This window comes from Phascolarctos cinereus, unplaced genomic scaffold (assembly GCF_003287225.1).
Source record: "Phascolarctos cinereus isolate Bilbo 61053 unplaced genomic scaffold, phaCin_HiC Scaffold_5;HRSCAF=322, whole genome shotgun sequence".
NCBI classification, from domain to species: Eukaryota; Metazoa; Chordata; class Mammalia; order Diprotodontia; family Phascolarctidae; genus Phascolarctos; species Phascolarctos cinereus.
Genome location: NW_027555958.1, coordinates 60,739,108 through 60,804,789, shown reverse-complemented (window position 1 = coordinate 60,804,789; position 65,682 = coordinate 60,739,108). Strand labels below are relative to the sequence as shown.

The 65,682-nt window shown below is 39.4% G+C and overlaps 1 long non-coding RNA gene across 1 annotated transcript; it reads right to left on the bottom strand.

The window, feature by feature from the left end:
• Nucleotides 1–5,217: 5,217 nt before the first annotated feature.
• Nucleotides 5,218–54,106, bottom strand: LOC144457897 (uncharacterized). Its single transcript, XR_013487492.1, has 2 exons — nt 52,914–54,106; nt 5,218–5,517 (listed from the first exon to the last, which is right to left on the bottom strand). It is a non-coding gene; the product is annotated as an uncharacterized LOC144457897 (long non-coding RNA).
• Nucleotides 54,107–65,682: the final 11,576 nt, after the last annotated feature.

Genomic DNA, 65,682 nt, shown 5'->3' with positions numbered 1-65,682 from the left:
TTGGTGTTCTTGTCCTTATTGGCAATTAAATGACCTAATCTACTATTGGAAAAGTTTAAATTCCTTTCATAAATGTGTACTGGCCAATTGTGAGTTCAAAAGAAAACATCTCAAGAGAAACATATAGGAATGCTGGGAAGGCAGAAATTGAAGCTAAAGGAGAGACATAGCTACATCTAGGAGGACCTAGAAAGACACTATTCATAGAATGGGGTTAACATCAAATCTCTTAATCTTTCATCCTCAGATTCCTTAACTCTAAAATGAGAGAGATTGACACTGTGGCCTCAAAGGTCCCCTTCCAGTTCTATATCTATGACCGTAGGAACATTTTATTTTTTTTTCCAGCCAAAAACAAGGTTTATTAAAGATCCGCCACATTAGCCAGACTCTGAAGGAATCTGAGCATCTGTGAGCTATTGGCTAGATTGTAAAAATCTGAGCCCCTAGGAACCTTTTAGGAAAGTTGGGGTACTAAAAAAATGGGAACAACATTTAGAATTTTTAGTCCCCACAAGATCCTCTATTTCTTCTTTCTCCCTCCATACCATCTAAGTGAATTTGGTTAAATACAGTATAAATGTCAATGCTATATCAAATGTAGGAAAGGGAATGAAGGCAGCCTTTTGCGTGATTGTGTTTTAAGGAGTACCAGGTCCCCAAATACTTCTCCAAAGCAATCTTTGATGCTTAAAATTCCTTTATGAGATTCAGATTGTTATATTGCAGAAATCCTTCTCTTCTTTCAAGGCAAAATTCATATGCCCTCTTCTCCATCAAAACTTCTCTGGACACCTTCCTTGGTTCCTACCCCATGTGGCTCCATTAACCAAGTTTTCTCAGAGCATTTTATCTTGATTTGTATTTTGTATCATGTGCATGTGCATACATGTACCTCAGAGGCAGGGACTGGAAGTTGGGCTGTTTTTGTTTCTGTGCCCCCATCCCTAGTACAACACTTGGCTCATAGCAGGCACTTAATACATTTTTGTTGAATTCAAATTAACAATAACATAAAAAAAATGTTCCCAAGGCTCATAGCTCGCATTTATGATGTGTTTTAAAATGGACAGAGCACTTTTCTGAAGGCAACTCAGACTGTCAAGGCAACAGCAACAGGGGGAGAGGACTGGCCACTTTTTATTCTCCTTTTGTGACTTACGGCCCTAGTTGCCACAATCACAAACTTAGAAACCTGAAATTTGAACTGAAGTGTAATTGAATGGTTTGGTACCAACATTACTATTAATGTGAATTGTAGCTGAAGGTTAGGGAACACCTAACACAGTGTTCACACATGCTGGATACTCAATAAGCATTTGTTGATTAAATGAGCTAATATTTGTAAAACACTTAGTATAGTACTTGGCATGTAACGGGCACTTAATAAGGGCTAATTCCTTCCTTCATTCTTCCTTTCTCATTTCTTTCCTTCCTTCCTTCTTCCCTCCTCCCCTTCCTTCCATCTTTCCTTTCTTTTATCTTCCCTTCCTTCTTTCCACAGAGAAACGAGCAAACAAATGAATGAATAAATGAACTAATAACCCCAAGGACACATCCAAACTCTCACAGTCCTTAAAATGCACAGAATTCAAATAGCCACAGTAAGCCCCCTTAATTATTTTTCATCTTTATAGCCTTTTCCGTCAGTCATCAGTACTTATATTCTTTGTGCTTCCACGGCAAGTGACCCTGGATTATATTAAAATAAAATGAGAGAAGCCACTGAAAGCCACTGGTGAATACTAGCAATCAATATGCACTGGTAATAGAAGCCCTCCAAAGGCTAGAGCTTCTCAAGCTGTCTCAATCAATGTCCCTTGATTACATTGGTGGGGGAATTGAGTTACTCTGAGTCAAAGGGAATGGGATTCTGCTGGTGGTGTCTATCTGGGTCTTTCATTTTGATCTGTCTCCTCTTTGCATATGCCTGGGAAAATGTGGCTGCTGGCTAGAATTTCTCATTAAGTCAGCCTGCTTTCATCTGGGTACAGATGGCAGTCTGTGGCTGCACACCAGCATTTTTAAGCCACCTGTTTACTTTCTAAGGAAAGTGAAAAGGAGCCCAAAAGGCTGCTGGCCAGACGCATCTCTTTCAGTGTCTATCATTCTGGAAAATGATGATGGAAATGGTTTTTGATTCCCCAACCACCTCCCGTTAAGCTTCATCATTGTCTTCCTGAGTGTTGTACCTTCTTGGCATCAGCAAAGATAAGATTCTCCTTTACAATTAACTAACGGAAAATGATAGCAAAGGTGACAAGAGCATACATTATATTGTGAAAAGTTAGGTCCAGCATTTAGAAGCACTTTTCTTCTTGAGGGATTCCCCCAAAAAATATTCAATGCCAAAAATACACTTGCTTTGAGAAGAATCACCTACAGAATGGACCCTTCACAAGGCACTGAGTGCAAAAGCAGATGGGGGATGTTTGTTACTTTCCAATGGGAAGCACCTTAACAGAATCTGAGAAGACCTGAGTTGGAGGCATGTTTATAGATAGGTTAAGGTCTCCCCAGGTCTGGGAGGAGCCAGAAGAACGTAGCCAATGTATGTTTTATTACATTTTTTAATTTTTGGTACAATGGAAAGAGCCCTGATTCTCTAGTTAAAGGGCAAAGGTTCAAATCCTACCTCTGATGCTTAATATGTGTATCCTCTTAGGCAAGTCACTTAACATCCATGGACCTCAGTTTCCTGATCTGTAAAATGAGGAGGTTGAATTAAATGTCCTCTGAGACGCTTCTTAGCTCTATATTATGATCCTGTGATATCCCTTTTGATTCTATGGTAATGAATAAAGATATTATCCATTTTAATAACAAAAACAAAACATATGATCCAGCCGGGCTCTCTTAAATGTCAACACCATCTCTTCCATCATGTTGGATGCAAGTTTCCATAGTTAAGTCTTCAGAATCAAAATCATAGGCATTGGCAAAATTGTTCGGAGAAGACAACTGTTTACCCATGTCCTATTTGATCCCTATTCAAAATTTTCCACCCAAATGTTTCTCCATCATACTCAGATGTTCTACAGATGGAGAGGAGAAAGGCCTAGGGCTCCATTCTGCTTTTTTTCAAAGCGCTGGTTAATTTTCTATGGGATTAAAAACAAAAGTGACATCACCCTTCAAGTGATATATGATGACTGACTAGCTCAGCTGGCTAAAATATGTTGCCAAGGAAAGACACCAATGTTCCATCCTCATAAGGCTGTCTAGCTTTTCTCTACTCCATGACCACCAAAATGCAAATAAAGAATGAGGAAATAAATAAAGAATTGTGGAAATGATTAGCCACTGCTTGGCCCATTCTTTAAAGTCTTTTTTTTTTTCAATTTGGTCTTTCAACAGAGTAATCACTTGGTGCAGTGAACTATGCTGGGCACTCTGGCAACAAGAAAAATGAGAAATATCTCCTGCCCTCAAGAAACTTACAGTCTATCATTATAATACAGTTGGACTAAGAAAAGGGAGAATGTAAAACCAGGTTCTACTTTCTCTGATGATTTTGAAAAATAGAGTGGCATCTGGTTCTTGTTTTGCTCTTTTGAATGGATTAACATTGGTCATGGACTGAAAAAAAGAAGACAGAACAGATCATCTCTCCAGGTTCCTTCAGCCCTTTGAATAAATGATCCTATGAAAAACTTCTCTTTAAGGAAAAGTCACCCAACAGCTATTGGATAAAAATAACTCATATATCTAAAGCTCTTTAAAGTTTACATAGTACTTTCCTCACAACAACCCTGTGAGGAAGGTAGGGGAAATAATTATGGCCCTTATTTTACGGATAAAGAAACTGAGGCTCTGAGGAGTAAAATGATTGGCATAATGTCACCTAGCTCATAAGTATCAGAACTAGGATTTAAGGATTCTGAGTCCTGTGACCTTTAATAACTGTGATGCTTTCATAATGTCACTAGATCACAGATTTTAAAGCTAGAAAGGGATGTAGAGACCATCAAATCCAACTGCTTCATTTTTAAAATGAGGAAACGGAAGTGAAGTTAAATGACTTACCCAGAATCACACAGGTAGTAGTGTCTAAAGACAGAATTTGAACTCAAGTTTTCCTGACTCCAAGTCCAGTGTCCTAAATCAACTATGCTGAGTTTAGCTGTATCAAATGCTCAATGGAACACAATTCTGGTGCCCAACAGTTTCAGTATCTATCTATCTATCTATCTATCTATCTATCTATCTATCTATCTATCTATCTACCTACCTATCTATTTGTTTGTTTATCTATTTATTTATTTACTCATTCATTCATTCATTCATTCATCTATCTGTCTATTTACCTATCTAATCATTTGTTTGATTGTTTATTTTAGATGAGCTATTCTTTGAAGTGGCACATATTAGTTGTGTCTAGAAGTGTGCTGGAGGTAAGGGCAGCTAGGTTGTACAAAGCATAGAGGACTGAGTCTGGAGATAGGAAGACCTGAGTTTGAATCCTGCCTCAGGTACTTACTAGCTATGCAGTCCTGGACAAATCACTTAGCCTCTGTCTTCCTGTTTCCTCCACTGTAAAACAGGGATAATAATAGCACCTACTTCCCTTGTTATTATGAAGATCAAAAAGATATTTGTAAAGTGCTTGCGTGCCACAGTGCCTGGCATACAATAGGTACTTATGCTCCCTTCCCCCCTCATACTGAGAGCCAATCGTTAAATTTTCAGTGCGAGCATTTGTACCTTGGATATCAGCAAATACTATAAATCACGGTTGATTTATTATTTTGTGATTATCTAGACTTAAGAAAATGATGGAGGAAATGTTAATAATGCATTTTAAACTTAAAAATATTTCCCACATATACCATCCCCTCCAAAATAGTTGTTAAATGTTTACCAGCACACCACTCTCTGAGACCTTCAACAAGTTACTTAACTCTATTTCTAGGTCACTTCCTAAGTTGTAGCAAAGATGGGAGAGGGAGTTTCCTCATCCCCAAATTCCTATACCACTGAAGTTACATGTCCCTTGATGCGGTACACTGAGCACTGGACAGAATACTCCACTAATCTAAGGAATGCAGCATGCAAATAGTATATGCAGAGAAGAAATCAAACCAGATACAACACAAAAACATCTTAACAGTTAACATTGAAAACATGTTTAGTTACATAAATCAACTCAAAAGGTCAATATAAACACAATCAACGAATCAAGCACAGTTGCATGAAAACACAGAGGAAAAACAAAACTGAGAGAGAAATATGTTTAATAAAAATTTGCATTTTCTTCCTCAAGACTTTTTCTCTTTGTGGCATCAGGAGGTTTCTTTGCACAGTGGTTTTCTTCTCCTTAGTGCTTGAACCATAAATGACGCATGTGCGAGAGATAAGCCCTTCCAGCTGCTCAAAATTAGCTTAGTCACCAGTCTAGTGAGACCATCCATGAAATATTCTAATGCCTGGCCATTTGTTACCACTGAACTCCAAGGTGGGGGCTGGGGACATGGAATTAGGCAGTCTTCTAGCTCAGTCAGAGTGGGGTCTGATCATCTGTAGAACATGAAAAACAAAGAATGGGTCATTCCCATGATTTTTCTAACCCTTTCACTTCTTGTACTCTTTTCTGTTCATTTATTTAGTTGTCTATATTCATGCTCACTCAGGGTTGAACTGGCATAGTTATCTAACCAATTTTTGAGATAGAAGGGCCCTCATCAAGCCATCTATATCCAAAAGAAATCCCCACTAACACATACCTGAAAAGTGGTTATCTATCTTCTTCTTAAAATCCTGCAATGAGAGGAAACCTGATCTATCTCAAGGCAGCCCATTCCACTTCGGAAAGCTCTAATTAGTAGGATGTTTTGTCAGTCATTGAGCCTGAATGTGCCTCTTTGCAACTCCCCCAATCCATTAATCTTCATTCTGCCCTCTGGGGCCAAACAGACTAAGTATAATCTCTCCTACACATGACAACCTTTCAAATACTTTAATACAATTATCATGTCTTCCCCCTACCCCCTAGGCTTCTCTTCTATGGGCTAAACACCCCCAGTTCCTTCAGCTAGTAATCTGCATATGGCATAGTGTCAAGGTACTTCACCATCCAGGTCGCTGTCTTCTGAATTATTGCTAGTTTATCATTATCATTAAATGATGTTATCCAAAATTGAACACAACATTCTAGATGAGATCTGACAAGAATAAAGTATAAAAAAAGGATCATCACCTCCTTAGCCCTAGAAATTACATCTCTTTTAATAAGCCCAGAATTGGATTAAGTTTTGGGGCTGCTACATCATAATGTTGATACATATTGAACTTGAAGGACAGTGAAATCCCCAGATTTTTCCAGGCAAACTGCTATCTAACCATAGCTACCCTTTCAGGTATTGAAAATTGATTTTTTGAACTCAAGGGCAAATCTTTACGTTTATCGTTATTGAATTTCATTTTATTAGATTCATCCAAGTGTGGTAGCCTCTCAAGGTCTTTTTGTATCCCAACTCTGTCATCTAGTATTTTAGCTATCCCCTTTGGTGTCATCTGCAAATTTGGTGAATGTGCCATCTATACCTTTAATAAAAGTATGAAATGTTACAAGGCAAAAGACAGATAGTTATCTAAAGCACTCCCCTGGAGACCTCCCACTAAATTGACTTTGAACCACTAACAATTACTCTTTGAGTCTGTCTATCCAACTAGTTTGGCATCCATCTCATTGTATTATCAACTACTCCATATCTCTCCATTTTCTCAACAAGAATAGCATGAAATATTGTATCAAAAGCCTTGTTAAGATCAAGGCAAACCATATGTCCAGCATTCCTATCACCCAACAGTTCATTAACCCTGTCAAAAAAAAAAAGAAATGAGATTACTTTAGTATGACCTATTCTTTATGAAACTATGCTGGCTCTTAGTAATTACTGTTTCCCTTTCTAGATGTTAAAGAACCATCTCTTTAATGAGCCATTCTGGAATTTTTCCAGGAATTAAATACAAGCTCACCAACCTACATTTTGTAGATTTTATTCTCTTCCCTTTTTTGAAAATCAAGACATTTTATCTTCTTTATGTTATGTTCTTGTGGTTCCCTCTTCTATTTTCCGTCATCTTTCAAACATTACTAATAGTAACTCAGCATCAAATCAACCAGTTCTTTTAAGTACCTGAGAATAAAATCTATCTGAGCCAAGTGATTTAAATTCATCAAGAGCAATTAGGCAGTCTCTTATATCCTATCTTTACTTATCTTAGGTATCTATGAGGTCTGCCAGTTTTTCTCTGTCCTTTCCAGTGTCCTTTCCATCTCTAAGGTGAAACCAGATCATTGAATTGTTTTAGAGCAAGAGAAAGACATGCTCAAACTGGCATTTCAGGCCATTTCTCATGACACAGAAAACAGAAGCAAAATGATTTACCAGCTCTGTGCCATCTACCCTCAGCAAAACTCCAATTTTTTTCTTTGATACTCTTCCCCATCCCATCACACACTGGCTATGTGACTCTATATGTCATTTAACCTCTTACTTCCCAAAGCAATTCTGTTCCATTTTTGTCTTTCTACACCCACTGCCTCACATAGTGCTTTGTACATAGTAGGTGCTTAATAATTGTTTGTTGAACTCAGTCAAATTGAATGGAAATTGAATTGCTTCATGTATGTCTTTCTTTTGTCTCCAGCTAGATTATAAGATATTAGAACCTAATTATAATTACATAATTAAGATCTAATATATTATTATAAGACTGAGACAACCACCTTTGGTAGAAGGAGTTAGTTTCCTTATCCTAGAGGTCTCTAAATTAGTGAGATCTTAAGTCTTGTTCCTATCCCCAACCTATAGCTAACTTTGTTAAGACCTAATTTGTGGTCAAGGCTTCCTAAACCCTGGAGATACAAGGTCCTGTCTGACCTAATTAATTAGCTAAGCAATGATTTGTTGGATACATTCTGTGCATATTCTACTCTGTTTGGTAAGGATATAGAAAGGAGTAGAGCCATAATGAAGAATTTCTAGACATGAAGCAAAAACAACTGAGTAGAGGTAAGGAACAAGAGAAGGAGACGGGGGCCAGTAACAGTGCAGAGGACAGTCTAATCATAGGTGCGGCCGCATTGGGAGAGGCAGAGGTTAAGGATTTGGAGGAAAAGGTATGTCCAGGAAAGAGACAATCTAATGATTATATTCAGGAGGTGGCATTTATCTGGAGTGGAGGAAAAAGCTAGCAAAAGATGGTGAGGCGAGGTGTGGTGTTGGTAGTTGCTACAAGAAGGAAGTACGACCCCCCCAGAGAGGAAGCAAGTCCCTCCAAAAAGAATGGTCACCATGATCACTTCATCCCAGCTTTGATAATCTGAGGTAAAGATCTTTCATCCCATGCTAGCTGTGGTTTCAAATCCAGCCTCAAGCACTTACTAGCAATATGACCCTGGGCAAGTCACTTAATTTCTGTTTGCCTCAATTTTCTCATCTGTAAAATTATCCTGAAGTGTAAAATGGGGATAATAATAACACCTACCTCCCAGGGTTGTTGTGAGAATCAAATGAGATATCTTTTTTTGCTTTGTTTTTGTTTTTGTTTTTGTTTTTTTTGGTGAGGCAATCAGGGCCAAGTGACTTGCCCAGAGTCACACAGCTAGTAAATTTCAAGTGTCTGAAGTCAGATTTGAATTCAGGTCCTCCTGACTCCAAGGCCAGAGCTCTATCCACTGCACCACCTAGCTGCGCCCAAATGAGCTATTTTTATAAGATATTTAGCACTAGGTCAGGGCAGCTAGGTGGCGTAGTGGATAGAGCTCTGGCCTTGGAGTCAGGAGGACCTGAGTTCAAATCCAGCCTCAGACACTTGACACTTACTAGCTGTGTTACCCTGGACAACTCACTTAACCTCAGCAAAAAGCAAAGAAAAAAAAAAGCACTAGGTCTGCATCCCACACATAAAAAAGGAAAAGGATCTATTTGTACAAAAATATTTATAGCAACTCTTTTAGTGGAAGCAAAGAATTAAAACTTGAGGGGACATCCATCAACTGGGGAATGGTTGAACAAGTTGTCATATATGATTGTGATGTAATATTATTGTGCTATAAGAAATGACACCAGGATGCTCTCAGAAAAACCTGAAAAGACTTACATGAACTGATACAAAGCAAAATGATCAGAACCAGGAAACCATTGCATACAGTAATAGCAATATTGTACTGTGATCAACTATGAATGGCTTAGCTATTCTGAGCAATACAATTATCCAAGACAATTCTGAAGGATTCATGATGTAAAATGCTATCCATCTCCAGAGAAAGAACTGATAGAGTCTGAATGCAGGTCGAAGCATACTTTTTCTTTACTTTCTTTATTTTTCTTGGGGTTTGTTTTGTCTGTATTTTCTTTTACAACATGACTAATGTAGAAATATGTTTTATATGACTGCCCATGTATAACATATTAAATTGCTTGCCTTTTCAATGCAGAGAGGGGAGGGAAGGAGGAAGAGAGTTTAGAACCCAAACATTTTTAAATGAATGCTAAACATTGTTTTTACATGTAATTGGAAAGAAAAAATATTAAATTTAATTAGAATTTTTAAAACTATATAATAAAATGCTTAGCACAGTTTTGGCTCACAGTAGTCACTGCATAAATATCAGTCATAATAATAATAACAATAATGATATTACTTTCCTATTCAAAGTTACCTCTTACAAATTCCTGATAAAAAGCCTCCACTCTTATCAGGTGAGAATATTCTGTACTCTGATCCCTCGATTAGGCCATTTATGTTGTCTAGGAGAGTTCTTCCCCTCCCCAACCACTTTTCTGAATTCTACCTATCCTTCAATGTCTAGCTCTTCCCATCACTTCCATGAGTACTTCATCTTCTTCCCTATGCCACAATGATATTTTTATTGTCAACAGTCCTATTTTGGGCATTTAATTATTTACTACCTCCTACTCAGAGAAGGCAAGCTCCTTCAGGGAAAATAGTGTTTCATTTTTATCTTTCTATCTCTACTGCCTAGCATATGATTTATACATAGTAGGAGCTTAATAAATAAATGCTTGTTGAGCTGAATTGAATTGAAGATGGACTGATACATATATATGCATGTGTGCTTTTATGTGTACGTGTACATATATGTATAAGTGTATCTTCCCTTTCTCTTCAACTAGATTTAAGCTTTTGGAAGATGACAACCATTTCTGTTGTGTGTCTGACACTTTGTGACTCCATGTAGGGTTTTCTTGGCAAAGATACCAGAGTGGCTTGCCATTTCCTTCTCCAGCTCATTAAAAAAAATTTTTTTTTCTGTATTGATTTATCTATTTTTAGTTTTCAACATTCACTTCCACAAGATTTTGAATTCCAAATTTTCTCCCCATCTCATCCCTCCCCCCCACCCCAAGACTTCTGAATACCCCTTCCTCTAATCTGTCCTCCCTTCTATCTCCTCCCCCTTCTTTCATCCCCTTCCCCTTCTCCAGCTCATTTTACATATGAAGAAATTGAGGCAAACAGGGTTAAGTGACTTGCCTAGGGTCACACATAGCTAGTAAACATTTGACCCCACATCTGAACTCAATTCTTTCTGACTCCAGGCCCAGTGTTTTATCCACTGTGTCACCTAGCTGCCTCTAAGGTGAAACTAGATCATTGAATTGTTTTAGAGCAAGAGAAAGATGTGATCAAACTGGCATTTCTGGAAGATTAACATGATAACAATATATAGGACACATTCAGGGATACTGGAGGCAGCTCATACCAGCTCAAGAGAAATGATTGTTTAATTTTCATTGTGAGCATCTATACCTCAGAAATGGGAAAATACTAGAAATCAGGAATTGATTTATTGTTTTATTGATTTCTAGATTTTGTAGTGATAAAGAGTATATTAATAATGTCGATTAAACTTAAAAGTCTCATGTATATATATTTTTTTCCAGAGAGAGAATTTTTAAACATTTACTAGCACACCTAAAACAGAAAGTTCTTTTAACAGTCCACACATAAAATGGATGTAAGTCATCGTTCAGAGGAAGATGTAGCAGGACTTGGGCATTGGCAGAAGATAGCAGAGAGTTAAAAGATAATGCCAATTTTTGAGGCTAAGTGATTAGGAAGCTATGGTTCTATTGACAGAAAAAGGAATGTTGTGGGGCAGCTAGGTGGCACAGTGGATAGAGCACCAGCCCTGAAATCAGGAAGACCTATGTTCAAATCTGGCCTCAGACCAAACACTTAACACTTAACTAGCTGTGTGACCCTGGGCAAGTCACTTAACCCCAATTGCCTAAAAGCAAAAAAGAAAAGAAAGAAAAAAAGAAAAAAGAAAAAGGAATGTTGAGAAAAGGAGGTAGTTTTGAAAGTAAGGCAAAAAGTTCAGTTTTGAACTTGGTAGGTTTAAATAATGGTAGAACATCCAGATGGAAATGTCCCTAAGTTGTTTAGGACTAGTATATGGTAATACTAGTGCTACATGGAGTTACAAAATGTCAGACACACAACAAAAATGGTTGTCATCTTCCAAAAATCAAGACTAGCGATATCTTCCTCACACTTCTTAAGATTTTATTATTAACTTGACTTATCATTGCATAATTCTGTTTACCATGATATAATATTTAAAATGTCTGCATTTTAGTACATTGTATGACTTGCATAAAGGTATTATCTTGTGTATGCCTTTGTCATTTAGGCTGAGTGAAGTGGGTGATAAATAAAATTCACTTTATATAGAGGTCTGCCAAAACCATCCACCTATGTAAAGCAAGAACTGTCTATATATGTCAATTGACACACCCTTTCTAGAAGCAGTGGTAGTATTGATTAGACTAGTTGTACCCAGAACAAAAGAGGAAAAAGAGTGCGAAGTGGAGATGGAAGAGGTACCCAGAGAGTGGTAGCCAGATTGCAAGATGCTATGAGTGTGCAATTGGATGGCTGCGTGGTAAATAAAGGTAAACCATGTACTGGAGGCTGAAGGCTGGAAGCTAGAGAATGGGACAGTCTAGTAGATATGTCAGCTAAGCAGAGTATTTAGTCACCAGTCAAGGTAGCTGGGCCCTGGGTTGAAAACCTTAACAATAAATGAATTCACTTCCGCAGAGACAAGGAGCATGATTTCTGGAGGTCAAGGTCTAATGCAGAAGTCCAGCTGGGGAAGGAGAAAGAACAGTCAGGTGACAACATGACCTGGTTGAAGGGTTTGGTGGGAAAAATAGATAAAGCATGGTTTGGGGTTGGGACCAAATAGTAGATATAAATAAATTCAATCCTCAAAAAGAGAGTACGGTTCAAAATCTTACATTATACCTTGAAAAAAGGTTGCTTTCCTTTCTAAGAAAGCACTTCATTGAGCTTACTCTTATAATGAATGAACATTCCTTTTGGTTGAGTTCTTCACTGCCATGAAGGCCAATGGGTGGCACAATGCCTAGCACTTAGTAGGTACTTAATCAATACTTGTTTCCTTCCTTCCAAGAATTAATCATTTCACCACTTATCTACCTCAGGGAAACAATGGAGAGCTTAAACCCTCAGTTTACCTTCTGTGGAAAAACAACATTTTTAGAAGTAAAATAATAACTCCCTTCAAATTCAGAGCACAGAAAGCAGAGTTGCTTTTGAAAAGACGGCTTCTAAGTTCATTACATGCAGTATTATGAAATCATAGAAAATTAACTTACACTAAATCAATCTATTCGTCAGCCAATAAGAATTTGTATAGTGTGCAGCAGGCACTGTTTTAAGTGCTGAGGACTCAGAAAGAAAGCAAAAGCAGTAGAGCTAATATTCCAATGGACAAAATAGCATTTATCAATCAGCACATACGTGATAAACACAGAATAAATGGGAGATAGTCTTAAAGGGGCTGGTACTAACATTTAATTTAATGATTTCCACAAAAAGCCAGGTTGGGCCTTTTAAAGAAGTTCCTCTGATAGATAAACGACACATGTCATTGAATGCTCCCAGGGGAAAGGTTTGCTGCAGCTGAATAGCTGCAAAGTTCTATCTCCACAACATCTCTCTCATCTGTCCTCTTATATCTGTTTACTTAGCACCAAACCCTAGGTGAGCACCTTTCACCTGACCTACTAGTCTCTGGTCTCTCCAATCCATCCTACAATCCGGTTCATTTCACAAGTATATATGGGGTGTCCAGGAGAACTAGCAGCTCGGGTGCAAGGGCTTGCTGAGCCCTTTTCAGGGCTGTTCATCCACCTTTGGTGTCCACCTTTCACCCAACTTTCACCTGCGGCTCCAAGAAGCTGTAACATGCACAGTGGCCACATCCCAGTAGACCATCTTAGCAGAGGGGCTTAAGAGTAATCAACGGGCCATAAACCCATCATGAGTTAGGGTAATGCCTACCCCAAGCATGTGAAGATTTCCCCTAGTGCAATGGGAGAACGAGAACGATTTGTTCCAATGGCCATAAAGTTTGTGGAACACTTAGACCTCGGTCAGACATCAAAGACACCAAGGTCATCCACTGCATCCCAGGCCTTTGCCAGGCATCCGGACTTTTACCCTGTCCCTGGACTTCGGTGACTCTGGAAGAGAGTGAGACTGAACACTTTGTGCAACTCTGCCTCACTTAAATGCAATTCAAATGCAAGCCAACACATCATCCATGATGTCATTTGTCCTCTTTGAAAACAAAGGATAAACAACATTATAACATTTCATTTTTTCATTAGTTGTAAGTTGTGATGTAGGAACTTTGTGCATCTCTGCCTCACTTAAATCCAATTCATACATGAGTCAAGACATCACCCTGTGATGTCATTGGTCCTCTTCAAAAATAAAGGATGAATAACATTAAATATCTACTGACACCAACACTGTCAGATACCTGGGAAACAAAATAATAAAATAATCTTTGACCTCAAGGAGCTTACATTCCCTTTCAAGGGGGAAATGACGTATACAAAGAAAATTAAATAAAGACAAAAATATAAATTAATTTCCAAAGGGATGGCACATATTAAAGGCAGTTTGGTAAGAACAGAACAGGGGTTCCAGAGAGTACAATAGGATAAAGGAAAAGATAAGAAGCATGGGGCTTACATAGATGAGTATGAGTGGGTGTGGCATGGTGGCCAAGAAAGGAAGTTTTTGACAAAGTAGCCCACTACTCAGCTGAATCCTGTGTCACTTACTAGCTATATGATCCTGGGCAAGTCATTCTCCCAATCTGTTTCCTCATCTGAAAAGGGAGGGGATTAGACCTCATAGATTCTGAGGTCCCTTACAGCTCTCAATCTCTGATCCCATATTCCAGGAAGCAGATTGCCATATCCTTCACAGAAACAATGGTCATTCTCCACACAATTACAAAAATTTATGTTCCTAAAGTACAAAGAAGAAAAGAGGAAGGTAGGTAAGAAAGAAGGAAGGAAACAAGAATTTATTAAATACCTACTCTGTGCCAACCAATATACTAAGTGCTTTACAAAAATACCTCATTTGATCTTCTCAACAACCTTGGAAGTAGGTGTCATTTATTATCTCTTTCAATCTCATCAAGCCTTGACTGACACTACCTTCCCCAGCATCTTCTCTGCTCTGGTTAGAGAGCTGAAGGGTGGGCACACCAAACTCCTGATGCCTGGATGGCAGAAACTGGACTTTTGGATCCATTCCATGCTGCATCTCCCACTCTGCTAGGTTTCAACTCCACTCTTGGTCTCTACTCTTCCTTGCTTTCTCTTATGTATTATTCCTTTCCACTCACCCACCCACCCCCATTAAATAGTAAGTTCTTTGAGGGCAGGGATTATCTTTTTATTAATTGTATCCCTAGGACTTAGCGCAGCGCCTGAAATATAGTAGGTGCTTAATAAATATTTATTGCATGGTACTGGATCCCCATTTTACACTTGAGGAAACTGAAGCAGACAGAGGTTAAATGACTTGGCCAGGGTCACACAGATAGAAAGTATCCAAGTTCAAATTTGAACTCAGGTCCTCCTCACTCCAGGTCCAGCACTCTGTCCACTGTACCACCTAGACTGTATGATTACCTCTAGGTTTAAATACGGATTCCTTTGTTTAGGTCTTAAAGCACTTCGTAGTCTAACTCCAAGCTATCTTTCCAGATTAATTTTTACTACTCCCCCTCACATTGTATGATCCATCAGTCTACTAGCTCTTTTCCCTATTCGGTGTTCTACTATTGCTCAGAGTGGCCCACTAGCCTGGAATGCTTTCCCTCTTGGCTACTGCCTCTTGGAATTCCAAGTTTCCTTCAAGGCTCAGATCGAGAGCCATCTTCTACACAAAGCTTTGCCCAATCCTTGCTCCCCCTCCCATGTCAGACAAGTGAGCATTCTTCACAGCTGTTAGTAAAACGAATCTCTGAAAAATTACTCTCCCTATATTTCCTATTAACTGTGTACATGTTATTTCCTGCAAAGTGGAATGAAAACTCTTTGGAGAGCCTTGCTTTGTCTGCTTGTTTTGATTTTCTTTTCTTTTTTTCTTTGTATCCCAACTACTCAGCACATACTAGTCAACTAGGTGATGCAGTAGATAGACCACCAGGCCTGAGGTCAGGAAGACCTGAATTAAAATCTAGCCTTAAATACTTACTAGCTGTGTGACCCTTAGCAAGTCACTTAGCCCTGTTTGCCTCAATTTCCTCATCTGTAAAAGGAGCTAGAGAAGGAAATGGCAAATCACTCCAGTGGTTTTGCCAAGAAAACTCCAATGGGGTCATGGGGAATCAGACACAACTGGAAACAATAAAAAAAAAACCAACAACAAATGATTACGGAATTGAATTGAATATATGTATTTATTTTTTTCAATCCTTGATAGCAACATTAGGATTGTTAAAATATGTAGTCAAGCTGGAGGGAAGAGTTTCCTTTTTCTAATGCTGAAAGATATGACAAGAGAAAATTTCAAAAACCTCTTAACATTGAAGCCAGAAGATCCAGGTTTGTGTCCTGTCTGTCCTTTAGTAGCCATGTGAATATGGGCAAATCTTCTGACCTTTCTTCTCTATGAAATGGGGATGCTAAGTCTTACACTGCCTACCTCCCAGGATGGTTATGAGGCCCAAATGAGTTAATGTCAGGAAAATGCTTTGTAGCCATAAAGCTCTGGTTAAATGGAAGCTATGATTATTAGTTTCAAAAAGCACAAAGCAGTTGACAACGGTTCAGTTGATTTTTTTTTCCCCCTGAGGAAGATAGCTTCCTGCTGTTAATAACCACTGTTAACAACTCAGAGATGGTATCAACCGTAAGAGGAGGGAATCTGTCTTCGCATCTGTGAAATGAGGATAATACTGTTTACAGAAGCTGCAATCAAATCAAATAATTTACAGAAAGTATTTTGCAGCTGTAACACACTATATAAATGTGAAGTCTTTTTGCTGAAAGGATGCTGAAAGCTTTTTTTTAAGTTTGTATAAATGTCATTGAAACAAAGGGAGGGTCCTCTGAGGTCATCTAGTCTAAAACCACCTCACTTACAGATAGGAAAACTGAAGCCCAGAAATTAAGTGCCTTACCCATCAGACAACCGGTAAGTGGTAAAACCAGAATTTGAACTTAGATCTTTTCCTCCTAGTCCAGCCTTCTTTCCTTTGCACTGCCCTGCTATTCTGACTCGCTCATGATAAGTGTCCTCTCTTCTACCTTATCTCTTACTTTATATGAGTAATGTATACACTTGAGACAGAACAGTGACCATTTTCACCAAGAAAAACCATTGAGGGAAATTTTCCACCGACGCATGTTGAAAGGAGCCCTCTTTCCTATCCAGCTGGAATACCTGTTCTTGATTGACCGTGGCACAAAACTTGTAACTTCAATTAAACAAGGAACAACTATTCAATTACAAAGCAGTTTAAGCCCTGAGGCATCCATGTACCAGAAAAGTGGTTAATTACTGTCTTTGGATGAAGATGGTTCATTGCCATAGCCTGACTCTAGATTATTTCTTCTCAAGATAAAATGACAAATGAATCAGGAGTTTCAACTAATGGTTATATGGAGTTATCTGGAATTTGTGGCAAATTAATAACCCAGATGTTCTTTAAGTAACAGTGAATTTAATTAATTTTCTTGTTGAATAAAATGTCCTTAGATGTTTTATTCATTTCAAAAATGAAACGAATTCCTTTTTTTAAGTCAAAGAAACTGGGAATAAAAAGTATTATCTCATTCCCTTAACAATTCAATTAAGTTCAGCAAATATTTATTAAAAAGCTTTTGTTGTTGTTTTTGTTGTTGTTGAATAGTGTCTGACTCTTCATGACCCCATTTTCTTAGCAAAAATACTGGAGTGGTTTGCCATTTCCTACCACAGCTAATTTTACAGATAAGGAAATTGAGACAAACAGGGTTAACTGACTTGCCCAGAGTCACACAACTAGTTGTTATCTGAGGCTTGATTTGTACTCAGGTCTTCCTGACTCCAGGCCCTGGGCACTCTATCCACTGCACAATTCTATTCTGATGTCTTATCCTGGTGTGGAGGTAACTGTGGTCTCTCAAGATGGATTTCAGCAGAGTATATGTCTTCCCATTTGGGTCTTACCATATTGCAAAGGCTTCCAGTACATGTCTAGGAATGAACTGAGCCTACTTTCTGAGGATGAGCCTGAGTAAATATGAAGCATCTCATCAGTAGTGAACTGGCCATATGATAAGGAATCCTTTGGCTGTGGCTACTCATGGATCAAAGGAAAAGACAGATTTGTTCAGTCCTGTGCAATGCCCTTCTACTTCATCAGAGATGGCAGCAAAATTACAAGTAAAGGGGCAAAGGATGATGCTAAGAATCACAGAATTTTTAGACCATTCATAAACATGAACTTAATTATCGGTACTCGAGCAATGAGATCCCATACACTGACTAGTTAGGACACATAGTACTGGAAGAAATTAATCACCCATCTTGATGTTCTTGGTATAAGCAAAATCAGAAAGCAAAAGGAAGTCGCCACTAAATGGGAGGATGGCTCTTTGGACAAGCAAATAAAGAAAATGGCCAAACCGATTTTTATCCTATATCCAAAAGCAACAAGAAACATTTCATGGGACATTTAGTCATTTGATATTAAAATGCTTATGATGGATATCTGTGAAAAGACCATCAGGAAATATTGTAGATTAGATATTCAAAAATCTATAGTAGAAGATAAAGAGGCAGAGCAGTTCTTCTACAAATAACTTGACAATCATCAAAATCTGCAGCAATTATATGGTGTTTTAAGGTTCGCAAAGTGCTTTACAAGTATTATTCCGTTTTATCCTTACCACAGACCAACGAGGTAGGTGATATTATTATCCCCATTTTATAAATGAGGAAACTAAGACAGACAGAAGTTAATAGACTTGCCCAGGGTCCTATAGTTACTAAGTGTTTGAGGCTGGATTTGTTTCTGGGCAGTTAGGTGGCACAGTGGATAGAGCGCAGAAACTGGAGACAGGAAGGCTTATTTTCCTGAGTTCAATCTGGCCAAGTCACTTAACCCTGTTTGCCTCAGTTTCCACATCTATAAAATGAGCTAGAGAAGGAAATGGCAAACCATTCTAGCGTCTTTGCCAGGAAAACTCCAAATAGGGTCATGAAGAGCTATACATGACTGAAAAAGGACTTAACAACCATAACAACTCCCTGACTCTAGGTCCAGCATTACATCCACCACCTTAGCTACCTAGGGACAAGAGCCTCTGAATTAAGTAAGCATATACTTTGATACACAATGATTTTGATTCAAAGGTGAGAATTGGCAGGACGGCAAGAAATACACTGGAAAATATAGATCAAGAAAAAGGAATAAGATTATCAGGAATACTTCTTAAAGAGAAGACTCGAAAGGCACTACATGTGGCGAGCAACATATAACATCAACTAATAAAAGAAAGGAAAGAAAAGAAAAAAGAAAATGACTGTGATTTACAAGATAAGAAATAATTCACTACAGATGTGGGAGTTATTCCTGAATTAGCTGTCTGTGTATTATCAGAATGCAACTTGTTAGGGGAAATATTGATATTATACAAAGTTAGAAGAAAAAAGGATGAGAAAGATATAGGGCATACAATTAAACTAATTCCAGCTTGACCTATTTAAACAAGCTATTGGTGCTTCATCTCAAAAAAATGGACAAAAGAAAGGATATTGTCATCAATTACAATAATTTCCTGTAGAAGTTCAACCAATTGATATAAAATGAGATCAAGAGGACCTAAAAAGCACCCAAGTCAGCAAACACATGACCTACTTAATAGCTGAGCAGAGAGCTGTGGACACCAAAGACCATGTAGGTTTAGGATATAAAGTCATTTGTAAAATCTCATAGAGGAAGATGGCAAAATAATATTAGTATCATCTCATAAAAGAAACAGAAGCAGTAGAAGGTAAAGATAAAGTTTAAAGGAAGCTTGGTAAAAGACCCAACTAAGAAAAATCATTCCAAAGGATGAAACTAAGAGGATGACAAAGGAAAATATAAAAGATATGCAGAGTTTTTCTATAACAAATTTTTTTTTGTCACCAAGAACAATGATGCCACCATACTTGGACTCTGATATCATAGCCCCAAATGAGCTCATCAAGGTGGTAGGAATAGCTCAAAAGAGGACAGATATGGGAAAAGCAGCAAAACCAAGTGTAAGTAGAAAAGGTACATACTGAAAGAGATGCAATTGTGAGAGTATTGAGATATTTGTTGCCAAGGTATTTGAACGAGGGAAAGCTATCAAAGGTATGAGGGGAAAAATTGTCTATTTTATTAGAACAAGACAAAAAAAATCAATCAAGGTTTCAATCAATGAATTAAAAATCTATCAACTACCAAAGTTATTTCCTATCTATATAAAAATTTTTATGAGAATATTCTCCATATATAAAGCCAGGGCATTTGATGAGAGTATTAATTGGTAAGGAATAGATAGGCTTTCCCAAGTGATATCCTGCATAAACTACATCTTTACCATAAAACAATTGACTGGAAGATGTAGAAAATGCAAGACCCATCAGTACTCATTATTTGACTATTTTTTAAAAAGCATTTGATTCAGTACAAAAAACTCTTGCTTTAGAGGCTCTCCTTCAACAAAGCAACAATAAATTACTCACAGAGAATTCATTCAGAAGTTTCTTTCTAAAAGTCACTAAGGTGACAAGGGTAAAAGTGAAACCTAAGTAGTAGAGGAAGAGGCCTGCAATTCCATGATCTCAACTTCACAATGTACTGGCTCCAGGTGAGCTGATATTTCTTTTGAGACTAAACTGCAGAATGGGAGGGTGAATATGAGGGTAGATAGGAGAAAAAAAGGTAGCGGGGTATGTGTTATGTTCCCTAATCTGGTAATGGTAAGTAATGAAGAAAAAAAATGCCATTGTGTATCAGAAAAAAGAGAGGCTACAAAGAATGGTTAGGGTGGCAAAGGGAGGAATTTGAAACAGAGGGAAATAAAAAGAGAAATATTAATTAAGTAGTGGGAGTGGATCCTACTTAAAGGACACTCCCATGGTGGGAGAGAGCTATTCTATAGTCATAGATGAGGATCTTAAATGAGTATAATCTTCTGGTATTTGGTGCTTAGAGAAATCACTACTCTGAGAGAATGCTGTGTCTTCATGGGTAGCATCCTTCCTCAGGAGAAGAGGAATTATAGCTCATGTTGGCAATTGACATCCAGAAGGGTGGGAAGTCAAGGAGGTACAGGGTAGAGCTCAAGGAAAATGGAAATATAATGATCATTGGTTGGACAGGAAGTAGTAATGAACTATATAATCAGGGACACAGGAAAATGTCTACTATGGGCAATATTTCTATCCTCTTATCTCCTACAGGAATTGATACTTTGAGTAAGGTACAACCAAAAGGGGGGGCGGGGCAAGATCTTTAAGATATTTACAAAGAAACTGTTTAGAAAAGGCAGAAGTGAGGAAAGAGAGCATTCTAGATATTGAGGACAGCCAATGAAAAAGCATATAGTTGGGAGATGAAGTATTGCATGCAAAGAACAGCAGGGTCAAGGTCAAAGAATGGTTGAGTATGTGGCAGGACTGTAGGAAAACAGGCACACTAATACACTGTTGGTGGAGTTGTGATTTATTTCAACCTTTCTGAAAAACATTTTCAATTATGAGACAAAAGTCACTAAACTGCATCTGTCAATAAACAAGAATTTATTATCTATCTACTATGTGCCAGTAACTGTGCTTGGTATATGATGATAAAAATTAAAATTAAATTAAATTAAAATTTAAAAATTAAAAGCTCTTGCTTACAAAGGGCTTACAATCTATAGGAGAGACAAAATGTACATATAATAAATGCATACAAAATATATTAAAATAAGTATCAGGTAGTCTAAGGAAAGAGGGAACTCTTAGCTGGCAGAGAAGGAAGAGCAGAATCAGCACTTGAACTCAGTCTCAAAGGAAATAAGTGATTCAATGAAACGGAGATGAAGAGGGAGTACATTCCAAGTATGGAGTACAAAAGCTACTACTAATGAAGTGCTGAATGTAAGAAATAGTAAGAAGACCAAACCATAGAATGAGGAATGGGGCGGGGAGGAGGAGGTTAATGTACAATCATCCTGGAAAGGCAGGTTGGGAGCAGGCTGTGAAGGGCTTTGACAGCCAAACAAAGTTTGTATGTTACCCTGGAGGTAATATGGAGCCCCTGAAATTTACCAAGTAAGGGGGCCAGAGGTGTGATGTGGTCAGACCTCTCTGCTTTAGGAAAAACTCTACATACCCTTTGCTCCAGGGAAGCCAGTATTGAGCCTATCCCCCAATCATATCACAGACAAATAAAATGTCTCATGTGTGTGAAATTTATGTAAACATATACACATATACATCTATATGTAAACACATATATTTACAACAGAAACTTTTTTTACAAATAAAGTAGATTTCCAGCCACATGGAACTGACTAAACAAATGATAGTATATGAATGAAATGGAATATTATTGTACTACAAATATCACGAATATGAAGAATTAAGAGTCTTGGGAATACTTGTATGAAAATGATACATAGCAAAGTAAGAAGAATGAAGAACAGGATGTACACGATGACTATAATAATGTTAAGGAGAATAGTAATAACAACAGCAGGACTCAGATCTCTGCAATGAACAATCTTGTTTCCAGAGGACTTAGAATAAAACATGCCTCCCTCCTCACGGTAGAGGAGTGATGGAAAATGGGGACAGAATAAAGCATACACTGCCAGACATAATGTATTAGTTTGTTTGGCTTAACTCTGCTTTTTTGCTGTAAGGGAGAGTTCTGTAGGGGGAAGAGGGGAGGATTATTGGGAAATGAGAGTGATGTAAAAAAATCAATAAAATAAGAAAACTTAGAAAAAGAAAAAGAATTAACTACATATGGTAACCAGACTAATCTTCTCAAAACATTATTTTTATTATGTCATTCTCAAACTATAAATCTATAATGAATATCCACTGCCTATCAGATTAATTTCAAACTCCTCATTAGGCATTCAAAGCCTCCAATGTAGTCAAAAGACTGGTCATGTTGACCAGAGAGCAGAATGACCTCTCTGAACAGCTCATCAACCACCAGTATGGGGACAGGATCCAAGAAAGGGATATCTATGCGCTGGTGGCATCCAGAAGCAGCCTGTGTTATTAAACAACCAAGCTGGTAGCTGCATGGTTTAATGGAAAGAGCTACAGACTGACTTTGGAGTCGGAAGACCTGGGTTCAAATCCTCTCTGTGCCACATATTCCTTATCTGGACTAAGTAAAAGTCCCTACACCTCTGTGTGCCTTGGTTTTCTCATCCGTAAAAGAAGCACACTGGGCTAGCTGGCCTTTCAAGTGCCCTCTAACTTTGGCTTTCTGATCCTGTGATCCCACTAGCCTGGTGAAGACAGAAGATCCATGTGTCCTATCACTGCCATTAACTAGTAGTTTTCTCTTTCAGCTAGCGACTTAGCCTCTTTAAGTTTAGATAATATGATTTGGTTGAATTAGAAGACCTCCAACACCTTTTCTAGCTCTTACATTCTTTGGCCTTATTGTTTTAATAACATCCCATCCTTCCAGTCTCCCCAACTAAATACCATGAAGTCACCTTTTATTTATCCTTCCCCCAATCTGCTTTATCTACCTCCTTAGTCTGGAGAGGAAAAGACTGAATGTGGATGTAATCACTATCTTCAGATAATTGAAAGGTTTAGGGATGAGCTTTAGATTTATTCTGTGTAGCTTTGGATATCATAAGAAGAGCCAATGAAGTTGCAGGAGATAGAACTCAGCTCAATATAAGGAAAAAGCATTTAACAATTAGAATTCTCTAAAAAATTAAGTCCATTCCTTTGGAAGCCATGAGTTTCCCTTCAGAGGAAGTATTAAGCTTTTGTTTGTTTGCTTGTTTGTTGTTAAATACTATTTTATTTTTCCCAATTACATGTAAAAACAATTAACATTTTTTTAAAACATTGAGTCCAAATTCTCTCTCTTGTTCCCTTCCCTTCTGGCTCCCTGAGACAGCAAGAAATTTGACATAGACTATACATGTGCAATCGTGCAAAACATTTCCATATTAGTCATGCTGTGAAATTAGATAGAAAAAAATCCATGAAAAAAAAAGTAAAAAATAGTGTACTTTAATCTGCATTCAGACTATCAGTTCATTCCCTGGATGTGGAAAGCATTTTTCATCATGAGTCCTTTGGAATTGTCTTGGATCATTGTAATGCTCAGAATAGCTAAGCCATTTATAGTTGATCATAATACAATATTGCTATTACTGTATACAATGTTCTCCTTGTTCTGCCCACTTCACTTTGCATCAGTTTGTGTAAGTCTTTCCAGGTTTTTCTGAAATCTGCTCTTGTCATTTCTCATAGCACAGTAGTATTCCATTACAATCATATGCTACCATTTGTTCAACCATTCCCCAATTGATGGATATCCCCTCAATTTCCAATTCTTTGCCACAACAAAAAAAGAACTGCTATAAGTATTTTTGCATATGTAGGTCCTTTTCCCTTTTTAAAAAAATCTATTTGGGATACAGACCTACTAGCAGTATTGGTGGATTGAAGGGTATTTATTCACTTGGGCATACCCTTTGGGCACAGTTCCAAAATGTGCTCCAGAATGGTTGGATCAGTTCACAACTCTACCAACAATGTATTAGTGACCTGATTTCCCCCCATCCTTTTCAACATTTATCATTTTCCTTTTCTGTCTTATTAGCCTATCTGATAGGTACGAGGTGGTACCTCAGAGTTGTTTTGATCTGCATTTCTCTAATCAATAGTGATTTAAGACATTTTTTCATATGATTATAGATACCTTTGATTTCTTCATCTGAAAACTTTCTGTTCATATCTTTTGACCATTTTTCAATTGGGGGATGACTTGCATTCTTATAAATTTGAATCAGTTCTTCATATATTTGAGGAATGAGGCCTTTATCAGCAACACTTGCTGTAAAAACAAATTTCCTTCCAGCTTTCTGCTTTCCTTCTAATTGGTTACCTTGGTTTTCTTTGAGCAAGGCCTTTTTTAATTTAATATAATCAACATTATCCATTTTACACCTTGTAATGCCCTCTGTCCCTTGTTTGGTCATAAATTCTTCCCTTTTCCATAATTCTGACAGGTAAACTATTCCCTGCTCTCCTAATATGTTTATGGTATCACCCTTTATGTCTAAATCATGTATCCATTTTTACCTCATCTTGTCATACAGTGTAAGATGTTGTTGTATGCCTGGTTTCTGCCATACTGTTTTCCAGTTTTCCCAGGAGTTTTTGTCAAATAGTGAGCTCATGTTCCAAAAGCTTGGGTCTTTGGGTTTATCAAACACTGGAAGAATATGGTCATTTACTATTGTGTATTGTGTACCTAATCTATTCCACTGATCTACCACTCTAATTTTTAGCCAAATTGTTTTGATTATTACCAATCTATAATACAATTTGAGTGCTGGCATGTCTAGGCCATCTTCTTTCATAATTTTTTCATTAATTCCTTTGATATTCTTGACCTTTTGTTCTTCTATATGAATTTTGTTGTTATTTTTTCTAGCTCTGAAAAATCAGAGGAAATGTTCAAGTAAAACATACTGCCCTCCAGTGCTTTATGGTCTAGTCATACTGGCCTATGTACTGTTTTTTCCAATACCATGCTCCATCTCTGGATTATCTGCCTTTGGTTATGCCCTTCGAGGATATCCCTATGTTTGGAATACTCTCTCTCCTCACCTCCACCTCTTAGAACTCCTAGCTTCCTTCAAGACTGAGCACAGGAGGCCTTGTCTTATTTCCTTCTCTGCTCCTTCCCCATCCCCCCACCTCTCACCACCAAAGCCACTAAGGTCTTCCCCTCTAAGGCTTCCTTGTGTCTCTTTGTATGTATCTGTCTCGTACATATACACACATCCATGCTTATGGTCTGCCCTTTGTTATATATGTATGATTTGGTTGCTGAAAGGGAAGGAAAAAGAACATGTGTGTGTGGGACAGCTAATAAAATCGGCTTGAGAAGAAACATAATCCATCACACAAAAATGCCTGAGGAAACATAGATTGAGAGACTTGAAAGAAAACTTCCGTTAAAGAAAAATGCTTTGAGAGGTCCTGTTAAAAAGCAGAGTACTGTCTGAGCTAAAGACAGCGCTATAGTAGCCAATTCATTTACATATGACTATTTTCAGAGTTTTGAAGGTTATAACTGAGAAACTACAAAAAAGAACTTTTGGGGGGGGGGGGTAAAGAAAAGATTAGAGGCCTAAGGGCTGTTAGGATTGCATCTGATGGGTGGATTTCATATCATCAGGTACAGATGAGGCACTGAACACAAAGGTCCTGATTTGAGGCATTGGGGCTATTTGGAAAGACATGACGAGATAAAGATATAGAAGACTGGAGAAGCTGAGCATGGGGATAAGCTAGACAGGAGTTGAGCTGACAGGCCAACTCTTCAGCTGCTTTGATGGGAGCCATGCTGATTAGAAGAAAGGCAGTGTTTTGCTGAGAGCTGATTGGTTGGAGAAAGGCTAGTCAGCAGAGATAGCTGACAGAAGCCAAATAGATTCTGAAAGTACTGACCCCTCTTTGGACAGCTGAGTCCTGGTGCTATATGAAGAACTGCCTGAATGTATTGCCGTCTAGTTCTAATTACAACTTGAGAAAGGGGGAACTTTTACTGCCTTCTAGAGCTTACGAGAAGGAGGAGAAAGATGAATTTCACAACTGTTTTGCTGGAAGTTATGTTGATCTATTCTTGCAAAATGAGTGTAACACTTTCTCAACACCCTGAGAAGGGTGGCCTTATGCTAAAAGAGAGCTTGACACCACTTTAATAGTCCAAGAGTAATGGAGAAGCAGCATTGTCCAGCAGCTGAGCTGGGAAAACCAAGGCAGCTAGCAGAGAAGGGATTTTTCCCTGAGTGATGTGTGGTACAGACCTCCCTAAAGAGAACAAAGAAATCAATAACTACAATCCAGACACACGAGTTGTCCCAAGCATATGGGTTCCCCCATCCGTATGCCTCACTGCTAGGTTTCTGTAATTGTGTGCCTATTTCTCTTCCTTCACCATAGATACTACGTACATTGGTAAAAGAATATGACCCAGGTTTATGGATAGATTGTAATATTTCAATTATTCCTGCTTTTGAAACAATAATAATAATACAGCACTTATGTAATGCTTTAAGGCCTGTAAAGCACTGTGCATACGTTATCTCACTTGATAATAACCCTTCGAATTAGGTGCTATTATTATACCTATTTTACAGATGATAAACCTGAGGCTGAAAGAGGGTTAAGTGACTTGCCCAGGGTCATACATCTAAGCCAGGATTTGAATTCCCATTTTCCTGACCCCAAACCCAACACTCTATCCACTGTATCACCTAGTTACCTTCCATGTAGTAAATGCTATAATTATTCTTATCTGGGAAGACCTGGTTTCAATTATTGGCCCTGACACATTTTGGCTATGTGACCCAGGGCATCACTTTACCTCTCAGTGCTCTATATACCTGTCTAAGATTTTATGTTTCAGAGAAGGTGCTGACCCACATTGTTAGACAGAATTCTCTCCCCTGGGAGTTCCTTATGATAGTGAAATAACAGATCCAGTCCCCATCCCTATTCGGCAAATGTTTCATGTTTGAATCAGTGTTGTTACCATGCCGGATTTTGTGTAAATAAGAAATACATTGGTAGGGGCTCAGCAGCTACTATGGTAAGTAACAGGACTATATCCCTCCACTTGAAGATTTACACTAGAGCCCTGAGAGCCATGAGTCCTAGTCATGGCCAACCCCTACCACTCCCCAGAAAATCCTCCAAACTTTCCAGTTGAGGTTACTAAGCCTCATGAAAGGGATTGGGGGAGAAGAAAGAGAGAAGGGAGGAATGGGTGCCACATTGAAAGCAATCCCCATAAACTATACCTATATATGCATATGTTGTCTCCTCCATTAGAATGTAAGGTCCTTGAGGACAGGCCCTGTTTTTGCTTTTTCTTTGTATCCCTTCAGGGCTTAGTACAATGCCTAGCACATAGTAAGCATTTAATAAATGTTCATTGTTTGTATGTCACAGGATTTTAGAACCAAAGCAAACATCAGCGATCACAAAATCATAGGCGCTCTTTTAGCTCTACATCTCATATCCAAAAATCTGTGATTCTATCATCATCAAATTCTGCCATTTTTCCTTCAAAATGTCCTTTACATTTTCCTTTATTCCAACTGCTATAGCTTCAGTCATCACATGCCAGGTTTGCTGCAATGTCCTCATCAATGCCTCTACATAATTCTCTCTCTCGTGCATCTGTCAAGCCATGGCAGCCAGACTGTCTTCCTCAACCTTGTTCCCCACTATTCCCCAACACAAGCCATTCGAGTTTATTGAGTAGGGAGGTGACATGCTCTGACTTGCACTTCAATAGAATCACTGAAGCCCCTGTGGAGAAGATGGAGTGGAGAAGGAGAAGACTGGACACAGGGAGACCAAATAGGAGGTTATTGTAATGGTCCAAGTAAGAGGTGGTTTAGGACTAATCAATGCCCTTATTGTCCCTGACACAGGCTCTCCTGCTCTCCTGCTGTTTCCTCCCCTTGACATGCTTTTCATTTCACTGATACAATTTTTCAATCCCTAGCTTAAGTTACGCTCACTTTTCCTGTGAAATGCTTCCTCACTACTCCTATTTCTCACCCCGCTGCACTACTTCGGGACTTCTCTGATTTTTCTACCATGCCCCAGGAAGCACATTACTGAGGAAAAATCTTATCATGCTGTAAGATCCCACCAGCCTTGGGACTCTACCTCATTACTATCCTCTGTCCCTCTGAAAGGAAGGTAGAAACATGAACCCCAAAACTCTAAGGAGAAAGTCCTGGCCACCACTCCCCCTTTTCAGCTTCCTTCTGTATGTTGTCTTTCCCCATTAGGTTGTAAGCTCTCTCCTGAGGGCAGGGACTTTTTTTTTTGTATGCGTGTTTGCATCCAGAGCATTTAGCATACTGCCTGACCTAATAAGTGTTGAATAAATGTTTATTGAATGACTGACTATGGTATACATGGGTCATTCTGTCTTCTGGCCTCCCATAACACATTGTTGGTGGGACACTCTCTGGCATTTAAAAGGCAGTAAGGTAAAGTGGATAAAGTACTAATCCAGAAGACCTGGGTTCACATCCTACCTCTGACACACACTTGCCATGTGACCATAAGAAAACCATTTAAATGCTGCAAGCCTTAGTTTTCTGTCTGTAAAACAGGGACAATAATGCCTGTAGTACCTACCTCACAATACTGTTGTGCACTCAAACAAGATAAAATATGAAAATTGCTTTATACTTGAAAGTATAAAATACTTTAAAGTACAGTTATCATTTGGTACTTGATTATAAGTTTCTCATAGAATCAAAGAATCTGAGTTGGAAGAAATATCACATCTTAAAAAAAAAAAGCCTTCTCCCAACATTCCTAACAAATGATTGTCCAGTCTTTACTTGTGAGGAGAAACTCACCACTCCCCAAGGCAGCCTGTTCCTTTCTAATTATTAGCAAGGTTTCCCTTATATCAGACTTAAATTAACCTCTTTTTAATTTCCAACCACGGAAACTAATTCTGCCCTCTGGCAGACTAAATCAGAATAAATCTATCCTTCCCCACACAGCAAATATCTGAAGACAACTATGAGATCGTATCTTCAGGCCAAATACCTCCAGGTCTTTCTATGGATCTATGGATGACCGTGAATTTGAGACCCTTCACCATCCTGGTCAACTTCCAGATGCTCTCCAGCTTTACAATGTTTAGAAAAAAAATGTTACCTAGAACTGAGCCCAATATCCCAGATGTGTTTTGGAGGCCTATCACTTACTAAGACTGTTTTGATGCAGTCTAAGATTGTATTAGGTTGCACAGTGGATAGAGCCCTGGGTCTGGAATCCAGAAGACTCATCTTGGAGAATTAAAATCTGCCCTCAGATACTTACTAGCTGTGTGATCCTCGACAAGTCTCTTGTTTGGCTCAGTTTCCTCATCTGTAAAATGAGCTGGAGAAGGAAGTGACAAAACATTCCAGTATTTTTGCCAAGAAAACTCCAAATGGGGTCACAAAGAGTCAGACATGACTGAAACAACTGAACGATAACAACAAAGATTGTAAAAGCTTTCTTGGCTGCTATATGACAATGTTAACTCCTCTTGAGCATGGGGTCCACTCACCCTCATCTTTTTCAAAGAGACTGCTGTCTAACTATGCCCACCCAGAATCCTACTTGTTAAGTCAATTTTTTGAAGTCATGTCATGCAAGATTTGAGATTAAAGCTTGTCAGCAGGGGCTTAAGCACAGGTGTATAAAACTCTCCTCATTGGTGGCTTGCTCAACAATAGTGGAGTTGGATTGCTCAGTACTCCATACCTACATGCAGGGCAGATTTGGCAAGAGTTTGGGGACAGAGAAATCACGCTCTTCTGGCTTCCAGCTTCAAGAGACAAGACACATAGTTCCAGATTCTCTTCAGAGAGAAAGACTCTAGGAAGAAGCTGACATACCAAGGAACCAGCATCTCAACCATGTCCCTATGCCCAACTTACCATGCTAGAGACTTTGGGGACTTTCTCTCTTGGATGAACTGAATATGTCAGTCCCAGTTGAAGAGCTCATTGACTCTGTGTATTGTCTGATATGTTCTCATCTACATAATTTCTCTGATTTCTGTTTGCAATTAGCTTAGATAAATGGATTTCTTTACTATTTGTGATCTTTTTGTAACTATCATTTGGATACATAGCTTGGGGCAATTCTTTCCCACTAAGAAATAGCAATTAAGAGCGCAATTTGAACCTAAAAATTATTTCCCCTCAACTAACAACATTTAAGGGGGTGGAGAGATGGAATTCTAGCCTGGTACCATCTTTCTCTGAGGAGAGCAGAGTGGCTAGTTTTACGGTGCCAATCTCCTGCTTCTTTTCCAGGCAGGAATTGAAGTCTTCTCTGGCTCGAAGAGATATCTATCTATTCATGCCTCCTTTCAAGTGGCATCTAGAGAGTCCATCTATGTGGGCAACATACACCCACATGTGTGTGTAACGCATACACACACCACTTACTTTCTTAGTAAATTTCATTTAGGAAGCAATCATAGTTTAATGACTCAGTCAGGAAGAGCTGGATTCAGTCTTGCTTTGAAACACCCTGGCCGATTCTGTGACCCTGAACAAGTCAATACACTCCCAATGTCCAGGCAACTCTAAGCTTTAAGTCACAGAGCAGGGCTGACCTGCATAAAGGGAATTCCCTCCCTATACCACTACAATCAGAGGTCCAGTCAAATTTTCTTTCATTTTAATTGATTCAGTCTAACCTTACTCTTTTATCCAAACTATTACCCTTCATATCCTCTGCAGATTTAATAAACGCACGATCTATGCCTCTAACTAAGTCATTGATAAAAATGTTAACTAGCTCAGGGCCAACCTCTGCCTCCTGGGGCTTTGCATTGGAGATCCTCTTCCAAGCTGGTGCTGAATCATTAATGACTCTTCTTTGGGTCTGACCATTCATCCAGTTTCAAATTCGGCATATACTCCTATTGTTTCAATTGTTCTCTAGTTTCTCTTGTGTGCCTTTTGATTCCCCAACTGGATTGTCAGTTAATAAAGGGCCCAGGGCCATGTCATCTCTTGGATTGCCCACAGCACCTGGTTGAGTCCTTCACACAGTCCTATGTCATCTCCTGGGCTTTGTAACTAGAAAGAGAAGTGGGAAATGAGAAGGCAGTTCTGCAAAAAGCATAAAGATGATTAAAGAGCTAAGAAATAATAACTAGGAAGAAAGGCTCAAAGAACAAATAGGAACCATTCATCATGGGAACGAAGTTGAGAGACATTTTAATAAAGTTGTTTAGAACTCAAAAGGCCATTGTAATAAGAACAAAGGCTAAGTTTTCTATGAAGGCCGAACAGGAAAAAAATGAACTGCCACATTAGTGATTTATGCGAGATCCTCAGCCCCAACCAAACCAGTCTCCTCACTGCCCTTAGAACAAGTCATGTTCATTCTTATCTCTGTGATTTTTCCCATCCCATTCCCTCTGCTTGTACTAGCCCTAATTTCTGCTCTCCTCCTCTCTGCCTTCCATCCTTCATGAAGTCTTCCTCAGGGACTTCATCTCACATAGCCCTCTCCCTAGTCTGAAATTTTATATCACTTAAAATCTATACTGTACAATGTATATTTTGTTATATCTTGGCGTCTGGTGTTTGTTCATTGTATGTGCATGTATGTTAATCTTTCACGCCCCAGAACTCTTTGAAATTCGAAACCATGTATTCTGTTGTTGTTCAGTCATTTTCAGTCTTGTCTGACTCCTCATGATCCCATTTGGGCTTTTCTTGGCAAAGACACTGGAGTGGTCTGCCATTTCCTTCTCCAGTTCATTTTACAGATGAGGAAACTGAGACAAAAAGGGTAAAGTGCCTTGTCCAGGGTCACACAGCTAGTAGGTGTCTGAGGCCAGATTTGAACTCAGAAAGAGGAGGCTTCCTGACTCCAGGCCTGGTGCTCTATGCATTATGGCACTCCCAGCTGCTCTGTATTCTATTTAGGAGTATACATTTAAAGCTGGAATATACTTTTAAGGCTGCTGAGTCAAACAGCCTGATTTTGTAGATGTGGCAACTGAGGCCCTAGAGAGATTAAATCAGTTTCCCGGGGTCATATGGCTAGAAAATGTCTAAGGTAAGACTGGAACCCAACTCCATAGCCAGAGCTCTTTCCAATGTACCATGCTACCTGTTTAATTCATTTCACCTAGAGAAATATTCATTATGCATCTGCTGAATTCAAGGCACTGTGCTAAGTGGGCTAAAAACACAAAAATGAAAGCCTGTGACCTCAGGAAACATATTCTCCTGGAGGGATGCAGCCTGTACACAAAGAGGTAAGTACAAAGGGGGAAAGTATTACTGACTGAGGAATCAGGAAGGGTAGCTGGCATCTGAGCTGCACCTGGAAGGGATCCAGGGATTCCAAGAAGAGGAGGTGAGGAAGGAGTGAATTCCAGGCATGGAACTCACCATCCTTTTGTTTAATCCTGGAAAACTGAATGACAGATCACCCCTTTAGTTAATCTATCCCAACAGCTCAAAACCACCACTCCTTTGAAAGTTAAAACAAATATGCAGAGAAATTGATTCATGACACCGAACAATCCAGTTCAAACAGAAGACTCACTTCACTCTACCGAGAACTTGTTGACTTCCCTCTCGATTTAAATTAAATTAGTCCATCCATTATATAAGTTTAGCAGAAACCCCATGACCTTTCAAAACTTAAACCTGTAAATGGAATATAGAGCACCAAGCCTGGAATCAGGAAGAACTGAGTCCAAATCCGGCCTCAGACACTTACTAGCTGTGGCAAGTCACTTGACCTCTGCCTCAGTTTCCTCATCTGTAAAATGGGAATAATAACAGCACCTACCTCCCCGGGTCGTTATCAGAATTAAGATAATGTTTATGAAGCACTTTGCAAACCTTAAAGTGCATATCAATGCTAGCTATTAGCTAACTAGCTATTATAGCTAATATTATTATTATTTTAAAAAGACATCAACAATTCTGCCTTCTCCAGGAAGCCTTTCCCCATTCCCTCTTCACTCTAGTGCCTTTCCTCTATTGATTATTCCCATTTATCCTATTTATAGCTTGTGTATTGTCTCCCCCACCAGACTTTGAGCTCTTTGTGAGCAGACTGCCTTTGGCCTTCCTTTGTATCCTCAGTACTTAGGCCAGTCGGACACATAGTCGCTGCTTGCTTAATAAATGCTTCTTAGCTAACTGACTGACATTAGCAGACATCCAGTCCAACCTGTATTTGAAAGAGAATGTCTTCTGTTTTCTGCCTTCCCTCCGGAAAGCTCAATAGGCTTATAAACCTGAAACCAATAAATCTCACAACACCACAACATTCCTGTTCTCTCTTACCAGTAAATGCAAGTGGCCTACTTTAAGCAAACCAAAAGCAGGAAATGTGTATGTATGTGTGTATGTATATATATACATGCATACACACATACATGTATATATACATACTCATACAGACATATATACTTATACACACATATGTATATATATGTATACGTATGTATATATAATAAATATAAGCTAAATTAGGCTATAATTTGCTTTACAAAAGAATTCACCATTTCTATAACTGTCATGTCCCCCTGATACAGTTTAAATGATTGAGTATGCAAACATTTAAGTTTACCACAGACATGGTCCTTTAAAATTGTGTGTAGATGTGCAGGTCACCTAAATCAATATCTTGCAGTGGAATGAGTTCTGGTCTTAGAGTTGGAGGACCTGAGTGCAAATCTCAGCTTGTCTACTTTCTGCCTATATGATCCTAGGTAATTGCCTAACCTCTCTGGGCTTCAGTTTCCTTATCTGGAAAATAAAAGGTTGGACCAGATGAACTCTGACTGCCCTTCTAACTATAAACCCATGATCTTATGATCATAAATGAACGAGCCAGGTACAGTGGAAAGGAAGGTAAAACACGGAGGAGAGAGACCAAGTTCAAATGCTAGGTTTGTTGCTCACTATGTGATGTTGCATAAATCACTCAATTTCTCTAGGTCTCAGTTCTTAAAATAGGAAGATTGGTCTAAATGACCTAGCAGGTAGGTGGTACAGCAGATAGAGCCACTGGGCCTGGAATCAGAAAGTTTTTATGATTGTTCAGTCATTTTTCAGTCCAATTCTTCATGACTGTATTTGGGGTTTTCTTGGCAGAGATATTAAAGGGCTATTTCCTTCTCCAGCTCATTTTACAGATGAGGAAACTGAGGCAAACCAGGTTAAGTGATGTGCCCAATGTCACGGACAAGTTAAGTATCTGAGGCCAGATTTGAACTCAGGAAGATGAGTTTTCCTGACTCTAGGCCCAAACCACCTAGCTGCCCTAGTCAGCTAAGGAGACAGAAAGACTTGAGTTCAAATCCAGCCTCAGACACTGGCTAGCTATATGACCTTGGGCAAGTCATGTACTGTGTTTGCCTAAATTTCTTCAACTGTAAAGTGGGTCTACCCTTATTTTAATATCACCTGAAATTAAAAGATGCTTACTTTTTGGAAGGAAAGTTATGGCAAATCTGGACAGCAAACTAAAAAAGCAGAGATATCACTTTGCCAACAAAAGTCCATATAGTCAAAGCTTTGGTTTTTCCCATAATAATGTATGGCTGTGAGAGTTTGACAATAAAGAAAGCCGAGTGCCTCAGAATCGATGTTTTCAAATTATGGCGCTGGAGAAGACTTTCGAGAGACCTTTGGGGATCAAATCAGTCAATACTTAAAGAAATTAATTCATATTATTCTTTGGAAGGACAAATACTGAAACTGAAGCTTAAATACTCTGGCCACATGATGAGAAGGCAGGGCTCACTGGAAAAGACCCTCATGTTGGGAAAGATTGAAGACAAAAGGAGAAGGGGATGGTAAAGGACGAGATGGATAGATAGTGTCATGGAAGCAACAAACATGAACTTGGACAGACTTTGGGACATAGTGGAGGACAGAGGAACCATGGGGTCATAAAGAGTCAGACATGACTGAATAACTAAACAATTAACAATAAACCACCCAGGGTGATTATAAGGATCAAATGAGATGATATTTATAAAACACTTAGCACAGTGCCTGTTGTTTGCCTTTCATTCTCAAAGAGGACCAATAACATTCTGAGAGTAATGTCTTAATGACTTGAGTGTGAGCTGGATTTAAGTGAGGCAAAGCTTCAAAAAGTCATCAGCCTCACTGTCTCCTCCAAAATCACTGAAGTCCAGTGGCTAGACAAAAGTCAAGATGGTGCTACATAAATGCTATCATCATCATCATCACCATCATCATCATTGTTATTATTATTACTAGAACCTCTGAGGTCCGTTCCAGTTCTAAAGCTACAGTCTTAAAAAAGGCAGGACATCAAAATGCACTGTTCTAAGTCTCTCAACTTACGTTCCTTCTTTTTAAAGATATTAACACTCAGTCTGCTTTAAGCTAAGGTGTTACCATTAATTTCAAGAAACTTTTAAAGGTTTAACTATAAGACAACAACCAGCTGTATCTTCACAAGATCTCTAAAATTTTCATGAGTTATGGAAGCAATTCTTATTAGAGAGAGAAAAGTAGTATTTTTTTCTAAAAAAGAAAAATTCAGTCATAGCCTATGGAGATGACATGTTTTGTTCAGATCCTCCTAATTGCACAATATGATTTCTAAGCCTACAGCAGACATGCCATTTAGAGCAGTTCAGAGCAGAGGCTACGTCTGTTGCTGTCTCTATGTAACGCCCATGACAGCAACGTGACCGTAAGAGGAATTATTAAATCCTACTTGTTGATGGAAGAAAAATACCAGCCTCACAAAACTTCTCATATGCTCTTAATATAGGTAAACACCATGCTGTCATTAGCAATGTACTCAGATATTTCCCTTGGAAATCTGACCACCTGGTCGGATTAGTGCTGACAAAGAAGATGGCTCTAACTACTTATGCATTATTAATCATAGGAAGCCAGGCTGGGGCTGGCTTCAGTCTAAAATACTCTCCACAAGGTTCACATTATGATATTGCCTTATGGGAGAGAATGTCTTATAATGAATATTTCACTAAGGAGACCTCCTTGGTTGCAGTCCCAGATAATTCTGCCTCCACTGAATGCTACCCAAAAGTGGAATGTATAGAGTGTTCTGAAAACATATAAAAATGTAAGTATCTACTAATTCATGCAATGAGGAGACTAATAACTGACATTTCCCTAATTAGTTAAGACTTACAAAATGCTTTATTTATGGCATCTATCTCATTTTATCATTGGGAAGAAACATGGTACAGGGTGAAGAGCACTGACCATGGATTCAGAAGACCTGTTCAAAGCCCACCTCTGAGTCTTACTATATCTGTATATAGGCAAGTCACCTAACCTCCTGTGTGCCCCGATTCTTCATCTGTAAAAAGAGAGGACTGGACTAGCTCATCTCTGGTCCCTTCCAACTCTTAGTTTATGAGCCTACAATCCCTATGGATTGTTGTTCGTCCTTCATTCTCAAAGAGGAGCAACACATCCTTACCACACTTCTGTGAAGTCAGAACTATTATCAGAGATTATTAGCCCCATTTTACATATAAGAAAATGGAGTCTCAGAGAATTTAAGTGCCTCGATTATTTTCACACAGCCAACAGGCATCAGAGGTAGGATTTGAACCCAAGTCCCTCTTGGCTCGCAGCCTAGCTTCCTTTCCATTACATTACCCATGAAAATTTAGTAAAAAAAAAAACATTAAATTTAATAGGGAAAGAAGGGTTTGAACTGCTAAACTATGTATTCCTATCATTTCCAATTCACTCCATAAAGGAAAGGTCTTTCTGGGCCTCAGTTTCCTTATCTGTAAAATGATAGGGTTGTTGGGTTAAATGATATCTAAGATCTCATCTAGCCGTAAATCTCTCTTAGTCTTGATTCTTGGAGCTGTACAGAACCAATTTAATTACTCTTTGATGACAGCCTTTCAAATATTTGGGGTGAAAAAGGAAAGAAAAAATTTTTTTTATTCTTTTCCCCCATTCCTCCATGCTGGGGAACATCGCATGCAGTCATTTTTCTTCTTTGGTCAGGTACGCTAATTGAGTTAATATAGTGAAACATCAAGGGTCCAGACATTGCCAACGAGACAAAGTGCCTAGCACAGTCCATAAAACTTAACCTCCTGGATTTACAGAGTAGCCAAGAGCTAGACAAACTGAACCATGGAGACGCCTTTTTATGACTTGCTTGCTCCCAATTCACAGAGATGGCTTCAGATTTATGCACGATGCCGAGGCCTGTGGAGCTAACTGCTGAGCCTGCATCCATCGCATCAAGACAGAGACAGCAGGGAGTCGACTGTTCATTGGGCTGTTGCTTTGGGTTTCCCTAACATTAGACCCTAGCTGCCAGGGGCAACGTTACCAGTGCAAATAGAGGAAATACATGTGGGCATCTTGGAAAGACTTTTCAACTCAACTTTGAATATTTCAGTCTAAACATTTGGAAAGCTCCTCTGAGCTGCCAGCCAGCAGGAGCCCTCTGCAGCATTTGGAAATTCAAGTCTTTGCATGTCTGAATGCTGCAGATTCCTACATTCAAACAAGTTCATCAGAGCAGAGCACAGATTCCGCCATCGTAATCCCACCAGCAGCTTGCCTTGAATCCTAGAATCTCGGGCTTCAAAGGAACCTGAGAGAAAAATTTCTAGCTCATCTTCTCCTTTCCCTGAACAAAATCAGCTCCTCTATATCATTGCTCATGGACAATCATCCAAGAAGTCCTTGTTTTCAGTCAGGTTGCTCACTACTTAACACAAAATTGCCCACTCCATTTCTTAGAGGAGGCTAATTTTTAGAAAGTTCTTCCTATACTAAGTAAAAACCTGCCTCCCTTATAACTTAAAATTTTGTGTAGCTGTTGCATTTGTGTGTTAGTGGAAGGAACTCCCTTATACAGATCAAGTCCCCCATGCAGAAAAGAAATAATTGCAAATCACTAGAAGACTCTCACAATCAGTTCCTTATAATCTGCACGACCTTGGACCTCTCTGGGCCTCAGTTTTCTAGTCTGTAAAATGATAGGATTGTTGGGTTAAATGATTTCTAAGGTCTCACCTAGCCCTGAACCTCTCCTAGTCCTGATTATTGGAGCTGTACAGAATTAATTTAATTAGTGTTTAGATGATGGCCCTTCAAAAATTTTGAAAAAAAATCTTTTCCTTCTTTTCTCTAAATTCAGCTGCTTTCTCCTTGCCTGTTCCTTGCCTATCATGGCTCACAAAGCCTTCATTTTTCTAAGCTCCCCACTCTGAACAAACTCCCATTTGTCAATGCCCCTCTTGAAATGTGGTTGTGCAGAACAACAATCTCAAGTTGGCCTTAGATAGGGTTAAATTTCTAAGTTTCTCTTATGAAAGGCAAGATTTTTTAGTGGAGACTCTGCTGAGATTGGAGTCAGGAAACTTGGATGCAAATCCAGCCTTAGTCATCTGCTAGCTGTGTGATCATAGGCAAGTCCTTTAACCTCTCCAGGCCTCAGTTTTCCCATCTGTAAAATGGGGACAATAACACTTGTGCAGCCAACCCTTATAAGGTTCTCCCCCGGTGCTTAGCATGGGGTCTGACATATAGTAGGAGATTAATAAATATTCATTGATTGATTGATTATGAAAAGAATGTTTTGTAAAATTTAATTCTAAATATAAATGTGGGTTATTATTATATTCATAATGAAATGCAAACCGCAGTTTATTGGACCCCATTTTTTATTTACAGAAAAACGTCTGTTTCTAGCACTTGTTTTGGATATTTGTGTGTAGGCAAGTATTTCAAGTGCAGCCAGAGCTGACAGGAAAGTATTCATAATGAGGTTTTGAAATGTTTTAGATGTTGAGGCAGCTGGTGGTGCAGTGGATGGAGCTTGGGGCCAGGAGTCAGGAACGCCTAGGTTCGGGTTTGCCCTCAGACACTTACTAGCTGTGTAACCTCAGTGGGTCACTTGACAAGAAAGAAAAAAAAGAAAGGAAGGGAAGAAGGAAGGGAGGGAGGGAGGAAGGAAAAGATAGAAAAAGAAAGAAAAAAGAAAGAAGAGGAAGGGAGGGAAGAAGGGAGGAAGGAAGGAGGGAAGGAAGGAAGGAAGGAAAGAGAGAGAAAGAAAAGAAAGAAAGAAAGAAAGAAAGAAAGAAAGAAAGAAAGAAAGAAAGAAAGAGAAAAAGAAGGAAAGGAAGGAAAGAAGGAAGGAAGGAAGGAAGGAAGGAAGGAAGGAAGAAAGAAAGAAAGAAAGAAAGAAAGAAGAAGAAAGAAAGAAAGAAAGAAAGAAAGAAAGAAAGAAGAAGGAGGGAAGGAAGGAAGGAAGGAAAGAAGAAGAAAGAAAAGAAAGAAAGAAGGAAGAAAGAAGAAAGAAAGAAAGAAAGAAAGAAAGAAAGAAAGGAAGGAAGGAGAAGGAAGGAAGGAAGAAAGAAAGAAAGAAAGAAAGAAGAAAGAAAGAAAGAAAGGGAGGAAGAAAGGAAGAAAGAAAGAAAGGAAGGAAGGAAGGAAGGAAGGAAGAAAGAAAGAAAGAAAGAAAGAAAGAAAGAAAGAAAGAAAGAAGAAAGAAAGAAAGGGAGGGAGGGAGGGAGGAAGAAAGGAAGAAGAAAGAAAGAAAGGAAGGAAGGAAGGAAGGAAGAAAGAAAGAAAGAAAGAAAGAAAGAAAGAAAGAAAGAAGAAAGAAAGAAAGAAAGAAAGAAAGAAAGAAAGAAGGAAGGAAGGAAGGAAAGAGAGAGAGAGAGAAAGAAAAGAAAGAAAGAAAGAAAGAAAGAAAGAAAGAAAGAAAGAAAGAAAGAAAGGGAGGGAGGGAGGGAGGGAGGGAGAAAGGAAGAAAGGAAGAAAGGAAGAAAGAAAAAGAAAGAAAGAAAGAAAGAAAGAAAGAAAGAAAGAAAGAAAGAAAGAAAGAAAGAAAGAAAGAAAGAAAGGAAGGAAGGAAGGAAGGAAGGAAGGAAGGAAGGAAGGAAGGAAGGAAGGAAGAAAGAAAGAAGGAAAGAAGAAAGAAAGAAAGAAAGAAAGAAAGAAAGAAAGAAAGAAAGAAAGAAAGAAAGAAAGAAAGAAAGAAAGAAAGAAAGAAAGAAAATGTTTTCAATTGTAATCATGGACCTAACCACTCCAACCTCATCTGCACATCACTCAGCCCCACAATTTAATAAAGGTTATTTCATAATCATGAATGAAAATTTCCAGGGATTTAAAAGGTAGACTTGAGTGGAAAAGTCAAGGTCTTAGCTCATGTTGTGCCCACTGGTCTGCCTGTCTGTATTGCCAAAAAATAGTAATAGTGTCCATCAGAGAGAGATCAGAGAGGTTGGAATGCAAAAGCAATAAATTAGAAGAATGAAACAAGCATTCGTTAAGCACCTACTAGGCTCTGTGCTAAATGCTTTACAAATATGTCATTCTATCCAGACAACATTTCTGGGAGCAGATGCTATTATTACCCCTGTTTTACAGTAGAAGAAACAGAGGTAGAGAAAGGTTAAGTGACTTGCCCAGGCTCATAAGTAAATGTCTGAGGCAAGATCTGAACACCGGTCTTCCCGACTCAGACACAGAGCTCGTATCCACTGTAGCACCTACCTGATTCCAAGAGGGCATGTAGAGAATCTGTGATCAGCACCCAGCTTGTTCTGAAGGGGAGTGCTTCCACTGTGAGTGGGTCTTAGGGATGATGGTACTCTCAGTCTTGTGCTCTCTCCCTCACCTCTGCCTCTGAGTTTTCTTTCTTTTTTTTTCTTTAATATAAATTTATTTATTTTTAGTTTTCAATATTCACTTCCACAAGTTTTTGAGTTCCAAATTTCTCACCCCTCCCTCCACCCCAAGATGGCATGCATTCTGAATACCCTTCCCCTGTCTGCCTTCTCTTCTATCTCTCCCGCCTCCCTTCTCTTATCCCCTTCCCCTTCCATTTTCCTGTAGAGCAAGACAGACTTCTGTACCCCATTTCCTGTATTTCTTATTTCCCAGTTGCATGTGAAAACATTTTTTTAAAACATGTGTTTTTAAATCTTTGAGTTCCAAATTTTCTCCCTTCCTCCCTCCCCATCCACCCTCATTGAAAAGGCAAGCAACTCAATATAAGTTGTACATGTGCAGTTATGCAAAACACTTCCTTAGTAGACATGTTGTGAAAAACTAACTCTATTTCCCTTAATCCTATCCTGCCCTCCCATTTATTCTATTCTTTCTTTTGACCCTGTCCCTCCTCAGAAGTATTTGCTTCTGATTACCCTCTTTCCCAATCTGCCCTCCTCTCTATCACCCCCTGCTCTCTTGTCCCCTTCTCCCCCTATTTTCCTGTAGGGTAAGACAGATTTCCATACCCAATTGAATGTGTATGTTATTCTCTCCTTAAGCCAAATCCTATGAGAATAAGATTCCCTCATTCCCTCTCACCTTCCCCTGTTTCCCCCCACTGTGAGAGACTTTTCTTTTCTGTTTTTTTTGTGAGATAATTTACCCCATTCTACCTCTCCCTTTCTTCTCTGAGTATCATCCTCTCTCATCCCTTAATTTTATTCTCCAGATATGACCCCTTAATCTTCAACTCACCCTGTGCCCTCTATCTATCTATATACATACATACAATTTTTTTCCTTCAACTACCCTAATACTGACAAAGTTCTCATGAGTTACAAATATCATCTTTCCATGCAGGAATGTAAACAGTTCAATCTTAATAAGTCTCTTATGATTTCTCTTTCCTGTTTACCTCTTCATGTTCCACTGGAGTCCTGTATTTGAAAGTCAAATTTTCTATTTAGCTCTGGTCTTTTCATCAGGAATGCTTGAAAGTCCTCTATTTCACTGAATGACCATTTTTTCCCCTGAAGGATTATACTCAGTTTTGCTGGGTAGGTGATTCTTGGTTGTAATCCTATCTCCTTTGCCCTCTGGAATATTATATTCCATGCCCTGTGGTCCTTTAATGTAGAAGCTGCTAAATCTTGTGTTATCCTGATTGTGTTTCCACAGTACTTGAATTGTTTCCTTCTGGCAGCTTGTAATATTTTCTCCTTGACCTGGGAACTCTGGAATTTGGCTACAATATTCCTAGGAGTTTTCCTTTGGGGATCTCTTTCAGGAGGAGATCTGTGGATTCTTTCAATTTCTATTTTGCCCTCTGGTTCTAATATATCAGGGCAGTTTTCCTTGATAATTTCTTGAAAGATGATGTCTAGGCTCTTTTTTTGATCATGGCTTTCAGATAGTCCAATAATTTTTAAATTCTCTCTCCTGGATCTATTTTCCAGGTCAGTTGTTTTTCCAATGAGATATTTCACATTGTTTTCTAATTTTTCATTCTTTTGGATTTGTTTTACAGTGTCTTGATTTCTCATAAAGTCACTGTCTTCCAATTGCTCTATTCTAATTTTTAAGGAAGTATTTTCTTCAGTAATCTTTTGGACTTCCTTTTCCATTTGGCCAATTTTTCTTTTTAGGGCATTTTTCTCCTCATTGGCTTTTTGGACCTCTTTTGCCATTTGGGTTAGGCTGTTTTTTAAGGTGTTATTTTCTTCAGTATTTTTTGGGTCTCCTTTAGCAAGCTGTTGACTTGTTTTTCATGATTTTCTTGCATCACTCTCATTTCTCTTCCCAGTTTTTCCTCTACTTCCCTTACTTGCTTCTCAAAATCCCTTTTGAGCTCTTCCAAGGCCTGGGACTGATTCATATTTTTCTTGGAGGCTTTGGATGTAGGAGCTTTGATTTTTTTGTCTTCTTCTGGTTGTATATTTTGATCTTCTTTTCACCAAAGTAAGATAATATAGTCTGACTCTTTTTGCGCTTGCTCATGATCCCAGCCAATTACTTGAGTTTTAAACTCTTTGTTAAGGTAAGAGTCTGCTTCCAATGTGGAGAGTGTACTGTCCCAAGCTTCAGGGGTTTGTGTAGCTGTTTTCAGAGATACTTGTAGGGACCTGTAAATTTTCAGTTCTTCCAAGGTGGTATGATAAGGGGCGAGGTGTTTAAGGGGCGAGGTGTTTACTCCTTTCCTGGCCTGTGACCACAGGTATTCCTTTCTGTCCCATAACTGTGAGGAGGGGTTCCTCTCCACAGCCACTACAAGCTCCACCACACCAGCGCTCCTCCTCACCCTAGCACTGCCGCCCAGAACTGTGACCCAGATCCACACACAGGCAAAGCAAGAGATTCCTGCCTCAGCACTGGCAAAGAGATCCCTGCAGTCCCTCTCTGATCAGCCACTGGATTCCCCCTCAGTCTGTGGGCCGGAAGCTCGGGAAGCAGCTGCCCCCCCCTCCCCGCAGGGCCACGCTCTTGGGGAATGGAGCTGAAACCCCGCCTTCCTCTCTGACCACCAACAGAAACAGACGTTTCCCACTGACCTTTTAAGTTATCTTTGGCATTCTTGGATTGAAGAGTCTGGAAACCTCCACAGCTGCCCGCGATCCAGTCCTCTGAGGCCTGCTCCAGGTTCACTGCGGCCTGTGCGCCCACGCTGCGCTGCACTGCTTCCCCGCCGGGCGCAATACACCTTTCTGATCAATCATCCAGGTTGTCTTGGGCTGGACATTTGTTTCACTCTGTCTTTTTGTGGGTTCTGCTGCTTCAGAATTTGTTTAGAGCCATTTTTTATGAGTATTTGGAAGGGTTTAGGGGAGAACTCAAGCAAGTCACTGCTTTCACTCCGCCATCTTGGCTCCGCCCTCTGAGTTTTCTTTCTTCAAAGCCCAGTTCCAGCAACAGCTCAAACTTCACACAAAGTAGCACTCTGTCCCCAGAGTAAACTCCTTGGGGCCAGTGAATATTTTGTCTATATCTTTGTATGTCCAGAAACCTGGCACAATGCCCTACACGTGCTGTTGCTGTTCAGTCATTTCAGTCGTGTTTGACTCTTCATGGCCCCATTTTAGGGTTTTCTTGGCAAAGATACTGGAATGGTTTGTCATTTCCTTCTCTACCTCATTTTACAGATGAGAAAACTGAGGCAAACAGGGTTAAGTGACTTGCCCAGGGTCATACAACTAATCAGTGTCAGAGACTGGATTTGAACTCAAGCTTTCCTGACTCCAGACCCATCTCTCTGTCCACTGTGCCACCTAGCTGCCCTGAAGTTCTATGACTATGACTATTTGCCCAGGGTCCCACAGCTAGTGTCTGAGACCAGATTTGAACTCTTGAAGATGTCTTCCCGATTCCAAGTCCAGTGCTCTATTAACTGCGCCATCTAGCTGACCACCTTTCATATAATAGTTGCTTAATAAATGTTTGCTGAATAATGGCTATTATAAAAAATAATGACTTGGTCTGTTGAGCTATCTATTGATGTCAATGGTCAGGGTGTTCTTTAATACTACCAGCAGGAGTATCCAGTTCTTTTGTTTTTATCATGCAAGATCCAAGTGGTCTTTTTGTATAAGGAGAATTCCTGCCTAATATTTATGAAGTTCTTTCTATGGGCTGCCAAGGGCATCTTTCTGCTACAAATACAGGGAGCAAAAAGGCATCTAAGTATCTGCTTTCAGGAGCCAGATCAATTGCAGCCAAATATCCACTGATTTGAAGAAAAAAAAAAGATACTTGGGAAATATTTAGAGGAGGGGGCTAATGAAATAAGGGAGAAGCCTGCCCCTTGCATGACTCTGGGAGCTGCTAGAAACCGTCTTTTTCTCCCACCATCACAGCTGCCATCTCTCATCACCTATACCTCCCCCAGATGTGGCAGCAAATGCCTTTCTTGCTGAATTTCCTCCTACACCAGAAACATGTTGAGACTTTGCTGCCTGCTCCTGGAACTCTAATGAAAAAATGTTCCATCCTCCACATAAGAGCTGTTCCTCACCTTCACAGCCTTCAAAAGAAAAGAGGAAGAAGAAGCAGAGGTTGAAAAAAAAAACAATTTGGGGCGGGGGCTGAATAACCGGGTTTCCTTTTTTTTTTTTTTAATGTTAAAATGGCTAGAGAATGGCTGCGGAAGTATAAAAAGCACAATTCATTAGTAAAGAATCAGTGTCCACACTCACAAAAGAGATAGATGCGGCACACACGCCAAGAGCAAGACCTCTTCTACTTCTAGGCTGCGATTCACCGTCCGGGTAGTATTGGTTCAAATGCCAGAGAAATAATGAAGATCAGCTGGGCTGTGGGAATTAATTGGTTTCAGTCAAAGTCACAGTATGTCCATGAGAGAGAATTAAAGCTCAGTCCAGCTGTTTTCATCACATTAAAACAAACAACAGAAGGTTTCCACCTTCAGAGGCTGGGCAGCTCCATCTCTATCAACTCTCGCATCTACTAAAACCCCAAGTGAAAATTTCATCCTTCCCTTCTTTCTTCTTCCCAAGCCCTCCCCTCCCCTCCTCTCTCCTTCTCTTCCTTTTTCTTTAAAAAACAAAAAGCACTCCTATTTTATACTGTCACTCTGAAAGCATATAAAATCAAGATGTATCCCCCACGTTGCTCTAAAAAGCCCCCAGGAGGGTCATTTATAACCGCTTTATTTCTGAGACACTAAAATTGCTGAAGCAGATAAGTTAATGGGGATTTGATGGCTGAGTCTGAGTGTGACCTTGGTCTTGGGTTCAAGAGCTTTAAGGAGGCTCCAACCTGATCTCTATCTATCTATCGATCAATCTATCGATCTATCAACCTACCTACCTATCCAAGTCTGTGTCCTCTCTCACCCAAGCTGGAAGTACAGTTGCCACTCCTGAACCCAACCCCACTGCTGATTGGCATAGGATCTTTGATCTGTCTGACTCAGCCAGTCTGCCCCTCCTTAGGCAGCCTGGTGGCCCCTCTGCCCACAGAGGCTCACCATACTGGTGCTGGATTTAATGTTTAGCCCTATGGGTAGTCAGAACTCCTAAGCTCAAATGATCTATCAGCCTCAGCCTCTCAGCAGCAGGGATTATTAGTGTGTGCCACCACGTATTGCCCAGTTTATATAAAAATAAAATTCAACTCCTCTATGAATTGTCTTGAATTCTGGAAGCACAAAGTCTAAGAGAGGAGTAAAAATTCATAAAGTAGGTTTCTGGACAGTTTAGAGAGGCTTCTCATAGTAGTCATCTCCTATTTCAGAATGTTCCAAACTCTTGAAAAATGAAGAGGAACAGGAAGGGTGAAGGGGAGGCAACCCCTGACAAGAGTACACAACACATAGGGAAAAGGACCCACATGTACAAAAATATTTGTAGCAGCTCTTTTTGTGGTGACAAAAAACTGGAAATTGAGGGGATGCCCATCCATTGGGGGATGGCTGAACAAGTTGTGGTATATAAGTGGAATGGAATACTACAAGAAATGATGAGCAAGCAAATTTCAGAAAAAGCCTTGAAAGATTTACATGAACTGATGCTGAGTAAAGTGAGCAGAACCAGGGGAACATTGTGCACGGTAACAGCAATATTGTGCAATGACCAGCTTGGATAGACTTAGCTCTTCTTAGCAAAGTAATGATCTAAGACAATTTCGGAAGGCTCATGGTAGAAAATGCTATCCACATTCCGAGGAAGAACTGTGGAGTCTGAACGCAGATCGAAGCCGACTATTTTCTCTTTTTTGTTGTTTTTTTCTTTCTCATGGTTTTTCCCTTTTGTTCTGATTCTTCTTTCACATGACTAATGTGGAAACATGTTTAACATGATTGTACATGTATAGTCTATATCAGATTGCTCGCCGTCTTGAGGAGGAGGAGGGGAGAGGAAGGAGGGAGAAAAAATTCGGAACTCAAAACCTTATAAAAGTGAATGTTGAAAATTATATTAACAAGTAATTGGAAAAAAATAAAATACTATTAAGTGGGGGGGGGAAAAGGATTACACAACACAAGTAAGGTCTTAAGGGTGGAACCAAAATACAAGCACATGCTCCAGAGATGCCTGGATAGTTACTAGCAACAGATGGCAATGAAATTCCATTACACCCTATTCTGGTTTTTATAGGCAGTGAAAATTATCCAAAGGGTGGAATCTGTATCTTCATTCACTTTATTGGGGAAATTTATATAGTATGCCCGGACCATCTCCAGATTACCTCCTTTCCACACAAATAAGCCCAAATAACAAACACCTAAATAACCGTTATAATGGCATTTACCTAAAAGGGTGGGGTGGGGGGAGAGGGGAGACCCTGCGTGAATGTCCAGATGATGAGAGGAGGGAGGTGGAGGGGGCTAGTGAGGGAACATATGAGGATGAGGGTGGTGGAAGAGGTAGAAGAATATAAGCTTCTTGAGGGCAGGAACAATTTCAGTTTTGCCTTTCTATCCCTGGAGGCTAGCACATAGCAGATGCTTAATTGATTCATTCAAACACACACACACATACACACACACACACACACAGAGTTAAAAAACAATTAATGATAAAGCATAATTGAGGCTTCTTTTTCCACCTGAGATCAGATGGCAGCACACGAAGCAGTAGATATATGTGGTAAGTGTGCTGTCTTCATGTGCGTTATACTGTATTCTTCTACAGATGTAAGTTTTGGAGGAATTTGTTCATAATGCTGAAAAATAGTTCAGACAGTGGAAAAAATAGGTACAAATCACTATTGCCCATTAGATAAAAAAAATAAAGCAAACATTCATATAGCAAAGGATGAGAAGGTAGACTACCTGTCAGAACCTTACCTATGGAATCACTCCTTCTCTACCCAATTCTGACACTCCTGAGCCATTTTGCTTTCAAAGGGTGTGGAGTCCACGCTCAGAAATCCTGCCTATTCTGAGTCTGCAGGACAATGTGCAGAGCAGTTGATAAATATCCATTGACTTGATGGTGACTTCGACTTTACTCTGAGAAAAGCACACAGTGTGTAAATGTGGAAGAGTCACTAGGGGCAATAGCACATTACATGACTGACTAATACGTTATTTCTCAATAGACCTTGATCTTGTTTTTCAAAGCGTACTGCAGGGAGCCTACTTGATCTAGATGGGTATTGACATGCAGAGTTGGGATTTCTGGTTCAAATCAAATCCAAGATGAAAGGGGGGAAGCAAAGGCCAAGAACACTAATTGACTGGTTACCCTGTGAAAAATGCTGATAATTCTAGGTCAATGTCAAATGAATGGATATCTGAATCATGAATTCACTCTGACAGTCACCATGGATGGAAGTATTGGCCAAGCAGAGGTTCTCATCGAAACATCACTACCCCATCACCCACAGTGAAGAAATACTGACTTGCCTGGACTGTTGAGAGAGGGCACGTCTGCCAGGACAGCAATGAAGAGACTCTGCCACAGCCAAGGCTTCCTTGCCCCACAAACAGGGGACATCTGTTTCTCAACTAGCTGTCAATACAGCCTGTTCCACAATTTAAAAAAGATTCAAGGTACAAAGGAGGAAAGTAATGCAAAAAGGGGTTTTGAGCAAGCCAGAGTTATTCTACCATCAGATCCAGGGGCAAAAACTTCTCCACCCACCCATCCCCATCACTGCAGTAGCTGTGCCTTTTAGAGATGATATTAATCACCACGCACTTCACTGAACCTCCTTCAACCCCTACCTGCCCATACATGTAAGCCTAAGGGAACCTCTCAAACCTGTCCATGGGGGTGGAGATGGGAGAACATGATCATCCACTTCGTAGCAGGAGTAAACATTTTTTCACACTTTTTCTTATAATTTCATCATTTACATTCTGGAATAGGAATTTTAATGGATTCATAAATGGATGTCCCATGAACCATCTGTCGCTTCCAGATGTCTGAGAAAGTTTCATTTTAATCCCTTTTTAAAGCATTTGCATCTAATTAGTACTCTACTCAGACCACCAATCCAGTCAATATAAATGCTTAGGCATGTACATACAAATCAAGGTGTTAAGGGAAAGAACACTGGATTACAAATTAGAAGACTTGATCTTGTCTCTCAGCCCCATCATTTCCTACATGTGTTACCTTTTGTAATTACTAATGTTACCCTAACCATTCTAAGCATCAGTCTCCTCATCTGTAAAATGTAGTTTAATAATACCTGGACAATCTACCTCATTGAACTGCCATGAGGAAAGCACTTTGTAAACTTTATAACATTCTATAAATGTGAATTGTTATGGTACGTCTTATGTTTTACAGAGTTGAAAGCACTTCAAAATTCTAGGATTTTAAATTAACTTCAAATTAATTTTAATTAAAATTAATTAACTTTTAATTAAATTAGGAGTCTTGATCTTTGAATCAAGATCTTTTTTTTTTCCTTTAACTTTTAGGAGGAAGAAGCCCATGGCAAAAAAAAAACCCACAATATCATAGACCACTTTAAAAAAATATCTAATGACAGAAAATGCTGGAGGGGATGTGGAAAAATAGGGACATTAATGCACTGTTGGTGGTATTGTGAGCTGGTCCAACTATTCTAGAAAACAATTTGGGCTATAAATCTGTGCATACCCTTTAACTCAGCAATACCACTACTAGGTCTGTTCCCCAAAGAGATCAAGGGAAAAGGAAAATAACCTATATGTACAAAAAATTCTTTTTGTGGTGGCAAAGAATTGGAAATTAAGGGGATGCTAATCAATTGAGGGAATGGCTGAACAAGTTGTGGTATATGATGAGCAGGTTGATTTCAGAAAAACCTACAAAAGCTTACATGAATTGATGCAAAAGAAGTAAGCAGAACCAGGAGAACATATACACAAAACAGCAATATTGTATGATAATCAACTGTAAATGACTTAGCTGTTCTTGGCAATACAACAATCCAAGACAATTCCAAAGGACTTATGATGAAAAGTGTTATCCATCTCCAGAAAAAGAACTGATAGAGTCTAAATGAAGATCAAAGCATGCTCTTTTAACTTTATTTTTCTTGGGTTTTTTTTGTTTGTGTTCTCTTTTGCAACATGGCTAATATGAAAATGTCTTGCATGACTTCATATATATTAATTTATATCAAATTGATTGCCTTCTCAAGAAGTATAGAAGAGAGAGTGGGAAGAAGAAAAAATGGAACTCAAAATTTAAAAAAAAAAGAGTGGTAAAAATTTTTGTTTACATATAATTAAGAAAATACAAGAATAAATGAGGAGGGAAAAGTCAAAAAATATCTAAAGGATTTCTTGGGATTAGTACATATGCATCCTAAACTCCTCAATTGTCTGCATCAACAGTCACATATTTCTTCATCTGTAAAATAAGAGAGTTGGATCAGAAGATCTTTGAGATTCCTTCCGATTTTGACATTCTGTGATTATTATGTCTAACACACCGAACAATCATGTAACTCTTGATTCTCACCTCAGTACAATCTAGTCACTACTACTACCATATCATATAAAAGCCACGATCATTCAGTAGTAAAGCATTTAATTGAAACATAAGACAACACAAATCACAACAAAAGGAATGAAGCAAAAACAATCTCTATACCTATGTACAAATGGGTGCTGTTTCCTATACTTCCAAAGTAAGTAAAGTGAGGAAAGGACATAGTCACCCAGGCAATCATGTAGAATGGGGCATTATCAATCTTATGAAAAGTTTTTCCTTTTCCTTTTTTTTGAAGTGGGGGGAAATGGTGGGAGTCCCTAAAGGTAAGCCAGAGAGCACCTAAAGCCTTAGGGCAGGAATGGCTAAAGTGGTTCTCCTTGATTCTGTAGTCATCAGTGACCACCTAGAACTTCTAGGTTCGAGGATGCTATGGCCATATGACTCCCGGGGTTCCCCCTCCTGCATCCCTCTCCAACTGCATTCCTTCTACTTGCCTTTCTCATTCCCCTTCCTGCCACTCCCATAGTTTGGGCTGACCTACTTTTTAAACCTCCTGCCTTGGAGAGCACTCCCCACAGAGTCTTCATCAAGTACATAGACTCTCTTGGAAAAGAAATGCCACCCTCTGAGAAATGTGAACTACAGAACTTTTCTGAATTAGAGATGTTCTCTGTGCCCCAAGCATTGTGGAAAAGGTGCTTCAATAGACTCTCTCTATATAGGCTCCTCTCTCTCTCTCTCTCTCTCTCTCTCTCTCTGTCTATCTATACACACATACACATCCAGCGAATGCCTAAAGCCTTAGGACATGGTAGTGGTGGTGGGGAAACACACACCCACACACGTATATACACATACACATACACACACATACACATACATATGTGCATGTCTGTGTGTTTTCCCCTCAACATGTCCTAAGACTTTGGGCTTTTTCTGGATCACCCTCAGGAACTCCTACCCACTCCCAACTCCAAAAAGAAAAAAAAAAAGAAATAGGAAAAACCCTCCACAAGACTGATAGTACAGATTCTAAATAATTACACATACACACACGTAATTCTGAGGCATGGAAAGATTTTGAAGATTCGTTTATATTACATAAACAGTATTTATGTAGGAGACTGGACTAGTATATTTTAGGAAATTGCTTTCAGTGGGACAAAAGAAGAGTTTCTGATTAACAGAGTTAACCAGAAAATTAAATTAACCAGAATACTCCATTCCCTGAGAATTTATGTTAATTCAGTTTTTTTTCCTATAATTGAAAGTAACCAAAATCCAATGTGCCCTTCCAAAGGTGAAAACTTATCAAAATGTAGCAACACCATAGGGATTGGTAAGTAGGTTAATAGTTGAGTAAATATTTAATATTCTTTTAATTTGTGACATTTTTTTGAGCCAGGTATAAAAAATGAACATTTATAGCACCTCTATGATTACACAGGGAACTGTGTTATATAGTGAGGATTCAAAGAAATAACATCATTCTGACTTAGCTATTCTCAGCAATAGGATGATCCAAGACAACTTTGAAGGATTTAAGATGAAAAATACTCTATCCAACCCAAGAGAAAGAAGTGATGGTGTCTGAATACAGATTGAAGCATATTTTTTTTTACTTTGTTTTTCTTGAAGTTTTTGTTTGTTTGCTTTTTTGGTCAACATTTTCTTTCACAACATGACTATTATGGAAATGTTTTGCATGACTACACATGTATAACCTATATCAAATTGCTTGCCTTCTCAATCAGGGAAGGGGAAAAGGGGGAGAATTTGGAACTCAAAATATTAAAAATGGATGTTAAAAATTGGTTTTACATGTAACCAGGGGAAAATAAAATACTAAATAAAAGGAAAGAAAGAAAGAAATAACATCATTCCTGCCCTCAAGGAAATTACTACCTAGTAGGGGAAGCAAGAAAATACACAAGAAAATGCCAACAGGCTTTTATTAAGACATTATGTTCCAGGCACTGTGCTAAAGCCTGAGAATACAAATACAAGCAAAAAGAAACAGTCCCTGTCCTCAAGGAGCTTACATTCTAGTGAGGAAGTCAACTTAAAAAAGAGAAAAAGGGAAAGAGGAAAAAGTCCACAGAGTCAGGAACAGAGCCAGGAGAGACTCATATGTAGCATATGCTATGTCTTGTCAGCTGAGATTGCAGTGATTCTCTAACATTACATCCTAATTTATGGATGGAAAAATTGAGGCAGAAGATGGCTAGATATTTTCCCCAAAATCACAGAAGCAGAACAGAAAACCGAGAGTTTATGGAAAACTTTCCACCTCTGCCTTAGACAAGGGACATTATCTAATGTTTTCATTGTATTCTCCTCATGCACTAAAATGCACAAATGTACACACCCTATATACATATATAATGTCTGTGTACAATTATCCATTTCACATATAGTGTTTGTACATTTATGTATGCTATTTTCATGTGTGTGTGAGAGAGAGAGAGAGAGAGAGAGAGAGAGAGAGAGAGAGACAGAGAGAGAGACAGAGAGAGACATGAAATCCAACCATAGAAATAGGAGACAAGGGATATTCCAATTTTGAAGAGGAAGTAAAGAAACAAAATAATTATTTATAAAGTATTTATTAAGCACTTACCATATGCCAGACACCATGTCAAGCTCTGGAGACACAAATACAAGAAATCAAGTGGGGGACCTGGCCAATGAGGCCCCAGTCCTGGGAGCATGAGCCGGTGACCTCCATAGATGTTTGGTGAACCTGCTTCCAGATCTGCATAATCAAAGCCCTGCCTTGTACTTCAGAGTGTGCACAGGTATTCTATTGTCTGTTTCTGGTCTACTTGCTGTGTGCCTTTTTGATTGACAGTTGATCTGGAACCGTATGTGGGTACAAAAGACTTCCCATAGAAGTAATGTGATCTTTTTTCCTTTCTGGCTTCTTTCAGGCAAGGCAAGGGCTACTGTAAGTCTTTGGGTAGGGAGACATGTAGCAGTCGCACCCGTGCTGAGTATGGACTCCAGTCCTCGGATCTTTCAAGATCTCAAAAAGTTGTAATCTAGTCCTTTTTATCTCTAACGCTCATTCACCAAAGAACAGGGAAGAATAAATTCAAAGAGGCAAAGAAACAGGCTCCATTTCATCAGCACATTCTGTCCATTTGGGGAGATGGGCAGCCGGCGGCAGAAGGCTCTAACTGCCACAGTAACTATTTCCTTCCTCAAGTAGAGGCCACACAAGTCCTCTGTCTTAGGAAAGCAGCCAAAGAGGCAAGTGACCCAGCTGCCCTTGTGGCTTTTCATATGTGTGTCTCAATCCAGTCCCCCAGCCTTCTCTCAGAGACCTTTCAGGGGCCTCTGTCCATCTGTGCCCCAAGGCCTCCTCCAGTCTTTCAGAGACTGTTCCTAGATCAGACCCACCTCATATGGCCAACGTCTGCCTCCTGTCTGGATTCCCCTAGGCCTTACCTTTATCTCCTATCAAGCCCTAAGTTGGGCCTACAGGGCTTCACAGGACACAACATCCTCTCTACCTGCAGCAAAATTAAACATTGTCTCCTGAAAAGTCTACTCACCTTCCTCCCTCAATGGACTTCTCTCCAGACACCAATAATCTGCTTGGACTCATTCCACAATAGTTAGCACATTTCTTCCCCATCATACTCTCTGGATCCCTGTGATTCTAAACCTCCCTAAACCGCATCTCCCCAGCCTGGAATGCCTCTCTGGAGTGCCTGCTACATAGTTAACAAATTTACTTTCATCTTAAACTTCTTCTGGCTGTCACTGAAATCTGGACCCCACCTGATGACACAATCTCCCTGGCTAACCTTTCCAGTACTGGTTTCACTTTCATTTATAGCTTCTCCTCCCCCCACCACTCCCCGGTATCCACTCATTGGCTAGGATTGGAGTCAGAACAGTCCTTGTTCACCACTGCCACTTTCAGTCTCTTTCTCCACCACCAGCACTCAGTAACCTCTCCTCCTTTGAGGTCCATTCAATTCATATTTATAACTCTATCAGGATTCTGGGAGCTGTTATTATCTATTGACCTCCAGGACATTCTCCTTCCATCCTCAGTTAGTTCAGCAGTCCAAGGCTTATCCTCCATCCCAGTCCCTCACAGTAGGAGACTTCAACATACATATTGATGCTCTCTCAAAACCCTAATTTCCCAGTTCTTCAATTTACTCATTTTCTACAATCCACTCCACCCAAGTTACATATGGAGATGGTCATATTCTTGATTTTTTTTTTTAGGCCATTGGGGTGAAGTGACTTGCCCAGGATCACACAGCTAGTAAGTGTCAAGTGGTTGGTCTTAGGCTGGATTTGAACTCAGGTCCTCCTGACTTCAGGGCCACTGCGCCACCCAGCTGCTCCCCCATATCCTTGATTTTGCCATCACCGGCAAGAGTTCCATTTCTATGTTCATGAATTCTGAAATTCTTTTTATCTAATCAAAATCTTTTGCCATTCTATTTTTCTTTCTGCCTTATAATCCGTAATCCTGTTCTTCATCTTCAGTACGACCTCTAATCCCTCCACCCTTTGGTTCTTTCCTGGACTATCATTCTTGCATTGACTCTACTCTCCTTCAGCTCCGCACTGTCTTCTTCATTATCATGCCTGGGAGGTAGATGCTACCATTATTCCCCTTTTACTAATGAGGAAACTGATGCACACTGAGGGTTAGGGACATCCTCAGGGTCCCGCAGATAATAAGTGTCTGAGGCTAGATTTGAACTCAAGTCTTTCTGAATCTAGGTCCAGAGCTCTATCCCCTGTGTGACCTGGCTCCTTGAGGGCAGAGACTGTGTTTTTGCCTGCATTTGTTTCCCCACTGCTGACCACAATGCCTTGCACAAAGGCAGTGGTTAATAAATGCTTATTGACTGACTGACCCAGTTCCAACTCAGCAACCAATAAGAAATGAATACAGTAAGCCGTCTAGAAACAATCACAGGATACCTGCTAATGCTCTGAAGCAGGGAACAGGGCCGTCTGCTACATACACCTGGAAGCAGGCTTGCCAACAAACCATATGGGTCTCATGTGTGTGGATTCTCATTGCCTGGTCCCCCACTACACAGGACAGGACTTTCCTCAAGGAAGTTACATTCGCATAGGGGAAGGCAAGACACAAAGAGGAGCAAGAAAGACTTAGGATGGGGTACCCAGCCACCAGGACGTGGTTTGGAAAGAGTAGCTAAGAACTGACATGGAGGCCTGGTTCCAAGGATAAGGCTAAAGCCCTCTCAGAGCCCAGAGAAGTTCTAGGAACAGAGTTGAAGGTTCCAGTGGGCCAGAGATAAGGAGGATGAGAATGATGACCAAGGTATGGGCTGTATGGCTTGGAAATGGTGACTGAGTGGTAAAACCATTGGATTTTGGAATCAAAAGGCCTGGGTTTGAGTTCACCTCTGTTATTTAATACCTACGTGACCTTGGACAAGTCATTTCACTTTTCTAGGCCTCAGTTTCTTTATCTTTAAAATGGCGATGGAGAGAAAAAGCTGATTTCCAAGGTCCTTTCCTGCTCTGAATCCTATGAATGATGAACCTGTACTCAAAATTTAAAAGCAATTCACTACCTTATTTGTGTAAGGAAATTAACTCTGTTTCAATTATTCTATTTATTTCTACAGATTCCCTACTGGTAGTAGGCTATTTTAAGGGGTTATACTCCTTTGATCATATTTCAAACTTTGCAGGGATTATTTCCAAGGGTTTTTTTTTTAAACCCACTTATCCAGTAGGACAGAGTCCACAAGAAGAGCCTCTGAACTTGTTCAGTGGAACACAAGCAGATTCCAGCAGCATACCACAATGGATGGTTGGCATTATTCAGAGGTTCCTGGGATTGCATTGTACATTCCCTTTCATTAAAAAACATCCCTCCTAAGAGAGTTCATTAGTGTAAAATGATTACCCTACTTCTACTCATGAGATGGCATGTGTGCAATGCTTTGTAGCCATCAGGAGCCATAGAACTGTTTGGTATTAGTCATTATTATTTAGAAATAATATTTAGAAAATAATATTCTAAATAGTATACTTAGAAATAATGCTAATATTATTAGTCTAAATAATTGTAATGATAATTCATATTCTGAATATTATTTAGAAATAATACTGACTAATATTATTAGTCTAAATAATAATGCTAATTAATATTCTGAATATTTCATAAATAATACTAAGAATAATATTAGTCTCTAAATAATTGTAATGCTAATTAATATTCTGAATATTGCTTAGAAATAATACTGACTAATATTAGTCTAAATAATAATAATGCTAGTTAATATTCTTAATATTACTTAGAAATAATACTGACTAATATTAATGGGCTAAATAATAATGCTAATTAATATTCTGAATATTTTTAGAAATAATACTAAGACTAATGTTGGTCTAAATGACTATAATGCTAATTAATATTCTGAACATTATTTAGAAATAATACAAAGACTAATATTATTAGTCTAAATAATTACAATGCTAATATTATTGATCTAAATAATATTTAATGTTTATTTCTAAATAACAATAAGACTAACACCAAACAATCCTATGGCTTCTGGTGGCTACTTCATTATGTTATACGGTTTGGCAAAAAAATTAAAAAAAGATTTGTAATGTTTAGTAAGTAAAAATTAAAGTTCTGAAAAAAAGATAGTGGGATGCCTAGTCAGACTGACAGGCAATCTTCTTTGAAGTAACGTCAAATACATTTACCATTTGGAAAGAGTAGCCAGCGTCTGGCCTAATGTAAGTCGTTCAGGCTTGTGGACTGGATGTATTAATTATTACTGCATTATACTTAAGTGCTGACCACAGGAAAACCAATTCAATCCAACAAGTATTTAGAATGTGAGCTCCATTTGATGCTGAGCTCCTTGAGGCCAGGGACCACATTCTTGCCTTTTTTTTTTGTCCCCAATGCTTAGCACAGTGCCTGGTATATAGTAAACACTTAATAAATGCTTCTTAACTGACTGGCATTTATTAAATATGTACCATGGCCTAGTGAAGAGAGAACTAGACTCAGGAAGACCCATGACATATCCTCTGTGTGATACTGGGAGAGTCATCAAACCTCATAGTGTCCCAGATAACTCTTTTAGACCAGAAGTTGGAGAACAGATGCCAATCTGTGCTGCTAGAGGGAATCCTTCACTGGGAGGTCCCTATGCTAATAAAATCATAGGTCTGTTCACACTCTCCCTCCCCCGCTCCCAAAAAAAGAAATATACACATACGTGTACTTCCTTGTATAATATGATAACCAGAAAAGCTAATGACAGCATAGGCCTCATTGAGAGGCATAGGTCCAGGAATAATAATAATAATGATAATGATAATAATAACATTAATATTGGCTAGCATTTATAGAGCACTTTAAGGCTAGCAAAATATTTTATTCCGTCAAAACTATGAGGCAGATGCTATTCTTATTCCCATTTTACAGATGAAAAATCTGAAGCTGAAAGGGTAGGTGACTTGTCTAAGGCCACACAGCTGGTAGGTAGGATTTAAACTCAAGTCTTACTGTTTTCAAGTCTAGGATTCTATCCATTGTACCACCTAAGCTGTTCTGCAGGGATAAGCAGTGTAAAGAACTGGATAGAGAACTAGCCTTTAGAGGCAGAAGGCACGAGTTCAAATCCCATCTCTGCCTCATAATGGCTACAACCTGGGCTGGGTGTTGGAGATATATAAGGGCAGAACCATAAAAACATTCCTTGGCCTTGAGGAGCTTACAATCTATTGAGGGAATAAAGCATGTAAAAAGAAAAGAATAGACATCATTATTTGAGGTAGGAGAGAACACTGACAACCAGGGAGATCAGGAAAGTCTTCCCAGAGGAGGTGACATGCCTGGTAATTACTGAGAACCCTGGTGAAGTCACCAGCAAGCAGACATGGTGGAAATCAGGTCTGTCTCCTTTCTCCTTCTCCCTCTCTCCCCCTTCCTGCCCTCTCCCCAACCCCCCCAGTGCCCACCCCTGTCCCTCCTGCACTGCATGCTCCAGAGGGTCACGGCTTGCTCTTTTTCTTTGGAAATACTGCACTAAATGAAATCATCAGAGCCAGGATAGGCACATTTTCTGGAACCTTCCCTCTGAAACCCTCCGGCAGTCACCCTGTTTTCTGTCAACTTTGTGTGTGCAGCAGGAACAAGGTCTCCTGAAATATGTAGGTCTTAATTCCATGCCCAACGTTCAGCTGTTCCAGAGAAAGAAAAAGTAGGGCAGCATTTCTGGTCCGTGCAATAAAGGAGGTCTGTTTAAGAAAGGGGAAAGAAACAACACGAGTAATTCTCAGAAACACAGTGTGGCCTAGTTGTACACAGTCGTTTTGGAATCTTAGACTTCAAGTTACATTCTCTGCTTTTCTCCTAACTGGGCCACTCAATCTCACTATTTTCTCTGTTTTTTTCTGGACCACACTCTTTTTATACACAGAATTTTTTATAGTAATCCAGAGTAGTTTGCCAACATTGGGAGATGTAAAATGTATGATGATTTTTTAAAAGATGCTATAAAATTCCTGATTAAAATAATAACTGACATTAATTGTAATAGTAATAATAGCTAGCATATTATATAGACTTTAAGGTTTGCAAAGTGTTTTGCATGTGCAATCCTTTTTGATCCTTGCAACAACGCTAGGAGAGTGGTGATGTTATTATCCCCATTATACAGATAAGAAAACGGAGGCATATAAAGGTTAAATGATTTGCCCAGGGCCCTACAGCTTATAAATAGCTGAAGCTGCATTTGAACACAGGTCTTTCTAATTCCAAGTTGAGCGCTCTAGCCACTACATTACCTAGCTGCCTCCTAAATTTATATGTTTGCAAGGTACTTTACAAACATCAGTTTTTTACAGTCTCACAAATACACTTATGAGGTAGCTACAGCAAATATTGTTGTCCTCACTTTACATATAAGAAAATGAGATTTTTTTTTGAGGGGGGAAGGGCAAAGAAAGAGAGAAGATGTGTTGGTAGGTAAAAATAGGCTTTGAAAAAATTTTCAAGTTATGATATTCTATTCATTAAAATTAATTTTATTGAATGGTTACTAAGTAAGCTCAGGTGGTTGTGTTGCTATTCAACATTAATTTTCAACAAAATATTTCATTTAAATTTTCAGAATGTTTGTTGCCTTTCTTATGGCTGATGAATTCTTTTTACAAAAGAATCAGTTAGTATATAAATTATGATATTATATGTAAATCACTTGGTATGTGTAAAATGGTTTTCCGTACAATATTGTTATTGACACGTTGATGAATAGTTGTTTTAAAAGTGAAGGTGGTATGGTAAAATGGGCTAAAAGTATTCCCAAATAGAAGACCTCAAGCCAGTCTTTCCCTTGGAGAATTTTCCCAAGGGATTATCCAAGGGAAAGAGGAGATAGGTCGGCAGACTTTCACTTTTGCTGCCCTACTGGGTGCTGCCCATTCCATGGGCTCCTTCTCAGTAAAGCAAATAACGATGGCTCCCGCGCCCCATAGCACCCTAAGGTTTACAAAGTGCTTACTTCACAGCCACCCCATAAGCAGTGTGGCACAATGAGATGTACATTCATTCTGGAATCAGAGGACCTGGGGTTAGTGGAAGATCAGCAACATGGTAACCAAGAAAAGTCATGTGACCTCAGTCTACATCGAAAAGTGTCGCGGCCAGGAATAAGCATATGATCATATTTCTTGGTAGTGTAGGGTAATGGATAGAAAACTGGTCTCAATGTCAGAAATCCTGGGTTCAAGCCTTCCCCTCTGTCATATGCCGCATGTGTGACTCTAGGCAAGTCATTGAACCTCTACACGTCCCCAAGCAAATCTCTAAGACTAGAAATTGCAGAACAGAAACAGATCTGCATTGGTAGAGAGGGTTTTCTCGGTGGGACTTCCCTATACCACCATGGGCTACCCTTTTCCCACCACTACAACTTCATCCCCTAAAATGCAGTTCTATTCTACTATGCAGTGGTCAGACAATATCTGGGGAAGCACGTGCAGCCTGGAAGACATTGATAAGCTAGAGAGCAACGAGGATGATGAAGGGCCTCTAGTCCATCCCATAGAAAGATCAGTGGAAGGAATATTTACCCTGGAGAGAAGACAATGGGAACATCCTATCTACCTTCAAGTATCTGGAGGGATGTCTTTTGGAAGGGGGATAAGACTTCCTCTGCTTACTCCTAGAAGACAAAACAAGAAACCATGAACAGAAGTTGTACATTTAGGCTTGACTCTAGCAAAAACATACTAAAAATTAAAGTTGTCCAAAGTAGAAACAACCACCTAAGGATATAATGGGCATTCCTTCATTGGAGGTCTTCACTTCTCAGGAGTGATTTAGCAGGGTTTTATTTTGGGGTATAGGCTGGCCCAGGTGGCTTCTAAGGTACATTCCAGCTTTCACATTCCGAGATTCTCAATCCCAACTCTGTGACCTCAAATAAGTCATTTGATCTCTGTGGGCTTCACTTTTCCCTCAGCACCCTGGAGTCCGGGAGAGGGGAAGACCCAATGCTTTCTAAGTTTCTTCTTAGCCCTATGTACTTGATTCAGTGATGGAGGGAGGACTTCCACGAGGGTCTTCCTATCAGAATCTCCCCAAAACTATTTTTAGACCTGGTAACACAAACTAGATCAAGATTGATAATCACAAGTTCTCTCTTGTTACCTGTTGTCAGATGGCACGGACTATAGACCTAACATGACAATCAGCCTTGTGAGTCTACCTTGACTTCTGTCCTGGTCTTGCGCCAGAGTTATTTCCATGAGCAATCTGATTGTTGAGGAAGCAGGGACTTACCTGGCCATTTCATGAAAGAAGTCTTTCTTAAATGCTTACTATGGGCTAGACACTGTGCTCAGAATTGGATTTACTACACAAATAGTCCCTGCCCTCAAAGAGCTTACATTCTACTGGAGGAGGAAAAGTAATGAAATGTAGGGAGATAAAAAAATGTAAAGTATCTATACTGATTAGGCCAAACATTCACCCCCAATTTGATGAGGTTCTTGACTTGCAGTTTTATTACAGAAATGTCTCTAAACTAGCTCTTTTCTCTTTTGCAGGCATCTAGCCAATGGTCATCTATCACAGAGAGGCTTCTCAGCCTTTTCAGATATTTCTGAGATCTCTGTTCCTGTTCCCATCAATTTTACCTTGAAATTACCCTACATTTATTTTGAATTTAATTATATATATAAATGTACAATTTAATTTTGTGTATATATACATATAATTATATCTATAAAACACATGCATATATGTATTGCATGTATATGTGTGTGTGTATGTATATACATTATATACATATATATATATATATACACATGTATGTGTGTGTATATATATATATACACATGTATGTGTGTATATGAAACAGTTGGAGTTCCTTAAGGAGCCTGAGGTCAGGAACTGGGTTTGGTTTTTTTTGTCTTTGTAGCTCCAACATAACAGGTGCTTAATAATGCTTGCTGATTGATTGCTTTGTCCTCCTCCCCCTCCCCTAATGCCTCCTGACTCTCAATCTCTCTACAAAATATCTTGCTTCTTTCATTACTGCTTCCCCCAAGAAGTATCTTGCTGACCTCCTATCCCTGATGACAAAGCCCCACTGTCCTGGTAAAAAGGCTCCCATAAACATAACATGCGGAGCCATGGATTCACAGACTTTTCCAGTTGGAAGGAGTTTCATTGATCACGTGATGCAATGCATACCAGAACAGGGAACTACCCTACAACATCCAGGCTCTACTTGAGAACCTTAGGTGACTAAAGATGGCTCAGAGAAAATGATAACAATAAAATGATAAAATAGCAACAGCAATAATAATATAGGTCTTACACTGTGCCAGGTATTGTGCCAGGCACTTTACAAATATCTCATTTGAGCCTCACAATAATCCTGGGAAGTAGATGCTATTATTATCCCCACTTTACAGTTGAGGATACTGAGGCAGACAGGTTAAGTCACTGGCCCAAGATCACATATATAGTAAGTGTCCAAGGCTAGATTTGACTTTTTTTGGATCTTCCACTCCAATACCAGACCTTCCTCTCTATCCTTGTCCTTTGTCCCACCTTTGTCCCATCTTTGTCCCACCTAGCTGCCTAATTTAGCCTCACAACTGAAAAACAAAACAAAAGAAAAACCACTCAGAACTCATGCGCTACCTAAAATCTAATTTATGATTCAGTCACTCCTTCCTCAACCAGACTAGGGTTATTGTAGGTCCAGATCCATTTGGAGAAAGACAGTCTGCATTACACTGGCAAAGTCTGCATTTTCTCAGTGGGATGGAACACTATGGAAAGATTACCAAATTTGTAATCAGAGGTCTTGGGTTCGAATACTGTTTCTGCTTCTTATTACCATTTAAGTTTGGGCAGATTATTGAAGAGGATAGAATTAAAGCTGGACAGAACCTTACAAGTCATCCTCTGCAATGACTGGTTTTGCAGATGAGGCCCAGGGAGAATGCCCAGAGAAGATCAGGAACTCCAACCCAGGCCCTCCAATTGAAAATCCAGTATGCTTTCTACTGTACCACAATCCCTTCTCATAACCCTCTGAGCCTCAGTCTTCTCATCTATAAAATAAGTTTTAGGTAAAAGGGATTAGATCAATAAATTCATATAAACTAAGAGCTAGAAGATGCCTTAGAAGTAATCTAGTATAAATCCCTCATTTTACAGATGTGGAAACTGAGGACCAGAGAGGTCACATGATTTGTAAAGGTCACAAAGGGAGTGGAGAAAGCTAGTATTTGAACCCAGGCACTCTGACTACAAAGCCTATATACTTTCCTCTGAACCCAGAGCTCTATAGGTCTTCAGCTATACTTGTGAGCTTAGCGTAAGACACAATATCCAGGTAAAGAAAGGACAAAGATGTAGACTAATTGCAGCTAGGTGGCGCCATACTGCATAGAGTACCAGGCCTGAAGTCGGAAACACTAACCTTCCTGAGTTCAAATTCTGCCTCAGACACTTACTAGCTGTATGACACCGGGCAAGTCACTTAACCCTGTTTGCCTCAGTTTCCTCATCTGTAAAATGAGTTGTAGAAGGAAAAGCCAAACCACTCCATTATCTTTGCCAAGAAAACCCCAAAGGGGTCACGAAGAGTCAGACATGACTGAAAAACCACTGAACAAGATGCAGTTTGGGACTTCAGGATACAGAGGAGGAAGAGAGAGAGAGAGAGTACTCAACCAGATGTGCATAGATTAAACTGCTTAAAAGAGAAACATTAGACCATATGTCCATCACTACTTAAGGTATTGACCAGACCTTTTGAAAGTCAGTATAGCTCTGTAGAAAGAGTGGTAAATTTGAAGTCAAAAGACCTGGGTTCAAATTCTGTCTCTGCCTCTTCCCACCTGTATGACCTTGGGCATCTCTTGGTCTCTGTTTCCTTATCTGTAAAGCAAGGAATTTGGAATACGTAATGTATGAGATCCTTTCCAGCTCTAAATTTGTGACCTATGACATTGTCATTGCTGAGTAATTATAGGATCTCATAATCAAGCCCAGGGAAAATCAGAGCCTGCATAAAAGAGTATTCTCACATCTAACATTAAGCACAGAACCCTGGATTTAGAGCAGGGATGGAAAAGCTGGCCTCAAGGCCTCGTGTAGCTTTCTAGGTCCTTGGGGGAGAATTTTTGACTGAGTCCAAGTTTTACAGAATAAATCCTTTTATTAAGGGGATTTCTTCTTGTGAAGTTTGTATTCAATCAAAGAGCCACACTTGAGGACCTAGAGATCCACATGTGGCCTCAAGGCCAAAGATTCCCTACCCCTGATCTACAGGAAAGAGATCTTATGGCTAATTCCTTCATCTTATAGATGAGACAATCCAGAACCAGAGAGGTAAGTGGCTTTCCCATGGTAAGTGGCACAGTATGGATTTGAACCCAAACCCTCTAATTCCCAGCATGCTTTTCCATGAATTTGAATTACCATTATCAAGTCTACCGCATTTCCCCCAAAAAGGCACTTCAGAGACTACGGTGATTTGTTTCCATTGTTGGAAACCTTTTGTAGCCCAGGGAACCTCATTACACACTGCAACCTCTTCTTCTACTGCTTCTTGACAGATGGCTGAGCATCACAAATATTCATGTGGTGACCCTGGCAACCTCCAGACTCCAGACTGCGCCTTTCCTCAGGCAGGAAGAAGCTTTGAAGCTTACCTCCTCTCCTCTGGCCTCCAAGCCGGGGAATCAGACTTGGAGGTGCCTGACACCAGCCAGTGCTGAGTCATGGACCCCTTTCAGTCAGCTCATCTTCACAAACAACCTGGCTTTATAGCAGATAAAAACTTGGCTGCCTGCTCCTGTGGTCATTAGAAGGCATTGGTCAGGAGAAGCTACCGTGCGTACCTCCCCGTGAGCAAATTGCTCAGCTTTTATCCTGCCTTTTGAGCAGATCTGATGGGGCTAAATGCATTTCTACTCTGATGCTAGGTAATGAGGTAGAAAGGCCAGGGAAGATTTCAAGAGACGCTAGTGTTGGCGCTGGAGTTCTATAATGTGGTCAAAACTTACATGGCCTTTTTTATTATTATTATTAATTTATTTTGATTTATCAACAATTACTTCCATATTCTTTTGAGTTGAAAATTTTTCTCCCCCTTCCTCCCCCCAACTCTCCCCAAGACGGCACACAATCTGATACAGGCTTTACATTTACATTCCTGTTAAACATATTTTCACATTAGTGGAGTTGTAAGTAAAAATTAAAATCAATAGGAGGAACCATCAGAAAGATGACACAAAACTCAACAGAAGGTAAAAATAAGTGATAGCTCTTCAACTTCCACAATTCTTTCTTTGGATGTGGACAGCATTTTCCATCACGAGGCCTCTGGAGATGTCTTAGATCCTCGTAATGCTGAGAAGGGTTCAGTTTAACAATATTAGTCATCACATAATGTGGCTGTTACTGTGTACAAAGTCCTCTTGGTTCTGCTTACTTCACTCAGCATCAGATCATATAAGTCTGTCCAGGTTTTTCTGAAGTCAGCCTGTTCATCATTTCTTATAGCACAATAGTATTCCATTACATTCATATACCACAACTTGCTCAGCCATTCCCCAATTGATGGGCATCCTCTCAATTTCCAATTCTTTGCCACCACGAAAAGAGCTGTTATGAATATTTTTGTACATGTGAGTCCTTTTCCCATCTGTATGATCTCTTTGGGATATAGCCCTAGAAGTGCTATTGCTGGATCAAAGGGTATGCACATTTTTGTAGCCCTTTGGGCATAGTTCCAAATTGTTCTCCAAAATGGTTGGATCATTTCAAAACTCCACCAACAATGTATCAGTGTACCAATTTTCCCACATCTTCTCCAACATTT